We start from the raw sequence: 72,089 nt of genomic DNA on the forward strand, positions 1-72,089 counted from the left end.
GCAGTCAAAGCAGTGGCAGTGATGGCGAGCAAACATTCAGTGCTTGTTTTAATTGGGTGTTGCTAGCAATTTTGCTCCAGCAATATGGAACACGATGCAGGGTACCAACCTCAGTTCAGAAACAGAGTAGAGTAAGCTGTGCTGAGCTCCACATTGCCATGGCTGGACTGATAGTTCAAAAATAGCTCTTGTTTCCCTACACTATGAAGTTAGGTCTTCATAGTCATTCATGCAGATGCAAATCTTCAGCACAGCTGATCCTTGTTGATGTTGGAATCAGCACAAAGCCCATGGGAAAGAAACATTCTGTTTTGATAATGACAAAACTCAAGGATCTAAATTTTTAAAAAGAGTACTTCACATATGCAGGTGATCTTGGAGTCAAAGAAATATTTAATATCAGTTTTAAAGAAAAAAAAAATTGAAACAGTACATTTGAATCACGCTGCACAAGACAAAGCAATTGGTCTTTGCTTCAATTTATCTTTCCTCCATTTCACTATGATGAATCAGAATAAGCAGAGCTCGAGGAAGCCTCCAAAGATTAACTAGTCAATCTACCTGCTACAATATGACTGAGGCACCCTGAAGACCTTCCAGCCTACTGTTAATATTTTCTACAAGGCAGGTACTACTCCATCCTGGATTGAAGTCAGTATATTCCCTTGCAATATCTTGATTCCAACCAAATCACAATATCCGACAGAAAGCTTTTCCATTTCTGCTAAATGCCATAGCCTCCATCCCACATCTGAATTATTTACTCACATGGATTGTCCCCCTGAGGCCATTGGAACAACACGGTTTACTAAAGTTATACTCACGCACTAGTATTTGAGGAACCAGTGCTTCAAAGGAAGACTCTAAGCTAGCAGGAGAGGTTTGGAAATCAAAAAGAGTGAGTAAGGCAGAGAGTTAGCTTTTTTGAGGTGAGGCGTGGGAGGTGTTTTCGTTCTTTAGCTATTAAAAACTCCTTGCTTTGGCAAGAAAAAAAAAGAGGGAGGGAGAGAAAACTAGGAGAGGAAGGATTCATGAATAAAGAGGCAGCATGGCAAGAGGTACAGCAACCAGGGTGGCCAGAAGGCACAAGGGAGTTTCTCAGGCTGGCTTCCCTGATGGAGCAGAGATGGTAGCAAGCACAGGTCAGAGGAGCCAAGGTCTAATATGCTGCTCTAAAGGGAAAAATAAAACCAGCTTTCTTTACAGTGCTGAGCAGAGGGGTTACGTTACAGTGGGTGCTTTGAAAACAACGGTGCTAGATATTATAATTGCACCTTTTATCTCTCTGGATGTTCTGGTAATTATACAGGACTGAGGACATCTCCTTTTTTCCCAGATTTAATGAGAATTTCAGATCCCTTTCTGTTCCTTCATGGCATTTTGGAGCTGTGACCTCATGGATGGTCCTGCTGGCAAGTGCCATCCCCAGTGCTCATGCCTCCCATGCCCTTGTACACAGTGGGGCTGCCTGTGTACCAGGGAGGAGACAGGTCAGGACAAGGCAGTGGTGACACATGTTTGGGCCTGCGGCCCAGTGCCTTGGAGGCCCGGGGGGAGGAGCTGGTGCTGGGAGCGGGTGGTGTCACCGCCACGGGCACAGGGTGGATGCGGCACGTGTGTGCCATGGCAAGGCAGCTGCAGGACACCCAGGCTTCCCTACATGTCCTGGGGGAAGGGAGGGCCCCAGTCAGTGGAAACGGAAACAAGAAATATTTTGAAGACTGCCAGCAGAGAACTTGGGCGTCTCCCTCTTGTCTGCTGTTTTCTTTGTTGGGTTTTTGTTGTTGTTGTTGGGTTTTTTCTTTTTTCTCTCCTCCTCCTCTCTCTGTACTTCCCTGTTTCCTCGCAGCCAGGTTTCCGCTTGCCTGGGCAACCCTGGTCCCACACATGGAGCAGGGACCTCACTTCCCCAGGATAGCCCTGGCCACGGGCAGGAGGAGTCCAGGAGTGGTGACACCATCCTGGGCAAGGGGAGGCCAGAGCGAGGTGACCCTGCAGCCACAACCAGGACCCTTTGTGCAACTGCATTGTAACCCTGGCCTTAAATTTCCATCAGGCCTACAGTTAAAAAAAGTAGTAATAAACAGCTGTCCTTCCTGGCCTCCATTATTTTTTTTCTGAACAGCCTCAAGCTGCAATTACTCAAACACTTATTATTTAGCCAAATTCAAGGAGGATTTTGTCATAGATGGCAAAAGGTGTGTCCCTGACAGAAAAATTGTGATTTATTTTAAAGCAAGACACTGCTCAGAAGCTGTTTTCTTAAAAGTAAAAGTCATCAAGATTTTTTTTAAAATGTGGATAAAACAGAATATTCCCCTGCCAGCCTTGTTCTCAGAAACAGCTAAGTGGTTTTGACTGAAATTAAAAACAAAACCAAAAAGAACCCAATAAAACAGCTGAAGGAGACATGAGCTAGAAGATGTTGGCTCCGAGTCTGGCAAAGGCAAAAGCAACCGAAGCCAAACCTTGTGATGGGATGTGTCAAGTGACTATTATAATAAAGAGGCAACGCTACTAGCAATGTCTTCTATGTTCTGTACACCCATTAAAATGCTAATCTCAACATTAGTCTTATCCAGGTAGCCAAGGATTATAATTGCTGAGCTTTACAACTAAGTATTAACATTGTGGCTAAACTGCTTGACTGAACAAGACTTATTTGCCATCACCTGAATAGAATAAGCATGAAGGAAGGAGAACATTTGGCTAGCGTGTTACCATGGGCAGAGCTTAGAGAAATTAAGTCAGGCAGAATGGAAAGAAAACTTCAGAAACCTCTTCCAAGCAGTGAAAAGTAGTCGTCTGTGGAACAGTCTCACGGGAAGCAAAAGAGGCCCATTGCTTATATCATGCACAACCAGACTGGATAATGCACTGGAAAATGTGCTGTGGGCAAGAATCTTGCAGGAACTGGGCTGGGCTAGAATGTGAAAAGATGGACTGGATGAGCTAGCAAGATTTTCCCATCCCTAGTTTCTATGATTTTTTTTTAATATTGGCTGTACTTTGCATTGGTTGAAATCCGTTCACACGAGTTACAGAATTTCTGAGCAAGGCAGAAGATGGGGCTGGAGAGAAAGAGGTGGGTGTGTTTCCTGGATGACACAAAAAAAAAGAAGCCTGCAGCCTCACAGAGGCTGTGAAACTAGAAAGACTGGCTGGAGAGAACAGGAGGGAACACAGCTCGGAGGGGCTGCTCCCACCCAGCTGATGCATGTGCAGGTGAGCTACGCTGAGGACACCGTGGGTGAGGATTAGGGGTTAGGTCAATAGTATAGAGGTTGGTTTTGAGACAGCTGTGACCCTACTTAAGCATGCTGTGGTCACTTGTGGTCAGTTTTCAGCACTGGGCAAGAAGTAGGAACGCTCAGCTCTAGCTCTCTGCACGATTCTCACCTGCTAGCTTTTACCAAAGGTTTTTTGTGTTAGCAGAACATTTGATTAGGGGCTTCTTTCCCACCCTCCTTCCTTTTAAAGCAAGAGTTTTCTGTTTTTCTTTGGTTTGAAATCAGATTTTAGAGAGTTGGATTAAAACAAAGATTGCAGAGCTGGTCTTTCACTCCTTCATTAATCCAGTGCTGGACACAAAAGCATCTTTAATTACTCCCATCAGTCCTGAAGCCTCACACACTGCTTTACCAATGCACCACAATCCTGACTTTCAAAATCCCTAGCATTTCAGTTTATGACTGGATTCAGTCACAGGTCAGCCGCTCTCCTTTCATGAGACTCAAAGCAGGTCACGGGCCAGTGCTACAGCCCTTTACCACTCCTGGTAAGTCTGTCTGTGTTGCAATCCTAAGGATGACCAGGGCTCAGCTAATGGGTACCTGAAGTCCAACCTGTATTGAGCAATCCTCAGTTAGTCCTAGGAAAGTCCTTCCGTCCTACTGTACCACATTTTACTATTCCAGCCTTGGAACACCTGCTGGTTTGGGCTAACACAGCAGTTCAGGATAACACCTCCCTCTGCAATTGACATGATCTGGGTTTGGGACAACAATGATGTTTGAAGTGCAATATTGCTAAGATTCTCAATGAAACCATTCTGGAATTTACTGGTGTTTCTTCCCACCCACAGACTGTTACAGACCTTAAATGTGTTCTTCACAGCTTTGCTGAAGCAGATCTACTGTCCCCCTCTTCAGAAATTAAAATGCATTTAATAATCACTAAATGGAAATTAAACTCTGGAGTGATTGAATTTCCCCAGAATCCTTCACAGCCACTTTTAGAGCTGGCTTAACCTCTGCACTGAAGATCTGGAGACTGTTATTCTAAAAGTTCAAATGGGCTCCTCAAGAGGCTTTGAGATCCTCTAGGACAGAAAAGCTACTGAAGCCTTTTTGTTGCTGATAAAGAAAAAAGCTGTAGGTCATAGATCAAATCTGGTAAGGCACAAGGTGTCCCAGACAGCACCAATTGCTGTCTTGGGGATGTATCCTGGCAAGTGGAGGCAGGGATGTCAGAGGAGCCATACCTCCAGTCTGGCCTTCTTTACTGTATTTGCTTATGGGAAGATTCCTGTACTATTCCTTCTCCACCTCCTCATTCCCAGGCTTTCACTGGGGCCCTGACTCAGACACCTGGCTCACTAGCACATAACTAAAATGTACATCCAGGGAAAGTGACTTGATGCCTGCCGGATCTTGACCAGATTATTCCATCACTGCTTGGAGAACGGCCATGGCTTGGGATGCCAAGGTCCACCCCCGAAAAGCTGCTCTGTCTTTTTCTGAGCCCCCACAGATCCTCTCGGCTACTAGGTTATGTGTAGGCACTGAGACTTCCCACAGAAGAGAGCAGCAGGGAGTGCAGGGAGTGCCTCTTCCATCACTTACCCTGGAGGTGGAGAGATTTAATCAAGTGCTCTCCACAGAGCTTAGGGCTCCTAGCAGTGATGATGGAGAATAATGAGTTTCTTTTGGATCATTAGGCGGCTCTTACAGAGGCTTTCCCTGTAGTGATCACATCCTTCAGGGAAACAGGTGCATCTGCTGGACACTGCAGATACCTGCCCTGACCCTATGCACAGCATTCACCTTCAGGCTCTCTCCTGCCTACACTAAGGCCATGGTTTCTCTTACATCTCTTTTTAGAACGACATCCAGGCTGGACTGAAAGACTTCAAATGACAAGGAACTTACTGTCTCTAAACTGCCCCACTGGCTAACCAACCTCGCAGTTTGGAGTGCACACTTTATTTCTTGATGACCTTCAACTGTCGGCTACTAAGGTGACTTCTGTATTAGTAAGCTCAACAGCTCAGGCCATGCGCTCAAGCCCTGATATGCAATTTTCTGCATTGTTAAGCTGTTAGCATGCTTCTTGGCAAGTTGTGGCTTGTGGCTGGTACTCTTCTAACAGCAGCAGGGCTGAGTCTGACACCACAGGTCAAGGCATCATTCCCAACAAGTGATTTGGGCAAGGCTACCTTCTTTGGGGGAGAAGAAATTTTATTCAGAGGGATGCTGTGCCACTTGGTTCAGAGAACTGGCCCTGGATCACTTTATTTACTAGTGTAGGTGTAACATAGATTTCAACAAGACCTTTTCTGCCAGCATTGTTTACTCTTAGAAATCTCTCTCCCAAGTGAAGTATTTGTAGACTGTGATTAAGTCAATTCTTAACTTTCTCTTATATAAACTACAGTTTGAGTCCTTTCCAGTTTTCAGCATCCTTTGAGAAATACAAACAGGAAAACAGAAGGCATTACTCCAGTATGATCCCACCAGCCATGCCTGTACTCCAGGTCCTTCTCAGCTTCCCTTCACCTTATGAGCATTGCACAACTCCTCCTGTCCTTACTTGTGTACCACATTTCCAGGGTCAGGAATCCTACAGGTGTGGGCCAACTGGACAATACACTACTCTGGTCCCTGACACGAGCTCACAGGGGGCCAAGAGTTTAAAGGATGCCAAATTACACTTCTGCTGCTCAGCTTGGACACAGAGGTTAGCGGGACTGAAAAAATTAAAATATCCCGCTTGCTATTCCCCTTTTACATTTAGGAGTGATGTCTTTCCTAAACTGCTGGGGTTTTAGACAAAAGCCTATTTACCATGATGCCTTTATCCTCTATAGTGGCACTGTGTTCCAGGATACTGTCTCCAGTCTCCCTGGTGCATCTCACATACACACTTTGCTACAAGAAGGTAGTTGTGGCATTTCATTGTTGAAATGTACTCAAGTGATCCATCTCTTCCTGTGCAATCTGAGCTGACCTGCAGTTGTTGCCGTCCCCGCTATTATTTGTGTGGCATGCAAATATGACAGGAAATAAATTTTCCTGAGAAATAAGTTCAGTACCATCACGCTAAAACTTTACCTCTGTAGGAACCCCACTAGAAGCACTTGCTGATAACAGGATTGGGGGATCCCAGGGCTCTCCCTGGATGCTGGGGACAGGCGGGTACTTTCTGAAGTCTAACCTTTTATAAGCTTTCAAGCCACACAGTTGAGGCTGTGTTGATTACCTTTGCTTCTAACCCTGCCATCCACAAGAAGGTTTCGGTATCACAGCTCACAGACTCTTACATGCCATGGTCTTGATCATTACATCATAATGCAAAAATAACTACTACAAATGAAAAGATGTTTTTGTGTGTGAGGCATTGCTCTTGGACACAGTTCCAAGTTCAGCTGTACAGCTCTACAGAAATGCCATTCCACCACTCTACCTCTCATCTTTATGAGTACAGCAAGGCTCAGTCATTTCTGTTCACAGGGTTGTTGGCAGCACCAAACCAGGGAGACATTGCAGGTCACTTGGTGGTAGAAGTTAGGTGAGCACATAGACACCGTCACTATGTCACTGTGCTCCCACTCATGACTTGGGGATATACTGATGCAAGCACTGCACTGTTGCAAAACATATATTACCGAGTTTCAGCCTCCCCAGCCCTCTGGTGTGACACAGCTGTCACTGTGCCTCAGCACAATTGTCACCACTTTGCTAGGCAACCATCACAACGTGATAATGGCCTGTCAATATACGGCAGGAAGGTGACAAGGCCAAATCTTCAGCAGCAATCTCCAGGACTTCTTTTGTAGAGCCCCCTTTGACTGGGTAGCTGAGGAAACAGATTTTCTCCAGCAAGCAGTATTTGCATGGATAATTAAAAAAGAAAAAAAAGGGAAAATAAAAGCCTCTGCCTGCTTTTCAGGCACAAGTGCAGTTTGCAACTATGAAGTTAAATTTTCCAGCCATCAGAATGAGTTTTACCATGTATTTGCCCCTTTTCTCTCTCCCCCCCAGACAAATACTGTGTTCTCTGAGTCAAAGGCAAATTTTTAGGAGTTAAATGCAGCCCCCTTGGAAAATGCCGTATGAGCCACACTGGGAGTTTATTGTCAGCACAAAGACTTCCCCTTCGAAAATGACTGGTGACTTCTACTGGGGCACTGTTGCTTAAGGGGACAAGGTTTTGCCTTCAGCAGAGAGCTAGGAGGCATTAAGTGCTGAGCACTAGATAAAGCTAAGCAGGAGACTTACTGTGCTAATCCTTATCTCCAGAAACACCTTTGACATGCAGAATGTTTGTTCATTGTGATTACCTGGGTGGAGAGGTTATTGTTGCTTAAATTATTTACTTTTAAAACCACAGCTATTTGCCTCCACCCTTCTCATGTTGCCCTGTGTACCCCAGCACTAACACACCTTAGCATAACTGGGGAACACTGGGAAGGACTGTAAAGAGCGCTAGGAGGGTGGCTCCTTGGGGATACATCTGGCAAGAGACAGAGACTTCCACTGGGACCAGTCATTAGCATGAGAAAGCAAAAAAAGTCTCACCTGCCTCTGCTGTAAGGGCTGCTGGGCAAAGGAGTCCCAGGGGAGCAGAAGGCAAAAGTGAGGTAAGACCAAGCCTGATAGAAAGGCATCCATTCCTTCCCCTTTCCCTCCCAGATCAGAAGCTGGGGTGAGTTTCAGTTAATCAGATAAATACAGCACAGTGCACAGGGTGGATGTGCTCTTTCCCATCCCTGCTGGTGGGAAGTAGATCGGGCTCCCTCCTCCCAGTGCTCTGTGTATCTCAGAGATTCTTACACCATTCCTTACCAGCTGCCTGAAGGAAATAAGCAGCAGAAGCGAATGGAAAGGCATGGTTCTGGGTATCCTGGTGACTCTGCCACCACCATTGTACTGACAAGTAACACCTCTGAGTGTAGAACAGAGATGGAAAATCAGCGCTGGGTTACTGTTTAGAAGTAGCCCGTGTTCCCTGAGGTCACTGGCAACACTTGCATTGTTTTTTTTATGGTGCAGGGTTACACCCATAGCCTTCATCTCAGCCAAAGCAAGTCCATTTTCTGGCCTGCAGTGTGTTCTCCTGTGTCTAGTCCAGTTTTGGAGACCAGAATTGGTAGGCTAGGCTTCCATTACTGGGTTTCCCTTGGGAAGCTATTCCACACACCAACAGTCAGTCAACTGAAAATTTCCTTTCACTCAAACTCTCCATTACTCCAGATGTCTTCTTTTGGATCTTCACCCTCAAGCAGTGTATTCCACTTGCCTCCTTCCTTCCAAGACAAAGTTTCATCACTGTGTGTGCAAGTCCAGCCTTTCAGAAGAACTGCCTATCCCAGCCCGGCCCTGCCCTGGTTCCCCACACTGTCAAAAGGAAGCACACTACTTGCAATGCTGGGAGCAAGAGCCAGATTTTCAGAAGTGATAAGAAACCACAATACCAGAGCAGTCAGTGCGAGCACCAGCTGTGGCCGTCTCCAGCTGCCCACAGCAGGTAAAGAGCCTACAATCCCTGATTTACAGGGCTGGTTGCTTCCAGAGGCAGGTCTCACTGCTCCTGATGACATCCATGTGGTTACCAGCAACAGAATAACTGAGGTGGGAAGGTCAGCATTACATGTCTAGAAATATTCACCAAAGTAATCAAATCGAACAGCACAATAAAAGAAAATGGCTTCCTTCCGGAGCAACCCTTGCACTCTGAAACAGGGACCCAAATCTCTGTAATGGCCACACTAGTGATCACTATTGCATTTCAGCATCGCATTTACCTCTAAGGACAGTGGTGGCTCATTATATTTCTGACCAGCACCTAGCATGTTGGGGCCCTAGATTCTCAGCATTAGAGCAGATAACAGTAGTAATAATTAGTGATAATATGGTTTGGTTTGTTTTCTCAAACTGTTAGAATAAGGTGTCAGTAAGAGTATTGAACTTTGTGCTTGTCTTTCAGATCAGTGCAAATTTAATCCCAGTGCTATGAAGGTTTTCCTTTGGGTATAGGAAGCCTTAGGGACAGTTTAGCTCTAGGCACAAGCAGCCATATTCCCCAAAATACATGTCTATTCCAGATGTTCTGGTGATTATATCACACAGAGAACAAGTCTAGCTCAATAAAAGAAAAAACAAGTCACTTATTCCCCAGAGCTATTAACCTCTTGTTCCCTCAGCAGTCTTCTCAGGAAAATAGTCACTACATGAAGTTGTCCTATTCAGGGACAGGAGTTGGACTCAGTGATCCTTGTGGGTCCCTTCCAACTCAGGACACTCTATGTGAGTCAAACTGAGGTAGCATGTAGGCTGAAGATGGCCCAGATACATGCAGATCATTATATTACATTACATTATATGGGGCAGCATAGAAAGCTAAATTGCGTCAGACAAGTCCCTATAAAATGTGTCATGGTTTAAGTCACTCATGTTCAGCAGTTTATTACTATCATCTCAGCTAAGACACATGAGCTGAACGGTGCCTGTAGTAGTATGAAGTGAAAATGGACAGCATAAATCATATTCTGCAATAGTTAACTTTTAAAAAGGTGAATGAATGCCTTTGATCTCTCAGGGTAAGAACTAGAAAATTGATACTGCTGTTTTATAATATATTCCTCCATCTCTTGAGGGTGGTATGTGAGTACACACACATACAACTATTCTTCTCAGTATAAGGCTCACTTACTTTAAAAGTTCAACAACCAACCATGAACAGTTGCCAAATTGTACTAATGTAAAAGAATATAGCCCCTCTAGTCTGCTCAGATTTGCAATGTAAGAAGGAACATTTAGGTGGATGTTTTCAGGCAAGCAGGCATGCAATATCAGTGACCAGTACCCTTGCGTGACACCAGAAATGAAGGTAGCTGGTCCCAGAGACCCAATCCAGTGTGAAACACATGAGGCTATTGCACAGCCAGCACAGTAAGCTCCCCGGGGAAAGGGATGTGTTATGGTGCTCAGGGAGCTACTGGACACTATCACAACATAAAAGTAGACATAATCCCATTGGGAAACAAACAGGACACCCCTGCTCACTTTTTTTTTTTTTTTTTCCAGGGGTGGGAAAAGACACACCTGCTTCCTCTGTGCCAGGCCTTAAATACCAGACCAGCAGCTCAATGATCTTTGTCCTATTAATCATGACAGGGGCATTTATGACAATGATGAGCATGGTTGCTAGCATTGTAAAGCACTTAGTAATGCAGCCACAGATGAAAGCATATAAAAGCTAAACAAATGCAGAGATAACAAGTAAGTCTCTGTTCCAAGGTATTTAAAATGGAATTACAAATTAGCCACCTTCATGGCAAGCAGGGGTCAGATTACAGCAATTTACTCTAAGTGGATGGGGAGGATGCAGGAGACCTAACGTTTCATTCTTCAGTGGTAGAAAGGTCACTAGGAGCCCGGGTGAATTGCTCTACTAACAAAATGCAGCCCACAGGCCACCAGCTGGACTGTTTGGACAAAATCAGTTGTGGAACCTACATGGTGCTTTAGACAGCCTCACCTAACAGTTTCTATGTATGTTTAACACCGCACAATAAAGTTCCCTTTTTGAATTGCTTTCAAAGTGGCTATTTGGAGACCTCAAAACTAGGAAGTCCTAAACCCAAATGACAATTGCTTGCGGGGAAGAAAGTCCGTAATCCTGAAGCCTGGCACTTGCAAAAGGATGTAGGGGCCACTGGCTTCTTCACAGACTCCCCTCACAAGTCCCTTTCTGCCATGCCTGCACAGAGTATTTAGACAGAAGGTTACATGGGTTGGATTTCAAAGCAAGGAATGCCAGAAAAGATCTTCCAGCTGTGAATGGCCTTCAGATGTGGGCTTTTCTTCTCCAGGCCTGGGGGAGGGGATGAGAATGCCTTACGTTTGTCTCATAAAATTAAGTGGAAAAACATTGTCTGCTGAGAAGGGTGGGCAGGCAAAGAAGGTGGAGTCAGAAACTGGGCTGAACAGAACAGGGAAAAAAAGCAGAACACCAGCTGAAATGGTTCAGGATTCGTATCATCTTAAAAGCTGTAGATTCTGAGTAGAATTTGGTCATTAAGACATGGCAGATATGAGCAATCAAGGCATTTTAATTGGAAAGGGGCAAATAAACAAAAAGGCAATTTTGTTTGCAGAAAGTATATTCTCCCCCTCCCAGAGCTGTGACAGGATCTTACATTGTGAAACACCTCTGGAGAGGCTATGGTCTGAGCAGCTTGCTGGTTGAAACTGTGCAAAGCCACAACCAGCATGTTTCTGTTGCCAGCACCCCACAGTCCTGGACTTGTAGCTAGTTACCTTTTCCTCTGCAAAGATTGTCTGTGGACAGTTTAGACCCCCTTCCAGCTTATTCATGCAAAATTATTCTCCTCAATTGAAATTCAGCCCCAAGCAATGAATCTGTGCAAGCTGGAAAGACCAGCATCCCTGGGGACAAATTTTACTCTCATTTCTACAAATGTTCTACTCACAGTTGCAAATATGCAGAATCCAAATTTCATTGCTGATCTAGAACTTGGCATTTCCTGCTTGGACAGGTGTAACTGTTTGGATCAGACAGCCAGAGCATATTTACTGGTTGTCCAGCAAGGGAAGACTATATCCCTTTTCTATCTCCTAAATATCTAAGGGCATCTACTGCCCTGGCAAAGCTAATAGGGAAAACAATGCTTTTCTCATTTTAAAAACATCACCACAATCTTTGCTTACTTTCACTCATAAGTCCCTATTTCTTGTTTATGATGTGGCCTAGCACAGAACATTAGGAATGTCCATAAGAGATGTCAGCTCTGCATCTGGAAGTTTGCTGTCTTCTCCAGCTCATTGCTTCACTTTCTACTTCTGCAATATCTCACCAAACGTCAGATAATAATTTGGAAAATGACCGTAGAAAAAAAAATACAGTTTTACTAAAAATGGAAGATGACCTGTACTAGCTGAGACTGAAGAACCAGAACTCTTCTCTAGCAGTCACCAGGTATTAAGGAAAGAAGCATAAGAAACACAGGAAGCTAAACTACATCCCATCACCTTCCACCAGCCTGCCATTTAGGACACTTCTAATGCAAAGGTAGCATCTGTGCTGCTGCATTCAACAGTCACCAGAGGAAATGCGCTGCATAGATGTGCCCAACCCCATTCATGCATCGTCTTCATAATAGTGTGTGGCAAGGAGTTCCATTATTCCTTGATGCCTACGTGGAAAAGTCCATAGCTTGTTTGTTTTAAACTTCTTGCCTAATCTTTTTAACAGATGCCATTAGTTTTTGTGATATGGGGCTGCATGAATGTTAGTTCTCTGTTTGACATTCTCTGTTCCATTTGTGATTCCCTTTCAGGTGTATCTGTTCCAAGATTAGCGATCTATGCTTGCCCAGAAACTATCTCCTACTTCTGATCACTGTTGATGTCCTCTCTATTCTTACTAGTGTTTTTCTATGCTCTTCAAAGGAGTAACCAGAAGCACTTACAACTTTCAAACTTTCAGCAGATCAAGTACACAAAGGCATAATCATGTTCTTTGTTTCTTCTGTACTCATTCCTAACATTTCTGTTTGGCTTTTTGACCTCTACAGAGCCTTGAGAGAGTGTTTTCATCAGACTGCAGTGAATCCAAGATCTCTTTCTCTGCTGGCAGCAGCTGACTTAGACCCATTCAGTGTATCTGTTACAGCCAGGCTGTTTTCTTCCTTGTGGAATTCCCCTGCATTTGCTGCCACTGAATTTCATCTGCCTGGGAGTGCCCAGCTACTCAGCACCAGGAGATTTTTCTGCAACCTTTTGCAGTCAGCTTTAGATTGCCTTTCTGGAATAACTGTGGGCCACAAGTAAACTGTTAACTTGCTGTTGGCTTTCCTCTCCAGATCATGACAAGTGTGTTGAATAGCACTAGTGTTAGCACAGAGCCCTGTGAGGTCCTTCTGATGAGCTCTTTGTCGAGACTGGCCATTTGAAGTGCTCAGGCTGATGCTTGCTTTCTTACTTGTGATCCCATTTGGCAGAGCTCTGCACAGCCGGGGCTCACCTTTGAGAGTGGTCCAGCACACAGGACTGCCTGGCACCAGCCTTTTACAGAGGCAGTGTGCTCTGACAGCAGGTATGTAAGGACACTCTCTGTGATAACTAGACCTAATTGCTTTAATGGGCCAGACCTTAAATGTAGCAAATACAGGGATGGAACATACTGGATGCAGATGCTTGTCGGTTTCTGTGTTGCTGAGTTCCAGGCAATGTGAAGGCTGCATAGGAAAAACAGAGTTCCTGCATGGAAAAGGTGGGGCTCTTCACATCGGTGGAGGATGCACCATCCCCCCTTACAACTCCTGCCCTCCCTTGACTTAGATCATTCCTGGTGTGTCCCTTCTCTTTCACTACAGCTGATGAAGGCAAGCAGGGATACCTTGGGCGTTCCACCAGCTGTGAACAAGCCTGCACACGGAAGGATCCTCCCTGAGCCATCCATCAAAAGCGGGATGGATCATAAAACATATCAGTGAGCCAAGCATGGGCACAGCACACCCTCCACTCTCCTCTGCCAAACCACAGGCTCTCTGAGCCAGGATCACTTAGAGTTTTGTGACCCTGATATCCTCTTCTAAAACACCCCAGCTCCTCCACATCCATCCCTCAGACTCCCCCAGCTGGGATTCTGACTTGCAAAATGTATCATCTGCTCCTGACTTTGCAGGTGTAAATAACCTCATGGTCATGTACCGCATGGTTTCAGGTGCCACACTGTCTCCACGGTGAGAGGGGCCACCTTGGGGGAAAGCAAATATGAAAGTATCCCAGGCATGAAAATGCTTCTGTGGTTCTTGAGACAGGAATTTCTTGCACACCCATCCCCTCCTCTCTATCCCTCCCCACTGCTCAGTGCAGCTGAAATCCAGCAGCAGCAACAGCAGGCAGGTTTAGTCACTCCACCACCTGGGTATCGACTACACCTGCAGGAGGAAACCAAGCAATCAAAACCAAGATGTCAGTTTTGCCAGAGGATTCTCCCTGACTCCCAGTTTGGGGCCGGTGCCAGTCCTCACCCTGTTGCATTTCAGCATCCCAACTATTCCCATGACAGTCTGGCAGGTGTTTATTCAGACAGAAGCATTTGACTTCACATGTCTTCAGCCTTCATGGAAGGCAGAGACATTCCAGAGCTGCTTTCTTGAGCAGTGTTGAGCAACCCAACACCACTGACAGCCCGGACAGGCAGAAAAGAACAGCTTCTTTGTGTCTGGGTCAAACCCTCCCTTTACTTGCTTCTGCGTGCTGACATTTCCCTAGATGGCAAAAGGATTTTTAAATTACAGTTACAAGCTGGCCTTTCTTGTATTAAGAACTCAGCTTTACAAATAGCACACGGTACCCAGCAAGGCACCGTCTGAGCGGCAGCCTGACTTCAGAGACTGCTCTCCTGGGAGAAGCAGCCCCCACAGTTGTCCTGTGACTCAGTGTCTCTCAGGACAGTGACTCTCTCCAGGCATTTTGGGAGGGACACAGTGCACACTCAGTGACCTGCGCCGGTGAGCAGCATCAGCTGCTGCTGGGACCAACCCAGCTGCCATCCGGCATGGGGAGTGGGACAACCAGCAGCTGCCACTTGTGTGAGTATTGGGTGGGATCAGTTTCCAGCAAAGAGAAAGGCTGGGAATTCATGTCTGCAATGTGCCCACGTATCCTGCTCCCCCATAAGACAACAGCAGAGACAGCAGTAAAAGCCTTCTCAGAGATGGAGATGCATGTCAGCTACCAAAGGCTTTGCAGCTTCCTTTTTCATTTCTGTTTCCATCCTGCTTTCACTCTGCAATCACTTATTTTGGTAGTTGTGACATGCAGAGGTCTGTGTTAACTTTCAGAGCTCTATCATGCCCACTCTTTGGCCCATGACATGGATATCACCTCTACATTGAGCCATGAAGGTGACAGCACCAGACTGGAACAAGCGGATGGGAGGCAGCACAAGGAACCTCCATAAGCAGCAGTGCAGACTGCAAGCATTCACTGCCTCATCAGAGCTGGTCTGCCTGGCTGTACCACTGCTTCTGAGTCACACGGAGCCTGTCCTTGCCATGAAACTTAGAGGTCGACCAAAGGAGATCAGTACCTCCCTTCCCCTCCACCTCGACCACTTTTCTTACAGAGAAAAGGACTCTGCAGCCAGCCAGTTGAAGCTGCTTGTGATGCCTGCTGGGAATATTTGCTCTGCAAGTGATCTGTGAGGCAGAATGGCCTCCTTCCCCATCATCACTTTAAGGAGCATAACCAGGTATAAGGTACTTGAGATATAACTCAAGTACACATGGGTGTTCGTAACACATGGCTCACTGCCTCTTTAGCCACAATAATAGAAATGGGGTGTCCAAGTGGTCTATCACCCTGCCTGCACATTGCTCGCCCTGACACACACACAGCAGCACTGCGAAGAGGATCAGACCCTGCACTTAGAAAGCTTTTGCCCTGTTCTTCTGGAAGTGATGAGGATGATAGTGCCCCTCACTCCTCTGTGTTTCACCCTGATCCAGTATACTCATCATTCATACTAAACCTGGCCACTGATAAGCTATTGTTGCAGGTTATTCAGCCTGTGCCTTGTTTTGCTCAGTTTCATCCTCTAGTTCACTTTTGGCCAGTATTATAGTGTAGGCCCATGCTCTTGCATATCACAGAAGATGTTACGTTTGTTCTCAGCAAGGTAGTACCTACAGCTTTGGGGTTACCCTTAAGCTTCTGTCCAAAGTTTAAAAATCCCCTCAAATAACCACATCCTCCTCAGCATTTCTTCAGTCCACCTCCAAAAGTCCTTTTTCTTCACTTGGGACCACTCTTTACCAGTCTGCCATGTCCTTTGTTTCGATTCATTATTTCTCAATTTTTTATCCAGTTGATCATGTATCTCACAGGGATGGCGGTGCCCAGACATACCTATCAAATTCAAGCAATCATTTTAAGCCATTGAGAGGTTTTTCTGATTTTCATTACACACCCACAAAGCATCACCCTTCGTAAGCACACTTGAAGTCAAAAAGCCCAGGCTTTCACTTCTCTGTGCTATCTAATTACCCTCAGAGCCAGGCAGTGTGGTGAATGCCCACATTCCCAGCATGGAGCTGCACAGGGACATGGTGCCTCTGACTTTGACTAGTATGAAGGTACCACAGACCAGCCAGGCAATTCCCCAATCCCACAGCACTGCTGGGACTATACTAGAGCTATCCCCTGCCATAGGATTTGAAGCAAATCCTCTCAGCAATGAGAACCTTCAGCTTTTGCTGTCATTACCACTGATAGGGGCTCTGAAATTTGTGGATGCAAGAGGGACATCAGCATCTGAAGAGCTGTAAATGACATTGGCTGCATTCTTCCCCCGCTATGTGCTATATCACATTGCAAGCTCTTCTCCAGCTCTGTCCGCTGCCCCCGTTAAGTTGCTTCCAGCTTTATTTCTCTTGCAAGTTCCACAGGCTCCCGCCCTCTGAATAGCTAACATTGAGTTTATTTTCCCCCAGATAATAGGTTTGCATTTTTCCAGTTTGAATCTTGTGTTATTATTTCCTGCCCATTTCCTGCCTCAAACACAAGGGAACCATGAAAGTGGTGACTGTACATTACAAAAGGAGAAGGAATGGAGTCATGAAAATTTTTGTGTTTGTGAATGCATAAGGCACAGAAAGGGAGCATGTGTGTATGAGGGGAAGCAAAGCATAATTTATGTTCCCTCTCAAAAGATCAATGGACATCTGGGAAGAAGCAGGAGAGCAGGTAGCAAGGAAGGAGAGTTTAGTTCAATGCTCAGTCTCTGTGCTGAGGTTAGAGGTTTCCCCTCTCACAAATTCTTTCTTTACCGCCAGTTCCTTGCCATGGTGGCACTGCTTCAATCCCTGATTCAAAATCAGAAAGACTGCCATGAAGTTGATGCAAATTGTTCCAGTTCTGCACTGCTGCAAATAAACTCAGAAGCTGGCCCATAGCATGACATGTGTAGATGTTTCCTCTTTCAGAAGGGAACCATGCCTCTGCAGTCACAGGAATTGTTTCCCTCTTTGTCAGAAATGAAAAAGCAAACATAGAGATCCTCCCCTCCCTTCTGCCATGCAACAGCAACAGGAGGGAGAGGACTTCCCAGCCTCCTGCCAGCCCTCTGCACTTTGCTCAGGGACTTGGAACTGGCAGGCAGTTTCTTTATTGGCTGCATCACCCATGGCATTCAGCCCTCTCTGCCCTGCCCTGACCCTGTCAATGCCCAGCCTGTCTTTCCATCTCAGCTATGCTTCCCTGTTTTCCTTCTCCTCCCTCCTCACCATGCACTGAGCTTGGTGCTTTTCCCCTCCCACCAACCCTTCCCCTCACTGGGAGCAGAGTACAGGTACCACTGCCCGCCCTAGCAAGCCTTCCCTGGGCTTTTCTGTCAGTTGAGTTGACCAAGTGAAGTGCCTGCTTGGTTTGTTCATATGCTAGATCCCTTGCAGTCTCTCCCATTTATCTTTATAGGTGTCGTGGTTCAGCCCCAGTCAGCAACTAAGCCCCACACAGCCGCTCGCTCACTCCCCCCCTCGGTGGGACGGGGGAGAGAATTGGAAAAGTAAGAGTGAGAAAACTCCTGGGTTGAGATAAAGACAGTTTAATGATTAATTTAATTTCATAATTAAAGCTGTGTACACACAAGCAAAGCAAAACAATGAATTCATTCACGCCTTCCGATCAGCAGGCAGGTATTCAGCCATCTCCAGGAAAGCAGGGCTCTATCAAGCATAATGGTTACTTGGAAAGACAAACTCCATCTCTCCAAACATCCCCCTCTTCCTTCTTCTTCCCCCAGATTTATATATTGAGCACGACCTCATATGGTATGGAATATCTTTTGGTCAGTTGGTGTCAGCTGTCCCAGCTGTGCCTGGTAGGGCATGGGAAGCTGAAAAAGTTCTTGACTAGTGTAGGTACTACTTAGCAACAACTAAAACATCTCTCCATTATCAATACTGTTTTCAGCATAGATCCAAAACACAGCCCCATACTAGCTACTATGAAGAAAATTAACTCTATCCCAGACAAAACCAGGACACTAGGCTGGCACTGTCCCTTCCATCATACATATAGAGCCTATGACACTGCAATGTTACTTAAATAAATGTACCCAAGATTAAAAAAAGCAAGATATTGTGGAGTGAGAGGCATGTACAGTTAGCTTTCATGCACCCTGAAAGACCTTATCTCTGGCTGCAGAGGGAGATCCTATAACTTTCTCAGGATACCAACATCAGCTCTAAGAAGAAAGTCCAGCAAACCTTGAGTAGAGATAACACCTGCAAACAGCTCATGAGGGCAGCAGGTAAATAGAAAGGCACTTGCCCTTGCCTTGGCCTCTTAGCCAAGGTCCGTTTCTACAGCCAGTGACACAGTTGCAGTCCAGGACGGTCATGCAGGTAATCCCCTTTGTCAGCACTGTCAACTCATGCCATTTTTTTTTCTCCACTAACACGGTAAAACCTGTCAGTGAAGTAATCAGTAGCACATACTGTGCAATACAGCAGCCACAGAAGGCAGCAGTAGAAATGAACCAGGAGAAGAAAAAAGCAATAAAAACAAGCAAACAAACAAACAAAAAACCAAAAACTCCTTGGCTGCCAGAATGGATGAGAGAGACCTTCATGTGCAGGTGGAAAATACCACCAGCCACTACCTCTTTGATGTGGAATGGGAGAGGTTCAAGTGACAGCTCAGATGGGTCTGCCAGGGCAGAGGTACCATTTGCATATTCCAAGCCAAATCCCTTCAGCTGGGCTGTTTCCAATAGAAAAAAGGAAGAGATTGAGGTAGAGGTTAAAGCAGGGGAAAATGAGACAGGGAGTGCAGTTCCCCCAGTCTCATAAAAGCAGGAGGAGACCTCCTCACTTCAGATGGCTCTCATCTCACCACGCCTTCTTTTGCTCCAGATCATGGAAGAAATTATATTTTCCCAGGTTCAGGTCTCTATTTCCAGCACCAGCAGCTCATGCTGCCTCTTCCAGGTGTTCAGAACCTCAGCCTGAGGATCTGATTCAGCCCACCCAAGAGCACCTAGGATGGCAAGGCACTCTGGGCTAACTGACACCCTGAGAACTAGTCCAAACCCCTCAGCCAGTTACAAATGGATTGCCATTTACGCAGTTTGGCAGGTTCTCCAGCTCTCCTGCAGAGACCACAATGTGAATGTCAGTACTCTAAGTGTGAGGTGCCAGTTCACACACTGCACAGAGGAATCATAATCCATCCTCATCTCCCTTTCCAACATAAGAATGAAGAGTATGGTCCTTTAACATGGTAGGACAAAACTAAATTCTAATCTCTATGCAAATTATGGTAGGAGTGGTCTCCTTATCTCATGCCCATATTCATTTTTTATTCTTGTTAAGAAACAAGGAAAGATTTGGGGCTTCCCAGATGTGGTAGATGCGATGCAGGGAATGCATTCTGGCATAGATCCCACTCATAATGCTGAAGTCCTACAGGGAACTATTGCAATTCTTGCCTGTTAAAGCCTTGTTTCACACCATTCCTACACAAATACTATAAACCCAGGGCATTTTCAACTCTGTACCTATCACCAACTTTCAAAAGGTCAGTCAGTCTGGCAGGCCTAAGTGATTTTGGAAAAATCAGATGTAGATATTTCTGTAGGTTTTATTCTTCATACAGTTTACCAAAGTACTTGGGCCACAGATTACCCCTGCCACCAAAAAAAGAAACACCAACCAAAAAAAACTCCAACAAAAAAAACCCAGACTGTGCACTTTGTAGAGGAAGAGTTACATCTGTTCACTGCAATCCACTCCTTTATTGTACCGCTGAGCTTGTAAAGTCATCTTCTCTAAGTACTGGAAGTCTAGCGGTCCTTGCGGGGAGAGGAACACGACAACGCACATTAGAGAAATGACCAAAACCATAAAGGTGTAACTTCCAACATCTGCTTCCTCAGAATTGAGTGAAGCTGTAAATAAAGGAACCATCACCCCCTCCTCTCCAGTGAATGAATGCTCCTATGTGAAGCTCTGCAGGGTCATGTGTGACAAATGCAGTTTACAATATGGCTCTGAGATGTATCATATGTCTCTGCAAATTACTGTGTCACATGGATAACCCCAGGATACACACACAAACACATCAGTTACACCACTACAGAGCAGTATGAAACTTGTTGGTTTCTATTTTTTTAAACCCACACATTAGCTCAGGCTCAACCCCGCCTCCTCCATGTCATGACAAGAGGCAAAGTAGCAAACAGCATGGAGCATATAACTTCCACTTGTCCTGCAACCAGCCAGCAGGCCGTTACACAGAGTTAATAGCACATACAAGAGAGAGGAAAGGGTTTAAGTATCGTTAGGTGGAAAGACATGCGGTTTAGACTTGGGGGGGGGGTGTGTGTGGTGGCGCTTAATATGCAATATGTTTTTGCAGATAGTTATCCAGAAAAGCATGTCTAAATAGCATATGTTAAAGTCATGTTGAATTTGTCCTTGAAAGCATCCCAGAGAACATGGGAACTCAGCTACAGACCTCTCCCAGGCATAGATTCTGGCATCTGAAGAAAGTGTAGGGAGACCACGGCCTATTTCCCCTGGAACCCCCATCCCTAGTAACAATCTGTTCTGGATGCATTCAGCTGAAACTGACCATGCCTACCTCACCCCTGACTCTACACTTCATCTCCCACTCCTCATCATCCACTCCTCCTTTGATCTGAGCTTGCGAAAGCTTAATGTTTGTCTTATCTAATATCACTGTGGATGCTCATCTTGTTACATCAAGGACTACTGTTCATACACAGCAGTGATATCCACAAACGTATGGGGCATGGCAAAACAAGCAGACATACAGCAGCTGCAAGCTGCTTGTTTGGGAAGAGCTTCAGCAAAGGCATTGTACTCATGGGAAAGCTTTCCCCTCTCATTGCCTGTGGAAATGCCACTCTGGATTCCCACAGCTTAAAGTCTCACAGCTTTGACCTGACCACCTCCTCTTAGTTGGCTGTAGACATCCAGAAAAATCTGTGAAATGAGTGGTGCTTAGGTCAAGGGACTCCATGGATTATGGTGTGGGGATCTTAGGCAATTCAACCTTAGTGTGTCAAACTGGCAGCATGCTTTAGATTTTTGATCCCATGATTAGACTTTTCACGTCATGGGTCTTCTATTGCAACCTGCTCTGTGAAAACCACACACCCTAGAGGGAGAAGTTACCAGAGGCACACAAAGACCAGCCTCTTCTCTAGATGGGTGGATAGGGCTGGTTCTCTGTCACGCACACATAAAGGCTTATTGAGCTGACACTTCACCCACAGACAAACAGATCCACAGAAAACGCAACAAATATTACCAACTTGAAATATTCCCCTACCTTTATCTTTTGGTAGGAAGTTCTCTCACTTCTACTCCACCTCCCTGTTCAGATGCAAGGTGCAAATATCCCAAAGAGCTGCCAATCTGCTCAATGGAAGCAGAGCTGTCCCCTGACCTTATCAAATTGTGACATTAGGGGGGAACCCTCACTTGCTTATACCTTCATCTTGCCCACATGCAGCATTGCTCCCAAACAGGAGCAGCAATCCGCACCTTTGTTCACTTGACACTCGCTGTTACCCTGTCTCACACCTGGCTTGACAAGTATAGCAACAGAGATGAAGCCAATTTCTGGCAGGGTATGAGTGCTCCTCCAGGGCCTCAGTCACAGCCTATGTGGCCTGTCTGGTTACTTACTCTGCCGGTTGGGCAGCAACATTTCCAGATGGAGAGCTAGGAAGCAACGCTCTTGTGGGCAAGCTGCCGCTGATGCTGCAGAACCCAGCTGCCTCCCTGCAAAGCATCTGACGTTAGCCATTGCTTGACACAGCCTACCAGGCTAGAGAGCAATTTGTTCAAAATGAGTTCTCTCTCGGGACAAGTAATGCTTTGCCAGTCATGGGTCACTTCATACCCTAATTCTTAGGGGCTCCACTGCTGTTGCCCCATGTGAGTGTGTTTTAGATGCAGGTGTTTTGGCTGCTATGTCTCAGATAAGCAATTCTGCAAGTATGCAGGCAGCTGCCCTGTGGCAGGTGAGCGGTCACATGTGAAGAGGTCTGGGGCAGAGGATGCTCGCCACAGCTGGACTCAGTCCACAGAGTCTGCTTTGGGACCGTGCACTCCGGTATTTTGTGTGGAGCTGAGCATCCCTCACTCCAATAAACTCTGCTGGGGGAACAGGGAAGGGCAAATGGACAGTGCAGCTCAATGCAAATGCCAGCTGCTTCTGCAGGGTAAGCAAATATATCCTCCTTTCCCTGGATATCGTATTCATGTGTATCACCAAGAAGCATGTTCTAACCTAAAGGTATTAAACACAGTTAGGCCTATTCCCATGGAATTGTCTGGGCAAGAAGTCTTTGCCCACCATATGTGTCATCTTTGCTACTCTCTTATCCATAGCTCTGTTTTCAAGCAGGTTGCTATAGTCTAAAATTAGACTAGACACATATCAATAACACCTGAGAGAAGGAATAATCTGAAAAATAGCAAGGTCTTTTAATCTGTATAACCTTCAAAGACCATTAGCTTTGTATTTCAAATAAAGGCAACCCAGTGTCCTGCTCATTGAAATGGGAAAGGCTTTTGCCAGGTATTTTATCAGCATCTATCTCTTTCTGGGCCTCTGAAAAGGCAGGCTCGATTCCTTGCAGTAGCAGATCACCAACTCTATGACAGTATGGATCACATTTTAACCCAGGTGCTTTCTGACATATTTCTCTCCTTCACCCACACCTCAAGAACATCCCCACTCAATCTTGCCTGTAGCATCCATGAGACAACTACACCAGTCAGTTCTCTGCAATGTAAAGGATCTATTTTTAGAGGGCTTTAAGATGACAAGAAATGCTGACCTCAGAAAACTGTGAATCACAAACTCCTTATTTCATCTTCCTTGCCTGCTGTCTCTTGTGGAAGCAAACCACCACCATCTGGCCAACTTGCTCCAAAGTCACTACCAGGCCAGAGCTGCATTTTGAGCATCATTGCTCCTTGTTACATTCCCAAAAGTCTTGTCCATGCCAACCCCACAGGTCCTATTTGCATTCTCCCGTGCCATCAACTTCAGCAACTTCTCTCTGTGCAGCACGGGGAGGGGATGTGGTGACTCATCAGCCTCATGGTGCCCCTTGCCAACCGGCTGTTTGTTTGAGTGATTGTATTGTTGAAGTCCTGTTGCCACATTTGTAACTATACATTTTTTTTATGACAACCAGAAGTTCAGTTTTATAAACAGATGCTGTTGTGGGCCTCTGTTACTCAGCTGGATCAGCGTCAGTCGTTTTTCCAGGCTGCGGTCTCTGTACTGCACACTGAGTCAGACACAGCCCTGCAGATTTCTTTGAATCGCTGGTTTCCTCCCAGCGACTCTTGACCCCCTGCCAACAAAGCAGGGCGTAGCTCATTAATTTTTTTTCCCCCGTTCTCCCTCTCTTTAAAGGCAGACTGATTCATAGGAACTCCTTTAAAACAGAGTGGAAAGACACCACCCTCCTGCACCACCGGAGAAAACTTAAACCACCACCAGGTCACTCCCCTTCACTACAGCTCTGCACTCCAGAACATCAGCACTGCAGCCCAGCACGCTCCTGCTCCCACAGGTGCCAGGACCGGCTCCAGCTCACACGGTAAGAGCTGCTCTCAAAAATCCTCAGCAACTTTTCTCCCTCACTGGCGCTGCTCCCCTCACCCAGCAGCTCCAGCCTTCTTTTCTCCTCTGCTCCGCCACTTCTCTTCAACTTGACACACAAGCTGGCTACGGGACGCACCTTAATCTTTCAGCTTTTGCTTCGAAACCCAGCTGCATTACGGGGCAAAGCAACACTGCAAGGCACCCCACTTGCACCCGTAGAGCGCTGGCAGCAGCAATGTTGTTATTGCCTCCAGGGCATGTGCAGCCAGGGCGCAGGCACGGGGTGCCCAAGCTGGGCCAGCCCCGGCATTTTGGAGCATCATTGTTCACAAACATGGGAAAATGCCTGCTTGAAATTAGGGCTGCTGGTTCAGTGTTTCTGGCTCTTGCATGCATTTTTCTGTGTGTCTCTCTCCCTTCCATCAGTCATTTGCCAAGCTTTAATTTAAAACAACAATGATCATTCCAAGTGAAGCCTGAGAGGCCCCAAAGGTGCAGGCTTTGGGGTACAACTGGGAGGACCTCTCTTTTTCTGTTGGGGTCCCAGTTTCTGAGGCTGAAGCCAAGCCCAGTTCTTAAGCAAAGCCACGCAATAGGTAGAAATGCATGCTATGCCTTCCTTAGCAGCACAGATCATGGAGTAGGGAGCACTGAGAGGCAAAGTGAGGGAGCGGTGGAATTGCTAAGAGCACCATGGGCTGCATGGTGGGGTGGGGTGGGAGGGAGGCTCTGATGGGAAGTGTAGGATTGCAGAGACTGGCACTTTTCCCTGTTCACCTGCCTTTTTCCATGCAACCTCCCCCTCCCTCCCCTTCTTCACCAGTTCTTTCACTTCATCTGTCTGCTATGGCTTGTATCCTGCGGTCAAATCCCTGAACTATTTTTGAGGTCTGAGAAAGGGAGTGCAGCAAAGACAGTTTGTTGGCGCTAGACTTTGGTTCCTGTTGCAGGAACCCAGCACGCCCCTGCACAGTTTCATGGGTCTGAAAGAGACTGAAACAGTATTCAGCCTAGTCCTGTCAGGAATGGCTGGGGCTCAGGGTGGTGCTGTGGACAGTTACTATACAAGTGGCCAAGACGCTAAGCTGACCTTAACCTTGTGGCAGAAGGATAGATTTTGTGAATTTTGAGGTCCCTTCTGGCCTTACTGCTTGTGGCTCCATCATACAGGGGTGCCTCCGGCTTGAGAAATAGATGTGTTTGAGTGGTAGGGAAGCTGACTGAGGCAGTGAATGTTTCCAGGGCAGTCAGCAATCAGTCTGGGCAGAAAGCGTTTTTGGAAGTTGTCATTTATCATGATTAACAACGCAATCAGTTTGAAAAAAAAACAAACCCCAAGCTGTGGCCACAGAGCAGCTTTCACTCAAAAGCTTTGAATTCCTCAAGGCACCTCTGAGAGCACCTTTGCCCAGGAACTGCCCACTTGACACTTCTGGATGGAGTGGGATTCTTTTCTGAGCAAACACACAAGAGAGAGCTGGGCATGAAAAATGTGAAAACTTGGAGCCCGTTAGCTATGTTCCTATGATAACAGGGGTTTAAGTCAGCTGAATGCCTCCACCCAGCCCACCTCACACGGCTGCCAAACCTGGGGACTGTGTGCACTGAGACGGTGTGGCCTTAAAGGCAGCTTACTTCTGTTTACTCCCCTGAGGATCAGCATAGGAAAAGGATCAAAACAGGTATCTTACCATCATTAACACTGCAGTGCCTGGAAGCACACCCTGAAATGCAGCTCCACCATGCAAAGCACTGCACACCCACCTAAGGAGTTGGTCCCAGAAGGCTCCTGTGGAAGTCCCCCACCCCCAGCCCCAGCTACGACTAACCATTCAAACATGTAGCACACAGTCGGAGCCATTCATCCAGGCTGCTCTCGTGTAAAAGCTGGGCATCTCCACTGGGCACTGTGGAGTTAGATATCTGAGAGAGATGGAGTCGAGCCACACCCAAGGACACATTAATGGAGGAGGGACTTGGGATCTTGAGAAGAAACACCCGATTTTAGAGTAGGTGCCTCAGAGCTGCAGGGTTGCTAGTGCTCCCCAGTACGCTGCTGAGGACAGAGAGCCCTGGGCTTGGAAAACCAGCCCTGCTGGCCTAGCTGGTGGTCTTTGAATTTTGCAGCATGCAAGCAATGCAAGTGCATACAGGAATTACTGTTTGGTGGCCTGGGGTGAGGAGAGATTGTATTTTGAAACAGTTCTGGGAGATCTGCTGATAATAGCTGGTGGGTTTTTTTTTTGTAAAAGACCCACCTCGGGGCCTTGTTTATAATGAAATGGGGGAGATTTGCTGCGAGCACAAAGCTTTCTCTCTATTCATCACCCTCCCAGCTGCAAGGCTGGCACATGGCACTCAGCCTGCGCCTGCTTGAATCTCCTCAGAGCAAAAGTGGGAGGGGTGATGGGGTACAGCCTGCTTCCTTAGCCCTGCCCACTGCCACAGGGCTTCACAGGCCCCATCAACACCACATGGCAGCTCCTACACCCCTTCCACAGCACGTTTCCACTTGCTTACCCCCAAAGTTCTCTTTGGCTGCTGGATGGATGCTCTCCACTGAGTGCTACACCCGGTGGCAAAGGGGTGGTACCTGATGCCAGGATGAGATTTGCTCTCGTATACTCAAGTGCCCCACAAAGCAAGAAATAGCACTACTAGGCCACTTTGATCTCCTGTGCCTGTACCCTTCAATAGGGAGGTGACAGCACTGTCATCCAGCACAGCACAGGGCAAGCTGTAGGGTGTGGCACTCCTAAATTTCTCCCTTCCTCCTGTTCTCCTGCAAAACAAGTAATGAAAAAGGACTAAAAGATGAGATTTCTTTACCCTTCCTTCATGGTAGGAAGAAGTAAGCTCTTTTACACCTCCAAAAGGGAGGGCAAGGAAGGGGGTTTCCTATCTCCCCATCTGAAGATGGATGCTTAATAATTCATGGGTCTTTTCTGCTGAGGCAAAACAGCCTGCACAGAAAAGGAGGCTCTTCTCCATGGCCCTTTTCTTTTGACAGCCCCTGCCAGGGCTGATAACTAACTGGTAGCCACAGTGCTATAATACTGTCCCTGAATAAATATGCCGAAGCATGAGCTCAAATGTGATTATACAGATCCTCTGTCAGAGCCAGTCCACAGTACGACATAGGGTCCAGCAGCATTTCCCCATATCAACTGCCCAGTGAGAAATTTAGAGTGCTTCCTTTCTTAAACTGCTTTCTGCTGTTACACTGCAGGAAGGGCAGCAAAGCAGCACATCTGGGGGCTGCAGTCTGGAACATGATTTCTTCAAGCCCTGCTGGGAGAGCTTTGGAAAGTACCTCCTGAGTTAGAACAGCTGGACAATGAACAGAGGAAACCCTGGCCAAATTTGCAGCTCCACACACGCTCCTCCTCCTCCTGAACTGTTTGCAGCAAGACAGAGGGTACATGGAAGCTGCTCTCTGAGTGAGACCAAATGTAGCCCATGCCTTGTCATCATAGGGAGGAATGGGTTAGGACAACTCAGCTCCAGACCCATGTTCCCCAAAAGAGGGACTGGTTCACCAAGCTCACAATTAAGATCTACTCCCTTTCCCCTATGAAAACCAGTCTGTACTGCAGCCATGGGGAGACACCCATGAAGAGACCCCAAGGACAGGTCCTGGGCTAGGTCATCCCCAGCCATGCAGAGAAATGCAATAAACTATGAGCACTGCAGTGGCTGACAGCAGGTGAGCAGTGACTCATGCCAAAGGCTTAGTTCTTGCAATGTGGGGCCACCTAGCAGTATGTTTGGATTAGAGGAAATCTGGGGCAAGGGCCTTTGCTATCCTTTTGCCCTCACAGGGCAGAGTCTACTCAAGGAGGGGCGTTGTAAAAGCAGCTGCCATGACTGGGTCCAGCATCCACATTCTCATTCCTGAGAGGCATCTCCCCTGCGGGCCCCAGCAAACCTCTGGAAAGGACAGTGAGAGCCATGGGAGCAAGAGGGGAGAGCTGCAAAATGCTCAGAGCTGGCAGCAGGCTGGTCAGGGGGTTGCTAAAGACCAGCTCCAGGAATGCTGAAGGAAAGCTGGACTCTGAGACTGGCACAGCTGAGCCAACTGCCTGCTAGCTGGCCTCCAGAGGCTGCAGCCAGGCAAGCATGGTGTTCCCCAGCAAGGGGAGTTCCTGACGCCTCATGGAAAGCCATTTCCACATGTAACATGAGCTAGAATGACTCTTATACTGTAAGCCCATACTAATCACAGGTGTGAGAAACCCTCATGAAGCCAGATGAGGCATTTCACCTCATGACCACCTCTACCCTACCCTGCACAGAGCGCTGACCAACTCCAGCCTGCACAGCATCCTCTTGCTTCTGCTTTATACCCACACTCCTGCTTTCCCCAGCCCATCAGCTGTGCACTGTGGTTTGAAAGAAATAGCTATCACACAATTTTGCAATTTAATCCCGCACAGTCTTTTCCAAGCTGGCTTGCAGGAACAAGGACACCCTGGAGGCAGACTGACCCAAAAGCTCAGAGTCTTCAGATGCCTAAGTCACATTGACCTCAGTGTCTCATAGGCTGTACTGGCATGTTTAGAGGTTTTGCAGTCTTGAGAGAGAGGGATGGTATCTGATAAGGAGCCACTTCTTTTTCAGAGTTACCCTCCCTTGAAAAAAAAAGGGAAGATCTTTATGAAACTGTCAATGTAAATCAGAGAATTGCAGTTTTAATTTAAAAATGCAGCCAAAAGCACAGCTGATGTGGGCTCCACAGACCTTCCACCTCTACCTAAAGGCTGTTGCAAGGAGAAAAAAAGCAGGAAGTCCCACCAGGAATGATCTGTGCACTTTTGCTTACACCACACTGTAACCTCCTGTCAGAGCTGTCAGATGGTTTCTCCCACGTAGGCACCGTCAGTGTCAAAGTTGCACAAATAGATATGCGCACCCATAGGAAGTCATGTATGAGCACGCACGCAGACAGACGCACTCACACACATGGTTCAGCTCTGCTCACAGGGAAACCACAGATGCACGCTCCCATTCATAGAGGGAGACACGCAGAGCTGCAGATGCACACCTCTACACACACCATGTCATCACCCAGACTGTCAGTCCTCCCACAAATGCTTCTGGGATATCTCGGCATCTTGTCTGAACCCCTGCAAGTCCCAGCAACTCCCATGTCTAATTAACCCACCCAGGGACCATCCACCATGCTAGGGGGTAAGGGTCCTCCCCATTACACCTCCAAAGGTGCAGAGGAACACTTCTGTGCTTCCATTAGCTCTGAGGTCCCCTTCCCTACCCCTCCCTCTTACTCACTGCCCATCAGTCCCAGCCCTTCCTTGGCATGTCTAGTGTGAGGAGTGATAGTGTTTTCCTCCAGCAGCAGCTGCTGGCTGCCTGCCAGGCCCCAGGCAGCTGTCTCTTCCCCTTCCTACTACCAAGTGAGCTTTGGAGTTTATGTTGATGTTGAGCACTCACATGGCTGAGTGCTCGAGGGTAGTTTCTTCTGGAGAAAATGCCAGTTTCGCACTGTCTGCTCTAGGAGCTCTGATATTTCCCCACTCTCATATGAATCACAAGCATGCGAGCTGGAAAACCCTTGTGTGTCATCTTTTGTGACTCCCCCTTGCCTGTCCCAGTGAGTGGAGGTTCGTTACCAAGGGTGGATTCTTGAGGATTTTGTTGGTCCCACAAGAAATGACTCACATGCCAGGGCTTTACCACTCCCCTGGGAAGGCAATTGTCCCTGATCCCTTGGAGACTATAGCACCAGGAAACATATCCCAAGAACCAGACAAAATCTTTCATTTACTTAAGCTTACTTAGAGTTGTAGCCCCTCAGGCTGCTCTACACTTTCCTTTTGGTTGGCATTCATATGCTACTTTTACAGCCTCCCTGTGCCCCATGTAGTCACCACAGATGCCACCCATGCATGCACAAAATCTGCTCACTGCCATAAACCAGAGGTTCCAAAGTTCTCCATGTGCACCTCCCGCCTAACCCTTTTCCCACACATGTGAAATCTCTTTCCAGAGGCACCAGCCTACTCATTCACATGTCTATAAAAAGTGCCTGACTTGTAAATTGAGTCAGGCTGGTCTGTCTAAACCAGGTTGTCAACAGCAGTACTGACATACAGTGGTTTATAAAAGCCCGGAGTCAGCAAGGACTCTGGATTCAGCTGCATCTGAAGCAAGAAACAGAGCAAAGGGTGAGAGCAAAACGATCCTTCCTATGGTTGTTTAAAGTTGCCATGAGCTTTCTAGTAACAATGTGATGGGTCCAAAGTTACTATGCCACCAGAATGTGAGAGAGTTCTTCACATGTTTGCATTCTGCCAAATGACCCTGGGCACAATGAGGACTCATGCTTATATCACACACAATGACAAGGTGTGCAGTTGTAGCAGAGCTAAGATGAAGTCAGGGCCTCGGCTCAGTCAAAAGGCAGAACTACAAATTCCGCAGGTGGTTTATCCCATCCTGAGGTTTCCCTTACTGGTAGCACCATGGCAGCATTGCTATCTGTAGGTTGGCTTTGCACCAGTGACAGAGGTGGCAACTTGTGGCTGTCTCAAACAATATCAAATAGTTTTTATTTTCTGTCCCATCCTCTCCAATTTTCCCCTTCATTTAAAAGTGGCCTTGGCCCTGATTCGAACCACCAGTATTCCTGGTGTGACTCTGTGCCACCTCATATAGTGGCCAGGTTCACATGCTTTCTCTAATTATTGGATCTCCTACTGCCACCGTCAGAGAGAGCATACTGGGTGAGACAGACTGCTGATTCCTTATATTCTGTGGTGGCAGGTGGGGAAGACAGAATTTCTTTCATTTCAGTTGCTTTCAATCTATGGAGACTTTTGTTGACATTCTGGCCAAAAGCATTTGCTTCTTCCCTAAAATGCCACATTTCCCTGTTGAGAAACTGAATGTATCAAACCCAAGGGACTTCAGCTGAAACCCTAAGTTTTAGAGGAGTCAGAGGTCATCACGGTGCTCACAGGCAGTGTGACTTACATGTCCTCTGCTCCCCAGACACTATAGGCAGCTATAGGCTGTTGGCAGAGTTCTCTCAGCCAGCATCTCTCACAGTATGCCTCACCCACTCACCCTGGGAGAGGCAGTCCCAAGCAGGAACCTCAGTTCAGAGAGGAGAATGGGAATGGAAGTCAAATGAGCTACATCTCTTAGGAACACTCCAGATCTGAAATATTTTAGTTGAGAGTGCTCAGATTTTTCACTCCAAACAACCTGATCATTCCTGCAGAAACATCCTGTACATTCCCCTCTACTCCTTTCACTGCAGTGCACTTTCTGCCAGAAGCAAAGGACCACTACCTAATCTGGCTTATCCCCTTGAGCAACCCACTCCCTATATTTGAGGAACTATACTGTTGGCCTTTGTCATATCTCCAAGTGGCACTTTGCATTCCATCCTGACGCTTTGCTAAGCAGCAAAACAAGGGCAAGGACTCACTTCTCCGGATTGCCCTCTAGATAGAAGGATCCAAGTAGACATTGGGGAGATATGGGTGGCTACGCTTTGCCTGCACGTGAAGACTTTGTCTTCGTTTCTAATGGATAGTGCTTGCCTACTTGTACTTGAACTAGGGTGCAGCAGAGCTATGTGTTGTTCCCCAGTATGTGTACTCCTGCATGGTCAGAGAAATAGTCTCTACACAGATAAGAGTCTGTCATGCCTATCTGTAAGCTGTTTTGTGCTGGAGGCTTCTATGGTGATATTATTCATGGTTACTGTTGGTGTGGTTTGTTACTTCTCCTCATCCATCATCCCAGGAAAAGGAAACTGAGTCCACTGTCATCAGTGCAAAATCTTCTCTTCCCTCACACAGACTGTTCAGCAAGTGCATGACCTTCACTCCTTCCCCAGCAGCCTGTCCTACCTCAGAATTTGTTCTACTTTCATGTCTCAGCTCTGTTTTTCTTGGCTTAGCTGGGGTCTCTCCCCTGGAAGACATGCCAGGAGGCTCAGTGCAGGACTCACAACCTGGTTGCTTGACTGGTTCTTTGAGAAGCAGCCCTAAAACTGACAGTGTGTCCTGAACACTTGCAGAATTAAATAGTTGTGGTTTTGAGAGCTTTGGGGTGAGTCAGTGGAAAAAACTGGCAGATCTAGGAAGGCTAAGACTGACTCATAGCCCAAGTAGAGCCTAAGGAGCTCCAAATCCAGCTGCAGTTTAGGTAGGGGAATGGAAGAAAAGGCATTTGCATGCAACTGTGTCCTATTGCTCCAGCAATGTGACCCCACCCTGTAGCGGAGAAAGATGTCTCACACTTAACAAATGGAAAGAGTATCCTGTCAGTCACCAATACTCTGCCAGCTTCTCTAATGGGAGGAAAACTCCATGCTGTACTGTCAGAGACAGAGATGACTGTTTCAATGCCGTTCGTTCACCCACTGCTCCTTTGGAATTGTTCTCCAGTGTTTTATTTAAAAGGCAGGCAGAGATGAAGGAAGGGGAAAGTGAATGAATAGAGAGGGAGGCTTGCGCTTTAACTCAAAAAGAATCAAAACCAAGCTATGAGCACATATCCCTGGGGGAGTTTGCATTTGATAGCATGTGTATTCAGGGAGAGGTGCTGACGTCCTCGGGAAGTAAATGCACTGAAAGGACCAGAGCTAACAGTGCTATCAAGCAGTGGGAGAACAGGGCAGAAAAAGCAAAAGGAATAAAGGATTTGGTTTTTTCCTTAACGTATTGGTCAAAGTTCTGGATGTGGGATATTTTTTTACATTGAAAAGTAACATTTGTCTCTCATTTTAATTTCTGAACGCAAACAGAAGATGCATTTAAAAGGACTGTTCTAGTCCTTTAGGGTGCAGGTTTTTAGTAGGTTTTTAGTCTTTCAAGTACAGAGCTTTTTTGAAAGTCCTCAAAATAACCAGTGAAAAACCTGCTGAATTAATTTTGAAAAAGGCCGTGGAAAAATAGGTCCATCTAAGAAAGAAGAAAGTTTAGGCACTGTTCAGTAACAGCAAATTTCAGAGCAGGCAAATTTGCCACAGTTTGGTGTATGCATACTAATACAATATGCTGGCAAAAGCGCTTGTTACAGTTTATGTAAGAACCAAGGTAATCCGAAAAAAGGATGACAAATAGTCAAAGGGATGAGAAGATTTGACTCAGAAGCTCTATTCAAGGCACCTGCTGCAGATATATAACCTAGTCATAGCAACAGCAATAGTTTCTCAGCTCAAGGTACAGTGGTGATATCCATATCAGTTGCCATCCAGAATCTTGAAACCCTTGTTCCTTTTGCAGTCAATGGAAAGAAAGGGTTTAACACTCAGGTCAGGTGGGTTCACGTGGTAGCCTGCATATAGTATGTAGAACTTGGGTTTTAGCAACACTGAACTCATAAATGACTGTCACTGGAGCCAGAGAGGAACGCCTAAAAAGACTGTACTTTCTCCAAGACCACCACTAAGGGAGATACTGTAACAAGGGAGGGCACAGTGACCAGTCCATGCAGGCAAATCGAGCCCTAGAGCATGAGGAGTTTGCTAGGAGCAGACAAGCAAGACAAAGCAGACAACCAAGCCTGGCCCATGTTCAGCAAGCCAAGGCTAAACAACTCCAGAGAGTTCTCCCAGGCGAAGGAAACCTCACAGCGGGCAAGTTCTTGCTGAGGAGATAGGACCAGTCACCAAACCTAATCTGTCCTTCTAAGGAGTGGCCTCATTTGGGTGGGAGGGGTGACTTAACAGAGCTGTTTCCTTGAGATTCTGGACTCAAGGAATTTCTCCTGGTCATCAACTAATGCTGAACTGGACAAAGAGCCACTGATGGAGAAGACTGCCAGCCCGCTGTGGTTCGGGAAACTGTATCCAAAGCAGTGCAAGGAATAGCTGCAGCACTTTACAGGAATACACTCCCACACATGGCCACAATGACAGGAAAGACAGGAGTGGAGAGGATGGAGTCATTGAGTAAAAAAAAAAACAAACCCAAAACACATTTATGGGACTTTACAAAGCCTTTTGTTACAATTTGTGTGAAAGACATCATAAAGTATAATTGTGTTGTTCCATGACAATGTTACCACACCCTGTACAAATGGTGACAGCATCAAGCTTTACCTGAGTCACTTGGACCAAAATAACTTGACAGCCAACATTAATCACATACTTGATACTGCTCTTCAGTACCACTTCAGTACCAGCACTATCAAGATGAAGAGCAACACTGCCCTGTGAAACTTTCTAGGAAGCAGTCCTTCACTGGCCACAGTGGACCCAGTAAACTCTTCTGCCTGATTTCTGTGGCTATACTGTATGATTACTAATAAATGCCTAGAGGAGGGAAAATATGCTTACTCACTTTATGTGAATTGTCTGCACTCACTCTCACAGATTAGGTTTGTTCCTTGTATTTCGCATTTTCAGAGAAGTCAGCAGCCTTAATGAACAGTGTCTTGAGAGCTATCTAAAGCACATTGCTCTCCCTTTCCAATCACACGTTCATCAATGACAGGGAATGTTACAAAAAGTGAAAGCTTACAAGGTACAGAGGCAAAAACCCCCAAAAGAATCCAAAGAGGAATTTGCGTTACAAGAGATTCTTATTCCAGTAACAGTGATCTGCATGCCTCAGGTTTTAAAAGGGAAACAGGCAGTTTTCATTGCAAACCTAAGCATCTTCCTCTGCCCCAGAACACCTCAGTAGCATTTCTGTTCTGATTATTCTCTTCTTCACGCAATGGAGTGGGCACTGAGTAGGGGTAGACCCCCAGTCTGCTCTTCATCGCTGCTCAACACCTGATGCACCCAGGAACACACAGTCCTCCACTTCACACTACCTTTCCATGTCCCAGACCAGCTGGACAAGGCTGTGCTACAAGAGGGAAAGGGAGAACAGGAGGAGAAAATCTTTCCTGACCTCTGTGAATCCTGTGGGCAAAAAGCTGTCTTCCTGGAGTATAGGCCTGCAGTATGTAATTTGTACTTTACATAACCACACACCGATTTAAGCAACCTGTGAATATACTCAGGCTATTTTTAAAATGCCCCCAAGCTAGCTACCCCTGCTCTACATCTCCTCCCAAACTGGTTCCTTTAACTCCAGTCTTTTTTTAAGGTCTTGAGCAACTGACTCCATTGCAGATTTTGACAAAGATTTTAGTGATGGTTTTTTGTGACTATATAATTCCAGAATGGTTTTGATATCAACTTGTTTTCTCACATGTAAATAAAGGTTATAGTAATGCTATTCTTTGATTCAGCCGTTCTCTTTACCTCCTCCCTCTTTCATGTTCTTCTCCAGAGCTCTTTGTATTGGTGACACCACCTAGAAGGGACGCAAGATGTTGGTGCTACTGGCTGGTATCTTTGTGGTTCACATTGCCACTGTCATCATGCTCTTTGTCTCCACCATTGCCAACGTAAGTAGAGACCACCCTGGATGAGACAAGGCTGACTGCTTCCGCAGCAGTACGTCTGGCAGGGGGACGGGTGGGTGGGCGCTCAGGTCTATAGGTGAGGGACACCCGCTCATGGTCATGAGTAAATATAAAGCAGTGGTGGGTGCTCAGGGAGCAGAAAGGCAGCCAGGATGGTACAGGAGGTAGCTTTGCCTGCCTCCCGCCGCTCCCAAATCTCAGAGCCAGCAGCACCTCAACACTCTTCATCGAAAAGCGTGCAATGAGGAGCAGGGGAGATCAGCAGATGACAGCTCTGAAGGGGTATTTATCATCCCATCTGGCGGCCAGGCTGTTGCACAACTGGGAGCTCCCCCGTGCCGGTCTGTTCCGACGGCAGCACTCCGGTGCCGGGGGCTGGGGGGGCCGCCACGAGCCCAGCTCCCGCCGCCGCTCCCGATGCAAAGCCCAAGCAAGGGGGGGGGGGGGGCTGCCCCCCACCCCCCGGCCACCCGGGAAACCCGGGGCGAGGGTGACCCCTGGCGGCTTGGCGGGGGCGGCGCGGCTGGGGTCTCCCCGCGGCCCCCCGCACCCCGCTGGGGAGGATTTCGGGGGCCCCTCGCCCCCGCCTCGGCGGCTTGCTCCCGGCACCGTGCCCTCCTGCCGCCTCGCACGGCGGGAGAGAGGGACGGGGTGATCGCAGCGATTTCCCCCCGACCATGGGAGCAGACTTCCCCGGTGTTTTCCCTGGGCCAAACGCCTCCCGGCTTTGGAAGCCTGCGTTGCCTCCCACCCCCTTCGGCTGCTGATCTGCTGCCGACGCATGCTGACTTTTTCAGCTCTCTGTCTCATGGCACTTGTAGCCCAAGAGCCCTGCTCTTGCTCTCCTTATGGTGTAGTCTGACAACTGGCCAGAAGAGCAAGGACGCCCCCCTCCCCCTTGACGCAACTTGTTTCATCCTGTTTCAGGTTTGGATGGTGGGTTCTACCAGCTTCGGAAGGGCCTCATCGGGACTCTGGCTACTGTGCAACAACACCTGCGAACAGCTGGTAGTCAGCAGTCGTGATGAGGGTAAGTTACATCTGCATTTTCACTCTGGTGATGAACTGCATGGCCTTGGTGCACAATACCAGGCTGAGCCCTGACCTTCTCAAACCTATTCCCTGTGTGTTCACAGCTTCCCTCAAAGCCGTGCAAGCTTTTATGGTCCTCTCGATCATTTTCTCTGTCATCGCACTTGTCATGTTCATTGTCCAGCTGTTCACTCTGGAGAAAGGCAAACGTTTCTACATCACTGGAGCCATCATGCTGGTTTGCTGTAAGTATACATGCCTTGCGATGGCTCTGCCTGTGTCCCACTGCCTCTGCAAGCACAAGTAGCCACATGTGTCTGCCACACATGGCCATCAGGGGAGGTTGTCAGCCAGCTAAATGTTTCCATTTTTTTTTGATAAAACAAAGCACTGAGGAATTGGAAAGTGTTGCAGGATTTTTTATTGTATATAATGAAAATAATTCCAGATTTTCATTAGAAAAGCCCAGTGGGTTTTGCAAAATAGCTTTGAAAGACAACAAAAAGAATTCAAGTATTTTGGGGGACAGGGTAATAAACAGACAGCTGCTGTTCATGGGATTCAACAGGTAGCACCAAACTGTCTGCAGATCTTATAACTGATTTCCTCCTAGCAAAGGTTTATTCCCCATGGCACCCACTAAACAAGCCCTGAGTGTCTTATGTCATCATATCTGCAAGAGAAATCCTCCATAAATAAGGCTGATGGGCAGCAGCCCCTCTCTCATATGGCACAACACATGCATTACAACCTCAGGGGACAAGAGTACTTTGGATGTCCTGCAGCAGTGCTGGTTTCTGTGCATTTTCCAACTGTCTTTCTTTTCCCCCTTCTTTCCCACAGGGATGTGCATTCTGATTGGAGTCTCCATTTACACAGCTCGGTTCACAGGCAAGGTGTTCGGGTCCACAAGTTCTCACCATGGCTACTGCTTCATATTGGCCTGGATCTGCTTTTGCTTCAGTTTCATCATCGGCATCCTCTACCTTGTTCTTAGGAAAAAATAAGGCTGATGGGAGTCCAGGGGAGAGGGTTGGCTGATGGGAACGGGGAAGAATTGCTCTGGTGACAGAACTGTTGGGCCAATAGACAGAAACAGCCACCATTATCACCACTGCCACCACCACAGAAAAATCACTAACAAAGCTAGAATCCTCAGAAACTCCTTCACCAAAGAGAGGGAGAAACAGCTCCAACTGATCTAGCACTCCTGGGGTTGTTGCACCAGAAAATCTGCAAGTGACCCAGACAGCTCTTCTCCTTTTCTGCAAAGCCATGTCATACCTTCACAAAGCTTCAAGCTCAGCAGTGATGATTGAAGGGCATCACAAAAACAAGGGCTACATCTTTTTCCCTTCCTAGAGCCCTTCTCACTTACCTTTTGGTGTGCCTTGTGGGATGGGCAGTGAGGCTTATGACCCCTTTTTTTGTCCATTGAAACAAATGTGACGGACATTTTGTTACATTTTTATACATATATATATATATATGCACATACGTGGAAGTTAAAGACATTAAATTGAGAAGCAACCCAATAGAAATCAGATTAAATTCGTATTAAAATACCTGTAGAAATAAGGCAAAAATTTTTTCTGTTCAGTTCACTATTTTACATTCCCATGGTTGAGTCAGATAAAGGTAGGAAGGGCAAATATACAGGTGTGGATGATGAGAGGTGGGGGGCTAGGGGAGAGAGAGAGAAAGTGTGGGGGTGAAGATACACAGGGGTTCCTAATTACAGAGGATGTCATTGCTCAATGATGCACATGCAGGGAGGGAATCACCTGGTGGTGTGTCTACACTAAAATCTTCTGTTCAGCTCCAGAACATGGTAACAGCACTGCAACATTGCAGATCTTTACTGCGACAAGTCCTTATCTGTAGGTAGGGTTTTTTTCCCATGTCATCACCCAGTACATGGTATTAATTGAGAGCCCCACCTTGTAACACAGCTCATCTCAAAGGCAGATTATGCTGGTTAGCAGAGGAAATATATTCCCTAATGAGACTTTAGGAGAGATGAGGCAGGGCTTGTGAGGTCTGCTCCTGCTGCACAACCTTAGGCCAGTCACTTAACCTGGTGCTTTTCCATCTGCCAAATTCTTCCATGAAATTGTACCTACCTCCCAGGGTTGCTGAGAGATTTTGAGTCTACTCTGTAATAAAAGGTCCCCAAGGGAAAGGCAGGCATAGGTACTGCTGCAACCCACAAATTTCTGTCAGTTCAAAGAATCTCAGTCACAAGTGTCATTTGTAAGGGACAAGAGGTCAAAACTTCCTGTGACTTCATCCGCAACTGAAAGGCAGAGGGTATAAAAAAACATGCAGGTGCAGATTGTGCATGGATGCTATTTTCCTCTCTCTCTCTCCCCCCCTCTTTTTCTCTCTGTTACATTCTCTTCTTATGTAGACTTTATCAATTTGGTGGATATATTCTAGTACTGTATGTTGCTGTTTCATTAACAAAGTTTATTTCATATATAGTCATTGTAAATATTTTGAAATGCATATTTTTAACTTTGAGGGTATAAAAATAAAATCCGATTCCCTTTATTATAAAGAGTTTTGCTCTGGGTTTTTTTTTTCCATTAATGTTTCAGATATTTGTTAACAGAAGCATTTGCTGTTCTCACTGAATTAAAGCTCACCCCTTTAACACGACACAGAACTATCATGTTCTCTTGCTTGTCCGTATATGAGATTTCCTGTTCTGGAGGGGAGGAGGAAGCAGAACAACTCTCAGAGCTCCTGTTTCAGGCTCTCTGCAAGCTCAAGTAGATAATGTGAGCAATAGTAACACCCAGTCCCAGAGCCAGGCTTTGCTGGAAATGGACTTTCTCACTCTGGCAGAATCTCATCTCTGTGGAAGCTAGTGTCTAAGATGCTGCAGAATTTATTATGCCTTAGACCAACCCCCAGCACAGGTGAGTCCCAAAGCAAAATCACCGAGGCGGTTGCCTGAGCCATGTGAATTGGTACAGCTGTTGCCTTCTTCAAGTTGTCTGGCCAAACGCCTCAGCAGCTCTAGAACTTGAGCAAAGAGTCCAAACCCCAGGACACAGTCAGATCTCAGCAAACTTGGGGCACAATCCTGTGAGCTGTGAGGTGAGGTAAGGTCTAGCCGGAATCAGCTGAGTAGGAAATTTTTCTTTATCAATTAATCCACCTTAGGGAGAGCTAAGACACATGCTAATTGTGGGAAGAACAGTGACATGAATCTTTAGAATCTGAAGTTTCACCAGAGAAGGACCTCATACACAGCACGGTGCGGGAAGGCTCACAGTGTGCAATGGGTGGGCACTTGTCTTGGTCTCAGGAGGTTCCAGGAGTCCTGCTCATCCTCCTTGCGCTCCTATAAGTCAAGGGTAACCAAAGACCAGTCAGGCACTGGGGACAAGGCTCCTCTGACTACATGCTAACATGGGCAGGTAAGACATGAGCCAGTGGCTGAGGTGGGAATAGACAGGGATGCTAGACAGAGATGCTAGCCACGAGCATGCCCACGGCTGGGCTGGCATCTGTGCTATTTCTAGCATGGCACATATCACATGTGACAATATGGTACCTTATAGGATGACAAAGCAATCTCAACTTTGTTGGGATGTCCAGGACAGGTCACAGGCAATGATCTCAGTTTTTGAACAATGGTCTCCAACAACCTTTGCCTCGCCATAAACTGTTGTCATTGACAGCTCAGCAAGGATTGGAAGGCTACTGGACACTCTGGGCAACTTAGTTTGCCTGAAAAAAATACTCGGGCTTTTAAAGGATCAGTGCTGTAATCTACACTTGGAAAAAATCACTGGGTCCTCTGGCATCTGGCAAACCTAGTCAATCTAGTCCCTCATTCCAAATGAGACATACTGCGCACCACACTTGGTAGCTCCCACCACCACCTTCTGAGTCCTGTTACATTAGGTGCTGGCAGGCGGGGAATCACACTGGGCACCGGCAAGACAGAACACACCGAACAGAAAAGCAGATGCCAACAAAGATGAATCAATTACAAAACAGAAGGATGCAGAAAAGGGTAGGAGCAAATGGCACTATTGGTTGTATCATATGATGGGTGTTCGCTCAAAAATCATCTTCAACACAGCCTGAAGCAACGCTGACCTAGTGCCACACAGAATGCGAGACACAAAGTCATGGTGCTCCTGCAAGAACCATTACAGGGATTTCAGGGACCAAGCCTCGCAAGGAGCAGGACCAAAATTGACTCAGTTACTTCACAGCAGAATCCTTGCAATAGGAAGAGAGGCTTTTGGAAGAGGAGAAGCAGAAAACCAAAATTATTCCCATGCCTGAGACTCCATTGCAGAGCAAAGGAAGGATTGCCCCTCCCTGGTCCTTTTCTGCAGGTCACAGTGCAAGGAGGAAGGCATTTTCCACAGACAAACAACTAATTCAGGGAATTTGACTATGGTAAATCAGCTACAGGAAGCGCTAAAAATGAGGGACAGCCAAGGGGGCAAGAGCAAGAGATACTCTTGCTCTGACCAGAGAGTCAAGCTATGCAGGCTGAGAAGAAGCAGTCCAATAACTGCTCACATTAATGGGTTTGAAATTATCTGTACATGCCCATGGGAGTGTTGCAAAAGTGGCTGCAGACAGCTCAGGGGAGAGCTCTGAATGGCAGAAGTCAAAACCAGCCAAGCAAAGTAACTGACTCCTGGGCTGATCAAGGGGTGATGACAGCACTGCAAACATAAAGGCAGCAGCACCATTACAGAATGCAGCTGCCTGCCAGCACACCCAGAGTGGGAGAACAGCTTGATTCCCTTGCAGCAAAGACGTCAGAGAAAAAACAAACCACTACCAACACCAACAAAAAACCCCAAGCGTGCAAGGAATGGGGAGAACATGGGGGGCATACAATATGATGCTAGGAGTGGTGTAAAAGATTATGGATCACTTCCAGCACTGGAGTAACTCTACACTGCTGTCATCCAGGGTGCAGTTAGCCCAAAAATCATTTAATAGAGGAAAGTAAGGCAAAATCAGCATGAAATATTATCCCACTCAAAACATATCCAGCCCAGGGGGCAGCCCAGAAATGCATGCTGCAGTTGTACTAGTTGTCTTTAGAAGGCTGTCTAATCTTGTGATTATTTACATTTGCAGCTCTGCCTGCTCAGATAATAAGAGCAGTCAGGGTACCAGTTGATTGCTGGAGGAACTGGGGAGGAATTTTAATCCCAGACCCTCTGTTCCTGCATTGCATAGTTAGCGAGGTGCATCACTGCAGACAGCTCAGCTCGCCTAACATTGTCAGAGCCATGGTATTGGATTAGATACACAGTGATCTGATGCATGATGACAAATCTCATGTTGCACAATTCACCCAAAGTATGTGGGTATCTGGTATAAATATACACCTTGTCATCTGTTACAGTGCTTAGGAAACTCGACTGCCTTTCTGCTCAACCTAGCATGGAAGGCTGTAGCTGGCAGCCTTCCTCTTTCCCACCCCCTCTTAGGCTTCTCATGTGGACCAGACTAGCCAGGGACCAGAGGGGTCAATCCACAGGGTGAGGGGCCTCCAGCCAGCATATGCCTAGAGGCAAGTACAGGAGGCATGCTCCTCAACAGAGATTTATGAGAAGTCAAGCTGCTTCATCTGATCTCTTAGGCTAGTCCCAGTGTCAGGATTTGGGCAGCAGAGCCGGATCTATCTTCAGTGAGGCAGTGCTGTGAAGCTCTGCCCTGTGAGTATGGCTACTCCCATACAGATGACCTGGAGAGCACAACACAGTCAAGAGGTGCTAAAGGAAGGGGTGTTGGGGGTGCTCCTGCCTTTCTTCTCCACCTTCCAGATAAATCTGCAGGTGGACAGAAGCCTGTTTTTTGGTGTACACAGATGGATGTGACTTTTTCCTGAGTTTTGTGGGGCATTGTAGATTTTTTTTTTTGCAGCTCCCAGAATAAAAAATTCATTTCATTGACATGCTCACTGTAGGGCTTTTTGGGCCTTGCTCTGATGATAACATGGAGCTGAGGGGGCTGAGCTGTAATTCAGTGAGCAAAAGCACTTCCTAGGTCTTTGGGAGGGTAGAGCAATATGTGGCTCTGAGAGACAGTGAAATATCAACTGAATGAAGTGCTATCTTGTTATCAGAGCCCAGAAACCATACATGCACACATTAGGGCAGCCTAGCCAAGGAAGGAAAAGGTGGTGCTGTAGGCATGGCCTGTAAGAGGGGGGGTCAGCATGCAGGGGGAAGTCAGGGGGGAAGAGGCTTCCATGTGCTCCTCACGCTGCGGCCATGGAAGGTCTCCCCCACACTGCTGGGCAATGCAGGGCTCCCTGGGAGCTGCTGACAGCCTGTGAGTCCTACTGATGTCCCTAGAAGCTGAGGCTGCTTAGCATTTTTGGGGCATGTTTAGCAGCTCCTCGGATTGCATCCAAAGCTCTCACCATTTTTGTTTATAGACTCAGGGAAGTAAAAGATAGCCTCAGCCCAGCTTGAATGCATTTTTTTAGGGGGTTCTGTTTCTAAATGGCATTCTGAAGCAGGAGATACTTCATGTGCATCACAGAGGATGATCAACCATGCAACACAGCAAGCAACTTTGTGGCAAAGGAACCAGAACCCTTGCACTATGCATCACAGCTCTAGAAAGGGTTTTCAGGCTCTGCAAGAGAGCCAGGGTGTGAGGAGGGGGAGGCAGAGGTGAAAGACAGGAGTGAAGTACTCAGGACCATCCCAGAAGCAGGGAGCATGAGCACTACTTAGGCAGGAGGATGGACTGGCAGTGATCAGATGCCATGCAAGCATGGGGCATCAGAAAGAAATGGGGGATCAGATCTATGGATGGGAGGGAGAATGAGATGGGCAGGAAGAACAAACTCTGCAGAAGACCTGAAGACCATCACAGCACTGGTGGGTTGGGGGAGGACAAGCAGTTTAGTGGGGAGGCGTATGGAGTTTGGGACACCTGAGACCCACTGCAGTCATCTACCAAAAAGCAGACCCTGATCAGGCAGTAGGCTTGCTTCCCCAGGGCAGTACCAGAGGCTCATGTACACAATCCTGCTAAAAAATGGGGCAAACCATTACAAACAATCCAGCACCGAGGACCCATGTGTGTCCTCTCAGCCCCTTGATGGCTGAAGACCCCGGTCCCCTGCATTGTCACTAGAGGTCAGTGCAAGCCCAGCAAATTCCTCTGCTGAGTATATCTTACGATCCATGGGCATCACCAGCCAGGGACAGTGCTGTTTTATAACTCCGAAATTGTAGCGTGCCCCAGCCTCACTCATCAGCCCTCAGATGAGCTCCCCACTGGCTTGTGGCATGTCATGTAGAAGAAGAAAGAGCCATGTCAGGAGCATCTTGTCCCACATAAGAGGTAACATTGTGGGAGCGTTTATCACCAATGAGAAACCTACAGGGCAAATGGAAATGGAAGAAGAAACTCTACAGGGGAATGAACAAAAGCTTTCTAACCATCAAGCCTGAACAGATGACAGCGGCTCCATTTCCTTCAGCCACTGAGAGCTGTTCTGGGCTCAAGCAGATAAATGGGTTTTCCCCTCACTCCTGCATCCCATCCCTTCTGCTGTGTGCTGTCAGAGAAACTGAGGCAGAGAAATTGCATTGAGCTGGGGCAGGCAGGCTGGAAGCAGAGGACAGAGGACATGCTGGGGTGGCCTGAAGGTGGAAAGACTACAGTCCTTTAGGACCTCCACAGTTTCTATTTCAGGGGGGACCCTTTCTGACTAACTCCCCTTCACATCCAGTGGATCTTAACAAAACAGCGCCTTTCTCAGTTTCTGAAAGAACAAGCCCTAGTTTCCTAAACACTGATTGCAACAGGCTGTTAACTGAACCTGTATTCGGGTAACCAGCTTTCAGGGGTGTGGTTTTAATACTGATTAGTTGCCAGTGAAATCTGTGGAAGCTACAGAGGCTCACCAAGTTCCATCAATTTAAGTATCTCATTTCAAACACCCAAGCCAAGAAAACTGGACACAGACACCCAGCAGAGACTTTGAAACCCCACAGCAGGGAGACAAAGAGATCAGAGAAGTCATTGCTTTTTTTGCCATGTGCCTACCAGAATAATTGCAAAGACCTTGCTGCAACAAAGGCAAAGTTTGTATTTGCAGTGCAGTATATCTAGTAGTCCCTGCTGTATAATTGCATGCCCATAGAGAGGCATGACTGCTCTCTTGCTGGGGAAAAGGGAATCATGGGGTGGAAGTGTGGCAGAGCCAAAACAACAGGGGATAAATGAAGCTGAGCATAGAAGGTGAGTTTTCCCACTCAAATTCAGAGGATTCTGCAAATTATAAAACATTTGTTTCATCCAGTCATTAAAGCTCTGGCAGAGGTGAGGGAGGTCCAGAAAGAATCCATGGCTTTGGGGGGTTCTGGGAGTTTCTGTTGTGCTTTGGACAAATGCCTCCTTCTGCCCCCTTAGCCCAACCTCTCACGTGTTGGAGAGGAAGCCCCCCTTTCCCTCCAGCCATTTGCACCCCCAGCACACAGCTCCCTCAGCTGTTACCTCTCAGGCTGCCTCCATAGGAGTGGGAAATCAGAGGGGACCTGCCAGGCTCTTTCTCTGATGCACTGCGCTTGGGACGAGGGAAAGGGAAAGGCTGTGGACATAGCAGGCAGTTCAGTGGAGATCTGGGGGGTGGGATTGATCCAGCTACCCCATAGCCTCCATCTGTGCCACCCCCAGCAGCAGAGAGCTCACAGGGCAAGGAGGGAACATTCTGCCCCCCAGACAGGAGGGGGCAACAGCTGTTTTGGCCATACTTGCTGCGTTCCAGCACAGGTGAAACTGGCGATCAGCTCACCCCTCACCACCTCCCCAGTTGGTGTCCTGGGCAGCTGCTTGCTTCACCTGCACCTGTGGCTAACGGGCAGCAATGAGTGGTGGAAGGAGACAGACCTTTCCATATTACTTTCACAATGTGACTAGCAAACAAGGAGAGTCGGGTCAGAATTCACAAATGCTTGAGCAGATATCGGTCATGAAGAATCAAGCGCAGTCACACCCAGATCCAGCGTGCTTTGCAGTGGAACCAGTGCAGCAAAGGGAGTGAGACCGGGCTGACCCATAGTGCCAATGGAGCTGCTACTGAACACTGGCCATTACAAACATTCACATTCAGATGACTATGCCTTTGACATATACTAAGCACCTATGCTGAACTTCTCCCATGCTGGGTCTCTCTGTCCCATTTTATTTTTCTACTCACAGGGAAAAAACAGATTTTTGCACTATCTGCTTCTAAGGCAAAGCTTAATGAAAAGCAGATGCTTTCTACCATGACTGTTTCCTTTCATCCTTCCCTAGATGACTTCTACCCTCTCCCTACTGCAGAGATGGAAGCAAAATTTGGCCGAGCAGCAAGCTGGGAGTCATGCAGGAGCCCTTTATTGCCCAGGGGAAAATCAATGCCACTTAGGCCAACACATATGCTATAGATAAAAGCACTGCTTGCTTAGAGAAGCCACAATCAGGAAAGTTAGCCTGTTCCTAACTTTCTGGCCATTCTAGATGTGTTGCACATGTCTCCAAATATCAGTAAAGCTTTTCTGCCATAGAAGAGTCAGATCTAGATGCAATTCAGGTGGAAAATACTGCACAGCCACCCATGTGTCATGCCAGGTGGAGCTAAGAGAACAAATCCATGTCCCAACGTTGGAACCTTATGCTTTTCCCCAGAATCACTCATCTTAATGGGATCCAAGCAAAATGCAGCTCTTCTCTCATCAGAGTGCTCTTTCTATGAGAAGGTACAATGGATGGCAAGCCACAAACCCCAAGCTCTTGCTTCTCATCTCTTTCACTGTCTGGAATTGCTCTGTTTATAATGGCATCCTTCATGTGCATGGATTCATCTCAACTTTCCTAGTTTTGCATAACTTATTTTACAGAGGTTGAGAGCATGGCTACAAAGTCACCTCCAGCAGGTCTGGGAAGACAGGTTTCTAGTATGAGAGAAAGAAATTATACTGCCTCTGCCTCCTGGATCTACCAAAACCTTATGCCTGACTGTTCCCGATATGCAAAACAAGGCTACTATCTGCATTTTTACCTTCAAGACAGCCAGATTGACAGGCACACTGTAGGCACCGCTTGTCATTATTTAACCAAAAGCACCCTTCTCCCAGTCTGATCCCCAGCCCTTCCGGGGGTGGGCTGGTTGACACATGCTCTGTCACCCCCCACCATACTGCTTCCTTGGGGAATATCTTCCTCTTGCTTCCCAGTGCTACCACATTCCAGAGCTCCCACAGGTACTCAAAGGGCAAATGTCTCAGCTTGAATCCTCAAAGCCATCAGCAATTATTCTGCATCACGTTTGCCACTCTTCCTATCACATGTGCACTCTTAGTTCCCACCAGTTTTGAAAGCTTCCAACAGCCCTTGCCTTTTCAAAGGGCACTGCAGACAGCCATTTACACTTTAAATAGATATTAAAATGAAGCCACCTGCACGCCTTCCAGTTTCCCAACTGCAGAGCAGAGTGATGGATAATGGAAGTGTACCAACACATCAACAGTTTCCACTAGCAACTGCTGCAGAATAGCATGATACCAACTTCAAATATGGACAGGAAATGGCTTTTGATATCAAATGTAAGTTTCAACCCCACAAGAGTCTCTAAAAATAAGCATTTTGTTCCCACCAGCCCTTGATTAAATGCCCAATGGATTGTGGAGAAGGACCAAACTCTAGAAACAGGAATAAGAGGTGCAGTTTTAATTAACTGATCCTATATTCTTCCCCTTTCTACTGGACCTGCTGCCTCATTCAACATACTGAAGTGCTCCGCGGATGAGGCTATCTTCCTTATTCACTCCGTGGCCGTATTTATCTGCATGCCAGCAGTGCACCGCAGAGCATAGAGAACTCTGCTTCCCTCCTGGGCTTTTCTATTTGCCTCGTTATTATCACCGCTGAGCAGTTCCCAAACTCAAAAGGACTTTTGTCTTCCAGTCACCCCTTGAAAACCAAACCATTATCACAGGCATTTTAGAGACAGGGGAATTGATCTATAGGCAGATCACAGCTGAAAATCTGCAATGCTGACCCTTAATTTTGGCCACCGCCGTGGCTGGCTGCCTCTACATACAAAAGCAAACAGCTCATGGCCACTGCTGAAAAGTTGGGTGTATGTGATTTGCTCAGCATCACATTCAGAGTCAATGGTAAAGGCAGAGAGAGAAGAATAGGTTTTTACAACCCACTGTAATGTTCTCAACACAGCTAGCTGTATTCATCTTCTTGCCTGCACACAGAGGTAGAAGGAAGGTTTCAAGAATCTCCTTAAGCCACCAGTCACCTCAGGTCAGGATTCCTGATGTGGAAAACACCAGGAAACTTGCCACCAATGTGAACCCTCTGGACAGGAAACACAAGAACACAAAGATAAATGTCAATAGGATCAACTAATCTGTGGTGCCACTATCGAGACACCAATAACCCATGTATAGAAATCTCTATGCACTCGAAGCACAGCTCCCATGGGTTTCAGCTGTAGTGGTGATTTCTGCAAGGCAGACACCAAGGGCTCTCATCAGCCCCTTTCATCCCCTGCAATAAGTCATGTCTATGTAGATCTGCTTTTAAACAATTGAGCACAAGCTCTGTCTTGGCTGACAACCAAGTGCTGCACATTTGCATCCCAACTTTACGCCTTCTTGCGCATTGAGCCCATCCAGATGGCAGGCTGTATTCGAGGCTTAATGATCAGCTTCCCTTCCCCCCAGTATGGGCACAGTAAATCACTGGCAAACCTTCCCGATGGCCTTTTAGAGGGAAGACAGATCAAATACATATAGTGTGTTTTAAAACACGAAGTCCTCAGGAAAATTATGGTCTGCAACATTGGTGCAGAGAATATATTCAACTCAATGGCTTAAAATGCTTGCAAGTAAGCTTTCCCCACCAGCTCACCCTTCCCAAATACCCATGGCTATGTCTCTCTCCTTTGCAGGCATAGATTTTGCTAGACTTGGCTTTATCACTCCACTCTTGGTCACTGCAGTTCCTTGCCCCCTCCAAAGAAAGGCTCTTTTAGCAGAGACAGGCAGGCCAAAACTTTTGGAAAAATCTCAAGAAGAAAAGATAGAGTTTGGTCTGTTTGAAGGTTGGGTGCAGCTCACCACAGAGGCTGCTGGAGCCCTGGCTTACAGGGCAGAATTTTACACACCCAATTCATGACCAGGAGATGTACATGTTAATGACATGATACCTGGCTGCATCTTCTACCCACAGACCACTGCACAGCACACAGGGATCTGCTCACAGGACGAGACCTCAAACAGTGGAGAGACATCTGAAGATATCTTTATGCGCAGCCACATAAGATACTTTTCTCATTTGGCGAGGGGGTAAAGTGGCACACACAAACTTAGTCTCGGTAAATGGCCACAGCAATCTGACTGCCCCCACCACTATCACACAGAAAGCTTTGGCAGAGGCCGGCATTGCCTCTGAATTGTCCTGACAGCACTTACAGCACTTAACAGCCTTAATGTGAAAATACCTGTGTGTCCATCCTGGAGACCTCCATCTCATTCTCTTCAAACTTTCCAATATCTGTAGTGACTAAGGCAAAGGCGTCGCACTCAGCAGTCCTTATTGCTACCAAGCTCTGGCCTCTCCCAAAAGCTGCTCCCACTGCATCTGCTCAATGAGGCATGCATGGTCCTGCATTGAAACACCATGTGCTCTTGTATTTAAAGATCAGTGAATGGTTTGGGAAGCCAAAGCAATTAATTCAGGTTCCTACCAAACTTAATTGTGACACTCCCTGGGTACTCAATTTTGTTCCTCAAATTAAGTCTTTTTATCATCAAAAGACTGTTTCCAGTGTGTGCAGTATACTTACAAGAAATTCTCCTGTGTAGTTCACTATGTTTCTGTCCACTTAAGCTGGATCTGACAAGTTATTTGTATGCTTGACCTAACCATCTGCACAGGAATAAGCATCAGCTATAGCTTACATGTAATATACCGCACAATATATAAATATATCCACATGTGCATTCAAACAAGATGTCAATGCTATTTCGCAAAGAATATGGGAGCAAGGGCCATGGGCCAGCAAAATAATTTTCAGCTTTTAAGTGACAGACAATGGAAGTGATCCAGTCTTGCATCTCATAAGTACTGGCAGATTGGCCAGGATTTGGATGCTAACAAAGAGATTCAGTACATGGGCCTGGTTTCAATTAATGAGCATGTGTCCATATGGCTCTGTGTGTGTATGTGTTTATACTGAGTGTTCTTTCTTATTAATGGGTGTTGCATAAGTGCAAGTGTGCATGTGTGTGCCTGTGAAGACAGGTTCAGAGCTAGTTCGAAAATGCCCAGCAGCACAGGCAAAATTTAATGTTGACACCCAGAACAAAAGGTCTTGTATATTAGCTGTGACAAGACCCTAGAAATATTGTATTTTAAACAGAAAACCTCTCTTCCCTTGCAGGAAATCAGATCCATGCAACAGCAATGAAAGCACCAAACCTGAGCTGCTGGCCATGCGGGATCTTCCACTGTGTTGGGGTACAGTAGCAATAGTGGGTGCTGGGACAAGCCCCACCCAGGGAGACAGAAATACCAAATACCATCAAAGCTGCTCCTAGCAGACACACCAGCCATGCTGCCCCGCTCTGCCTGCAGGTGAGGAGGCAGAGATTGCCGGTGCTTACTGCTCAAGTGGCTGGTACCAGTCTCCTCTTCCAGTGGCAGAAACTGCCATTCTGCCACTCTGGGGATCCTGCCTCCCTAGGAAACAACCTGCTCTGCCCGTGCCTGCAGCCGGCCCACCTGTGTTCATGTCACACCACGCACCACGCAAACAACATGGCTGTGTGTCTTGTCCACAGCACTTGCTTCTCCTTTAGCTTTTTTTAAAAAACAACGTAGTTGTGAGCTCAGTAGTTGTCAGATGGGAAGAAGGAGGAATAGGCATATGAGATAAAATTTTGTACGTGATGGGAAATTCAGACCCAGCAATTTTTAAACAATTTGTGCATCCTTAAGCTTAATTCTTTTATCCCCCCACCTCAGTTTCTTAAGTTATAATTGGGTCTGCAAATGATAGGCTAATTCAAAATTAAAATGTACTAATGAGGTTGATGATGACCATACAGAACCACAGACTCTGATAAGGTGCTTACCTGCTATTTTAGGGTTATCTTGCCTTTCCAGCTTTACATTTCTTTCCCCCAAGATGCACTAACTTTGCATTGGTCTAACTAATGCCTAATTTAAGCTGGTGCACTTTTATCTCTGTTGATATCAGTACCTAAATGTTTGCTTTAACTACTCCTTCAAGGTCTTCTCTCATTTTATTCCCAACAGCCACATACAGGGCTCAGGACCTGACAGCCTTGGCACATCTGTGGATCCTAAAGAGCAAGATGGTGTCCTGATATCACCAGTCCAAGACTGAAAGCTATTTGGGAAGGAGGGGGTTAGGACAAGATATGCCACGGGATCAGGCTGAGTTCAGGGATAGCTTGGCTGCTTGGAAACAAGTCTGGGCCCAGGGATCCCAAGAGCTCTGGGACTATGTGTAAGATGTTCACCCTTGCCCTGCCAGACCCGTGGTAGCATTGCAGCCATTGCATAGCCCAGTTTTAATCCTAACTCTATCTGCAATAGAGTTAACCGGTTTCTGCATTAGCACTATGCATAAGCTGTTCACTCCTGCCAATGCCAGCCTTCCTCCATGCTGGGGAACATGCTGGATGCAACAGTATGAGCACTTCAGCATCTACTGCTCAAAACCATAGCCTTAACTGCCACTCATCGCTCACCCGCTGCACACTGAACCTTTGTGGACCTTTCACAAGTGGAAATGTTCTCCATCTTCCATACTGAACAGTAATTTTGGTGCCTTCTCCCAAGGCAGAGATAATCCCCCATGACAATTAGCAATCATAGCCACAAAGTAATCCACAACCAAATCATTACTGTGGAATTTATTTACAAAAGCAATTCCAGTATCTGAGCACCTCAGAAATAGTCTCTGCGCCTTGTGTTAATTTTCCTGCCCAACTCCATGCCCACTCCTATTCCCCACAGATCAAATATACCCTGAATTATTACTTTCCCCTCAAAATAATTCTATGAGGTAGGAAAGTCTAATTCGGAGTGCTCAAATGCATATTTAAGGGCTTTCATAAGTCACAGTCTAGGGTATCCTGCAGTGCAATGACAGAGCTAAGTACGACCACAAGCCCTTCAGGGAACCTGTACCTGAGAACTGGTCTACCCTGCCACAGCTCAACCTCCAGCAGCACTTCTGAAGCCAAACTCCAACACCACAAACCTTGGCTGGACTGCAGAGCCTGCTCTGAGGACTCCCAGCTGGAAGCATTGAGAAGTAAGGGATCTCAGGGGTGTCAGATCCTTCTAGGACCGCGAGGGCACATTTAGTTCAAATGACTTAAGCATCAGGGTACTGCCTGGAGCCTCTCAACCCACCAACAAGTCCTCCAGAGCCACCATCCCCATCCTCTCATGCCTCTGTGCAATACCTGAGAGCCTCTGTGCATAATATGACTTTTCAAGCCCCCACAATACAAGCAAGTCACCCAGTCCTCTCCTCTGCAAAAAGCACGGTGCCTTGAGGGAAAGCAGTCACTAAAGTCCTCATGACAGCTTGACGGAGGGGCAACTGGCCCGCTCCTCTCTGTGCACTCCTCTTCCTCAGCACTGTGAAAGCCAGATTGGAGAGTTGCATTGATGAGGAAGTCAATGACAGGAGAATTTTATTACTGTCTTTGTCCTCATCAGCATTTTTACTATTTGTTTACTCCAAAACAATTAGGGACCAAGTGTCTGAAGTCTCATAATGATGAAATTTCCAGCCAGGAAAGAGGCCTGAGGTTTTGTAGATGAACCAAGCGAGGGGGCAGAAAACTAGCTCAGAATTCATGAATGGCTGTGCCCCTATATCTACAGCAGCCCACACAAGGCATGACAGGCCTGTGGTCTGACCTGCAAGCAAGCAGGGAATCCACGTGGTATTTACATAACCAGAGCTAGTCTGAAGCTATAAATTTGCAGGTTCCAGCCTGACACCATGCTGGGTCTATCAAGGGGAAAAAAAACCAAGCAATTATTCCACCCTGGTGATTCATTCCTCCGTGTCTCAGGTATCACAGAGCTGAAGCCAGCTGTATCTTTTCAAGCATTTTCTCCTTCAATTAAATACAGATTTAGGTACCCTCAGCAAAGACTACTATCCTTTTAAGAAAAAGTTAACAACACTAAATACCAGTTTTCATCCTTGTAAAATCTCTGAGGCCAACATCAAGTGTGTGATGGATTTAACTCTTTGGAGAGCACAAAGGACTTCAGGGCTAAAACATAGAAATTGCTTAGCTGAGTTGAAATCATTGTCTTTATGGAAAGTAATGCAAGATGATAATTTTGATAAGGATGACAAATTCACTTCTTCCAACATAATTCATCCCAGAGAATCTGAGTGCACTTTCTGGGTGGCAAACAGAGCAACTATTAAATTTTTGCAAATGTCTTGACAAGCATTTAAACTTATCACAGCACTTAGGCATTTCTTCCTCTAAGAGTACGGAATAACCCTGGTAGCATCAGTAACTTGCAAAGGCAGGTGTACCAATTTTAAATGTACATAATAGGATAGAAAATATAAAAGACAAAACCATGATGCACCTTCACTTGAAAAAGCACTCTCCCTCTGAGCTTTTGAAGTGAAATCCAGGCTCTAACAAAGCCATCCACTCAGTTTGCCTCTAACTTCAGTGGGACCGGGATATCAAGAAAGACATCACAGAAACCAAACCAGAAACAGAGAGGCAAAAACCCAGAGGAGTAAAGAGACATAAAGAGAGATGAGAATGATTGGCTTTGCTTAGTTTCAAGAGGCAATAAATAAGTGAGGGCTGCAATAGATAAAAATATCAAAGGAGGGAGAAGGCAAAATTACCGCCTTGTGCAGGAAATGGAAGGGCATTCAATTACAACAGAGGCAGGTGCAGTGAAATGTTTTCCACATGGCATCTAAATAACTTGTGGAACTTACGGTTGACAGATGTCATTCAGGTTAAGAATTCAGCAAAATGTAGAGCAGGATTCATGCACCTTGCAGTGGATAGGAATTTTCAGGATCTTTGTGTTTATCACAGGACATAAAAAACAGCTTCCCTCTGGGAAGGTTATCCCTGAACAGTGTCCTGAGGGATTTTCCCCTTTCCTCTGAAGTGCTCAGACAAGCCAGAGGTAACCGACCTCATCCTGATCTCATCTAGAGGATAATTCCAGGTAGGTGTTTTCACAACTGAATGGAGGAATTGTATGCTATTTAATATGAGCCCATTGGAAATGCGTAGCAGCATCTCAGGCTACGCTGTCAGGAAATCAATTATCACATCAGTAAAAGAAATTAAGGGTTTTGTCAGAAAAACATTAGGAAGAAAAACACCCTAAAAGATACATAGACAAAATTCTCATGCTGTTGGTGCTGAGAGGGAAGAGAGCCCTCCCTCCTCTCCCTGCCCCAAATCCATGCCACAGGAGGAGGGAAGCAGATTATAAAGAGCAATTCCTTCCCGTCCCCCAGGTGAAAGTACCACTTTCCCCCAGTTTCCAATAATGTTAGTGGAAAAGTTCCTCCGGGGCTGATTTGCATTGACCTACAGAGCCACATATGTGAATACAGTAAGAGTTGACCTCAATGTCACAAAATAAGAGTAGCAGCCTCAGCGTAATGGCTTAAGGCTATTGCATGGTTTATTGAAAACAGAGAGGCTCTGCCTGCCTGCTGGGAGCTGGGCTGGCAGCATTACAGTCGTTCCAGCACGCCTCAGCCCCACAGCAGCTAGAAGAACAGAGCAGAGCTAAGGGGGACAGAGACCACTTTGGGGGTAGGTACCCAGCCCTTCTCAGCAGGTGTGTGAGAAAATGCAATTATGCCTGGCTACGGGGAAAAGAGAGAGGGAATGGAGCTTTTTTCTTGAGTTGGATCCTGAAGTTTTAGTTCATGGAAAAGGAACATAAATTCTGGGGATGAGGCTACAATCTCCAAATATAAGGCCATTTTTCTCTAGGATGTAAATCACAGTACTTCTGCAGACACTTAATGGACTTGGTGGCACACTAGCCCCTAATTCCAGACAACACAGGAACCCAAAATTGTTTTTATTTTAGAAGGAGTTCTGAATATTTTTTTTAACAATGTTCAAACGCAACAATACAATCCTTATTTCTTTGGAGCAAAATAACTTCTCTTTCCCTCTGTGTCCCTTACCACACTGAAATCTAAAAGATGACCAGGATGGGGAAGGAGAGCTAACTGCTGTCTCAGAGAATATAACAGAGAATGGACAGTCAGGTAAGCTAGTTACCTGCTAGAGGACTTGGACAAACCTCCTCTGCACCTCCTAAGCCAGCACAGACCATCTCAGCTACTGCAAATTGCTTAACCCAGTGCACTCTGCTCCTGATAGGAGTCTGCAGTGCTACACCAGCCTTCTTCCTCTCCCTCCTTGCCTGCCTCCCTCACACGTGCATGCATGCAGTCAGGAGGACAAGTTTCCGCCTCTGAGTGAAAGGTGACATGTCTTCAGGAGAGTCATTCAGCGAGTTGGAAATTTAATCCAGGCTTTCAAAACTCTCATGCTGTCCAATGGCTTGACTTGGCTTCCTACTGCTCTGTAGCCCTTCAAGGTTCTTTGTTCTGTAGGGATTTGATTTTTATTCTCTCTGATCGGAAAAGAAAGAATCTTTTTTTAGTGTGTATCAGGGGCTGGCTTAGAAGACTAAAGAAAGGCAAGGTCATCAGTTCAAACCAAGCCATATCATTGTGAAAATGCTAACAAGCGTGTGATAAGAAGGGAACTGAGACTCTCTTGCTCGATACAAATTATTGGACCACAGAAGGACCATCAAGTCTTTCACCTCTGCACCATGTCACACACAGCATCCTAGTGTCATCTACTGTATCACCCAGATCTCTCCACCAAAGGTAGATCAGGCCCAGATCTGCTTGCCTTGCAACATCATACCATCTTCAAATTGATTAACTATTCAATTTTCTCAGCAGCCTGGAAGGGCAGGTAACAGCTATTAGTGCTGTTCAATGCAAGAGAGAGCTGTGGCTGAGAGATTGCTTAGACTACAATCAGGACAGTGATCTGAGAAAAGCCTGACTCCCAGGCCTCCTCCTCCTGACTCCTATGGCTTCCACCCAGCTCAGCAACAAGATGAAGACTCATGAAGACCATGTCATGAGAAGATTTATACAAACTGTCTGCCCTTCCCACTGCTTCTTCGGACACCTAATGCTGCCAGAGCAGTATTTCATAAGTGACCACTATAATTCTTTTACCCACTTATGTGCAAATAGGCAGCCCTTTAATAATCAGATTGGGGTGGTGCCTACCCAGAAAGAAATCAATCCAAATCTGCTACAGTTCTTAGCATGATGGCAGGAGCAGCAGCACGAGGTTGGCCCCAGTTCTGCAGCAGGTCCCCCCTTCCAGCTGCTCCTTGGCTGGCCTTGGACACATCCCATCATTCATAATCCATCCTGCAACTGCTGAGCAATGAGCTCACTGCCAGCACCGCAAAGGGACTAACTTTCTGCCTTGCCCCCAAAGGTTAAAAGGCGTTGGTTTATCAGAACCAATATATTATTATGAGAAGGCTCATTCTGGCAATAGGTTTTTAAGTTGCCCTGGGTGTGCATGCACATAAATACACACACAAAGGATTACTGCATACTGAATACCAGATCACATGTGCCCTCTCAAGCAGTATTTACTCTTCCTGATATGTGTCAGTCTCTTTCCTCCCTTCCCAGCTGACCCTTGCCTCTTCCTCCCAAGGGGCAGCTGCCTCCTTCCTCAGCTGGCAAAAAGGAAATATCTTATTGTTCCCTGCTGGATTTCCACTGCTAGCAGCCTTTAACTGGCCAGCCCAGCACACAAATCACAGCCCCACTCATTCAGAAGGCAGCAGTTTCTTCCAGAGGTCCTTTATTGGTCTGTACTGGGGTGTCACAGGAACACTCAGATGAGGGACCCTACATGACAGACATCTTGAGGGGAGTGTTTACATCATAACAACGTGACAGTATCCTGTGATTTCTTAAAGGAGAGCTGCTCTTGTTCTGTAGCTACAGAGCAGCATCTACAGAGCAGCATCTACAGAGCAGATCCCCATCATGTCCTGTAGGCTGTGGGAGGATCAAACTCTGATAACAGCACAAAGAGGAATGTTTGGGTTTCAGATCCAGACAGAGACCTGCTGCATAGCTTGATATTACAGGGACTAGCACACCTGGAGGGCAAGATGTGAGTCTGACCTGGGAGAACTGCCTTCTGATCAAGATGTATCTTGGAGGCATGACACCAGAAAAGATGTCCCTCTGGTATAACCAAGCATGGCCAATCATATGTTTTTAAGAGTCTGGGGTAACCAGCCAGCCAGCGGTGCTGCTTCAGCTAAAGTGCTTAAGAAGAGAAGGCTGAAGGAAGGGTGACATCTAGAAAATGCAGCAGCACTCTGTGTTGACTCTTCATGTGTCCTTCCTCTCCCCTTCTTCTACCACTCTCCCTGTTCTCCTCCATAGAGTCAGCAACCCTTTGAGAGCAGTTAAAAATCTGCTGCTGAGCTGGAGGTTTAAAATAAAATGTTATGGCAAAGTCAAAGTTTCAGTACATACTAATTTGAAATTAATTCCAACTCCAAAACACTCCCTGAATTTTCTTTAACTGCGCAGTAACAGCTTCCATTGCCTGCAGAGTAAATATGGCACTTCTTAGGCCAAGCCAATTTTCCAAGTAAACATTACTGGGCAACACAACAATACCATTTTTAATAGACAGAACTGGTGAAAATGTGTGGGAAAATAATGAAAAAAAGGTCACATCAACATTTGCAAACTTCTGTCTTAAAAAACACACACACACAAAATAAGTCTTACAAATGGCCATATACATTTGGATAAAATGCAAAAAATGGAAATTTAAAATCTTCAGTGACCACCAGAGGGCTCTTGGGTATATGTGAGAAATGATCAGCTGAAGTAAACTCCTTAATTCATACAAAATGCCTATGTATGCTAAATGCCAGGCAAATCTCCCCATTCATTGCATTTCCTCCTATGCAATTAATAAACAAACAAACAAATAAATGAATGAATAAATAAATAAATAAATAGAACCAAGGGGAAAAAATTTTCTCAACAGTTTGTTTGGAGAAAATGCTCATGAACACTGTGCCAGTAATATGACTGCTGTCTCCATGCCTTCACATGCAGGGCAAGCCACCTTTCCTCTTCACAGACTGAATATCAGAAAACAACAGACACTTCAGAAAGCACGAAGAGAGGGAGGAAGCGGCGGGGGGGTGTGGGGGGATGGAGGGAAGCAAAGAAAGGGGAAAGGGAATGTTTCCTTGGAGAGCATCATTCATGCAATACGCAGGGCATCTGTCAAAAATTCTCAAGGGCATGGCATGTGATCGGCACACCGATTCACCAGCTGGCTAGGGGGAAAATGTGATCCTAGACCCTCTGAACCTAGATGAAGTTATTAAGAAAGATCTTTCTCCAGCACAGCAGCTTTTAGACCCCATGCTGCATGCCAGCAGCAATAACCAAGCTGCATAGCATGCACTGTTCTACTGGCGACAGTGGAATCAGGCTGGTTTCAGCAGGACCAACAGAAATAGCTTCTTTCCAGTCCCAGGAGACAACTGTACTTTACTGCAGCGGCTAATGCTGTTTGGTATGGTTCGGAATAGCTTTTATTTGACTTTTGCTTCTTTCCAAGGATACAAATTTCCCCCTGACAAGCCCAAGGGATGTGTAACTAAATCAACTAATCTGGAGAAATGGACAGTCATGTGTTCAGGACTACATGCTGCTTGGGAACCATGAGAGGATCAATGAGATGCTCCTAAGGGATTATGTCTCTTACCTCTCAGTGATTTTTTTGGTGATTCTGACACTCACTTAAAGAGGTGGCATTTAATCTTTAAACTGCTGACAGAACTGAGGTCTCAAGGTGAAACTCAGCCATATGCTGAGCAGCAGATATCCTTCCTGGTGCACATCCTACTAGCTACTATGACTGAGGATGATGAAGACAGAAGAAAACCATTGTGGGAATGGTCAGTAACCAGGAGTGTCTATAATATCTGACTAGTGAATGGTTAATGCTGTGCTTCCTCCCAACTTTTCCAGGCAGAGCCATGTCCCTGTATCATCTGGTAAGTGCAAAAATGTGGAGAAGACACAGAGAAAGGGATGGTAGTTTGCATTATCTATTGTTCATCGGGGTCACCCTGCAGTGCATAAACTGAGAAAACAGCAAAAGCAATAATTGCTATCATCTGGACTGAGCTGCCCCATCACCTCCCCATGTTAGAAGCAACCCACTGCCGGAACCAAGAGGAACTAGAATAGATGCTTGCTTATGCTGTGTTGGGTTTTTCAAACTGGCAGGAATGACAGAGATGAGAGTAGATCATATCTACAAAAATATCCAGAAACCTAAAACATCTCATCAGCCTTCTTTAACTAACTTACCTGGGGGCATCTATAGATCACATGAGAAGCCAAACTGAGGCACACATATCTTTTCTAAATCTGATTTGGTATCTAAATTAAAGATGCTGACCTTTAGGTGTCCAGCAGTCCAGGGAAGATGAGATTATTTCCATTCCATAATCACCATTCATGTGGATTGTCTCCACCCTGTCTCAGTTACTACGAACTGTAGTAAACTCAGCTGGAAAGCTTGCCAGAACCCAGTACTGGGCAAGTTCAAAGTACATGTACTGGCACAAGTCTATAACCTGTGGGGCTACATGAAAGAGCAGCCACAGAGGAGTCTTTCAGTTTGACCTGCTTCAAAGAGAGTGTCTACCTACACTTCCAAGAAAGGATCCAAGAGCCCACAAGGCAATAAACCCAGGAGGCATCTTGCACAGATACCCAGCAGACTTCTATTCTTAGAATGATTCCAGCATAAAACGTTCCCCAGTTTGTGTTGCTGATGAAGACAGCTCTTAAAACTGGACATGATGAAAGAAGCCATCACAGAAAAAGTGCTATCTAGGATGCCCAAGGGGGGGCACAATCGGTGTGTGTGAACACAGTATGTGTCACAGTGTAAAAGCAAACAGCAGCATTATGCTCCTGAGCAATATCTCTCCAAGAAGCCAAGCAATATCTCCTGAAGTTGCCAAGCTTCAGTTATGCATACTCAAGGGGTATGGAGGGTACTGATGATTGCGTTTACCAGTGAGGACATTTTTGAAAATGTCCAAATGACATAAATATCTAATTCCCATTTTAAAATTTGAACTAGACCTGTGGCATGACATTCATTATACTAATTTTAGCTATCTAACAATCAGGCATCTGGGCAAAACTAATCACTTGGGTCCCCTCTATAGCCAAAGGGGAGAAACAGAAACATCAGAGGGTGATTCAGTGGGCCTGATCACAAAACAAACAAGAAGCGGGCAGTACTACTCACTCAGTGCTCTGTGAGATGGAGGTGTAATTCTTCTTGCTCAAGTTACAGCATGACCTCACAGGAGCATGCTGTTGATTCACATTTCTCTCCCTGACTGTGAGAGGACCCCAAACAACAAGGTGTGCTTAAACACTTAACTTTTCTATAAGTAAAGTTGAACAAGATGAACATGCCCTCCCTTTCTACCAGTGTGATAAAATATTTCACTATAAAAGAAACAGAAGCAGCTATTCTAGAAAAGGGGCTTCAGGACATACTAAGAAAAATCCTCCCTTTAGTGGTTTTGAAAATGAAATAAGAATAAAAGATATTTCAACTGTTCTGGCATGAAAAGATGTTAACAGCATGGCAATTTTAAAGAACTCTGAGATGACAAGACTGATTTTTCAGAAGCGATTCTTCAGTTTCATTTTGAAAATTCCCTTTAGAGGAAAAATCAGAAATACTGCTTTTCATTCCTACTCACCAGGAAAAATGTAAAGAAGCCATCCACTTTGGCAAAGCCAGAGCTTCCAAGCCACAGGAAACTAAAAAACCTACAGCCAGCACTATCATGGCACAGAGGCAGCTCCTTAGGAGGAATTATTCTGCAAGTCCACTAAGCAAGAAGACCTGATGTTAGCTAATCTACCCCAAGATGGTGAGAGTAGCAGTCAGCAGGCTGAATTCAACCATGTAGAATACTGGAGATGTCACAAGCAACATCAGCTGAACAGAAACAGACATGGGATGACCATATGTCCAAGCAGAACTAGCCTGCAGTTCCTGAGCACTCCTGGGTGCACTCATCCATCTCCCATAACATTCTTAAGGAAAATCTTGCTTTGACTTCATTTTGGAGAAAAAAGGCTTTTTGCTGGGACAGCAAATCTATAATTTGGGTAACTAGAGGCAGAGGAAGCTTAAAGAATGGCTGCTTGAAAAACTGAGTGCAAAATGCCTCTCAGCAACAAGTAAGATTTATCTCAGAGGAAAGGAAAACAACTGCTCCCTCTGGATGCTCTTCCTGCAGCCAAGGTTGTATAGCAAGGGCTGAAAGAAAACCAGTTGTTCTGCATGTCAGGTATTGCCTTGGGCGCACAACTGGGGAGTCTGAGGGCAGGCAGGTGAAGGTGAGAGCAGCACAATGCTCCTGTATTGCCACCCATTCTGACTCCCAACAACCTGATCTGAGACCTGGGCTAGTCTGGCCTCTTGTCTCCTCTCTGTCCCTCCAGGCAGCAAGGTAGCTAAGGAGGCACATAAATGCAGTGCTTTCATTGGCATTGAAGTCTACCCCATGCTATCACCACCTCCTGTGCGGTAAGGTTTGGCTGTCCCCAGAGCAATGTACCCAGATACGCAAGAGTGACAAAAAGCCAGCAATAAAGCCTTCCAACATCTCACATTATTGTAATGGGGAAAGAGAGTGGTTATAGGTTCCCTTAGTCCTGGATTTTCTTGTGGATGACATCAGTTTAATGAGAAATGCATACTCACATGACAACCTTCCAGAACACAGCTACACGGATCCACTGTGCCACACATCTCCAGCCAAAACCCACGTTCCTTCCTGTCCCTGTACAGACACCAAGGCAAATAAATGTGCCAGAAACATCACAGCAAGGGCCTGTCCCTTAACCCCTTTCCAAGGAGCATCTTCCCAGAAGAGCCAAAGGCTGAGGTTTCCCTTAAATATCCCTCTTCCTAGAGGTGTCCAGCACCTCTCCAGCATCGCTGCCCACGCACAGCCCACCATACAACACGGAGCAGCTGAGTGTCCTTCAGAAGGGCACTGAAGGGCTTCAGAAGGACACAAAGGATGGGTGAAAACACCTTTCTGCCCTCTGCAGTTCAGCACCAGAGCCTTCTGCCTGTACCAAAGAGCCAACACTTCTCACTTCGCCCTCTTCCACCTCCTTCCTAGAGAAAAACTCCATACATTACTGTAAGAACAGGACTAATGTTCCACAGAAGAGTCAGAGGGGTAGCACACACGGCCAAACACAAGTACTGCTACGCTCTTCTAACACCGAATGAGTGACTTGTAAAGCCACTACAGAGTGGCCACGGTGACCAAGAGAGGTGTGTCGCAGCACAGACCTCATACGCCGGGCTCACTGCAGTGTGTTGCTGGCCAAGATGTGGTCTCCAGCCCCTGCCAGCGAAGGCGACGAAAGGTAGGAAACCATGAAAGACTGCCATGTCTCCGCTCTGGCCCCGTCCCCTCCTCCCAAAAATCCAACCTGGAGCACCCTGGGGGACGCCCCATCTGTTTCTCATTCCAGACCTTGTCATGTCATAATTATTCCTAATTATGCCTCATTTAGCTTGATATCTACCAGATTGGGAAAGATGCCCTAGTGAGAGCGAGCGTCTTGGACGGCAGGAGCGCCGAGGCGAGAGGAAGTGTGAAGCAGAATAATAAAGGGAGAGGAGCTGTGCCGCCGGGCAAGGGCGGGCGGCGAGGGGCCGGGCGGGTGCGGCGCCCCGCAGACGCAGCCCCGAAGGGGAGGTGCAGCGGGGGGGCGCCGGCAGCGCGCGGGGGGGGCGGCGGCGCCCCGCAACAGAGGCCCGGCCCCGCAACGCAGGCCCGGGCGGGCCGGCACGCGCCGCCCCCGGCGCCGCCGCGAGATGGCGCCCGCCGCCCCCCGCTGGCGGCGCGGCCCGGCCGCTCCCCCCCCCCCCCCGCTGCGGCCGCTCCGTCCGGCCCCGCTCCAGCCCCGGGGCGGCGGCGAGGGCGGCCCGCACCTCGCACAGCGCTCGTCCCGGCGTGAGGCGCCTCGGGGGAGCCTGCGTGCGCTCGCCCCCGCTCCTCGCTACCCCGCCTGTCGTCTGGCTGACCCGTGGGCAGAGAGGCTGCTGGTGGGTCCTGCTGGAAGGGTGGGCTGCCCCTGCCCCTCGTCCCCTTGCTGTCCGGCTGCTCAACCGGACGAGAGGCCTTGGGAGCGTCCTTCCCCTCTGCGCCCACCCCAGGGTCCTGCCGAGTCCTGAGGAGCCAGTGGGTCCGATGGCACAGGTTCATCTTGGTCCAGCGTGGGACACCACTCCTGCCCCACAGGGGACACCTACAGCAGGTCACTACAAAATTAACACTGTAAAAATAACATTACCCAGACACTGGTTAGGGGCACAACACGCTCCTCCTTCCTGACTGAAGGTCTACGTAAGTGTTTTTAACGGGTGTGCTTGTCATACTGCAGGAAAGCTCCGCTCCCTATTTTTCTACACAGCAACATTTGCCTGCAGATACCCAGACACGCGCAGCACCCTCAGCTGATGCACCAGAAGACACACTGAGTCCAAGGCAGCTGATCCTCCAGGATGGGTGCTGGGAACTGCGCAGCTCCACCATGGACCCTGGCCGCTGCTTCTCCTCCTCCTTACGCATCAGCCAAAAGTCAAGGCTGAAATGCCGCCTGCTAACGTGCAGGGACCGGCAACAAGTAAACTGCAGGAAGCTGCAAAAACATGAGGGATGTTGATCAATAGATGTTGGTTTGAAAGGGGCACTTGCTGCTCTGTACCTCTCCAGGGCCTGCACCGCAGAAGATGGTGAGGAATCCTGCTTCAGCGTGAGTCAAAGGCAACTGTGTAACAGCAGCATCACTGTGACCAAGGCAAAAAGACATTTTCACAAAACATTTTGGGGCAGGGGGAAATGAGCCAACACTGGGACAAAACACGGCGAAGTGGTGTATTCACATGCACTGCTCACTTTCTTTTTGAAAAAAAACCCCACACAATTTTTTCGTTTGGGTCTGAGCTTCTGCTACTAAAATGGCTGTTGGGAGAGCCAGCGCTCCACCGTAGTCGGCTGCAAGCTGCATCTCTGAGGTGATGCAGGCACTGCATCTGCAAAGCTGCTAGCCCTCCTCTCTGCCTCTTTTTCTTCCTTTGGATCCACCTTCCAAAAATCCCAACAGGGAGACAGGCCTGCATCAACCTGTCCTTCCCCCAGCTCACCGCTTTTTTGCTGCAGGGGGCTGGGGTCAAATTCCAGAGGGAGAGGGAGAGGCAAAGCCACCTGCAGTGCAATCAAACGGCTGCTGTGGGAAGAAGCCAGGCAGCGAAGGAAGGATGATTTACTGACACAAGCTAAGCCAATATAAACACTTATGATACAGGTGTCTGTGCTCTAAGAGATTGCCTGACTTAATTCAATTGTTTTGTAAACCGATTTAGTTAAATCTGTGTAAAACCAGTGTTTAAACAAGCCCAAACAGTGTTTAAAAAGTCATTAATAAAACATATTACCATAAAACAAATACATATTACCAAGGCTTCCTTTTTGCTGACAGGATATATCCTTTCCCCCATATTTCTTCTTCCCTCTGTTCTTTTCTTTAGAGGTTGTACATTGTTCCGTGCTGTGACTTTCTTCCTGTACTGTACAAAAATAGGGTTGTCTCCATTCAAAAGTGTGCAAGTCCACCTCTAGCATTTCTCACTGTTGTGTAAAGTAGAGCTAGTGAGACACTTATTCATTTTTATATAGCCTCCAATAAGATTCAATCTGAAACTATTTTTAAGCAGATTTTAAGCAAAGTAGTTTATACAGGATCCAGCCTGACCCCTTTCATTCTTTCCAAACCGACCTCTCTTACAGTTGGGAGTTATTTAATCACTCTGAAAAGATGTTCCTATTTTTCTTGTTTTCAGCAAGGTACTTTTTAAAAAACAAGATTTGTATTTTTCGGTATTTGTAAGCCCTATTCCAAAATTAACCAAATATCGTCTTTAGCTGTGTCTAAAATTAAGCGTTTCAAAATTCCAGGATCTTTTCACGAACTTGGCCCAAATGCCCGGTTAGTTTGGCCTCCACCCAAACACCTTCATTTTTTAAACAAATGCATGATAGAGTTAAGAAAAATAAGAAGTTACTGTACGCCTAGCAGAAGTCAACATCAATAGGACTAGCATAGGTCAAGTCTTCCCTAGACGTGCCTTTTTTCATCCAGAGGAGTAATTATGGCAAGTGCTTCCTGCATCCAGCTGTTTGCACATCTGCAGGATGCACTGGAGCTATCATTCCCTTGGAGAGGCAGGTGAGGGGTGGCTGGAGCAGCCACACTAACCAGCGGAAATTGTTCCCAACAAGAATGAAGAAAAGAGAAGCACATTCAAAAAAAAAAAAAAAAAAAAAAAAAGGCATTGAGGGAGTTGTGGCGGACTTCACAGGTTGGGTGGGCAGCTCTGAAGGAGTTAGGAGGAGCCTGGGAGGGTCATACAGAAGCATGTGGGCTGGGGCTTGTCCGTGGAGGGGATAGGAAGCAGCCTGTGGACAGGGAGGGAAGCAGGAAGCATTTAATCTCTGAGGCAGTAGTGTGACTGCTACAGGCTCTGGGATGAAAGGGGCCAGCAGTGCTGAGCTGGGGTGGGGGTGGCTGGAGGATGCACCTCTAACTGGGACTCTGGTTTGGTGGGCAGAGGCACGTCCACCATCTGCTCCTACCACAATCAAACTGCACTCACAGGCAGCCTCCCTCTTGCCCAGGAAGCAGACTGGCCTCCTACCCCATGCCACACAGCTCTGCTGATTTACACTCTTGAAGCCCCGCAGCCCCAGAGCACAGCCTCACAGCGTGTCAGTCCAGCAGAGGCCACGGGGAGACCAGCCAAGCCCCTGCAGCCTTACATTGCTGCATCTGAAGAGCACAGACCCTTGTCTGGGGAAAACAGTGTGCACACAAAATCTTCTGGGAGAGTTTGTCACCCATGTGCTCCCAGCTGTCCCAAATTCCTGCATCTTACCAGTCTCAGGGACCCTTTCCACTGCAAGATGAGGCTCCAGACTGTCTTGGGTGCCAGCACAGGACTTGGCTTCTAAAACCATGATGGGAAGGCTGCTCTGCTCCAAAGGACGCATTCAAAGTAAGCCTTGTGTACATCTGGCAGGGACCATAGTCAACAACCACCCAGCCTGGTGATATTGCTAGAGGCCTCAAGGGTAGACAGTCCAAGCCAGGATTTGTGATTGTTTACCTTGACATCCATTTGGATACACTCCAAGTGTAGACAAGGGATTTAGATGTCCAGATTATTTGCCCTCATGGCACCAACGCACAAACACAACTACTAGGAAGATTAGAGATATCCCATCTGCTTAAACTGCTCCCCTTTTCCTGCCAGCACTGATCACTCTCTGATAACACTGATGATGGGGATTTAAGCCCCAGTGACTGGCACCAGCATGGTGATTACATTTCCCATGGGACCACCCTCCCAGCTCTGTGCAGTCCATCTCTGCTTGTTGCATCACAGCAGTAGTCTCATCTCTGCTGGTGTGGCCCCACAACTCAGCCCCCAGCAGCGATCCCCAACAGCTCTTGTGCAAAGCACTAGACAAAACTGTACCAGAAAGATGGCTCTTGCCTTTTTATTTGACTGTTTAACCAAACTGAGATAGTCCAGATCATGAGAAAAAGCAGCAGACAACAGAAGGAATTACAGGAAATGTAGATCTTAGTTGTTCTCGCACGATTGCAAGTTGTTATGCTAGTTTTATTCATACTTCGAAATGTCACCTCTTTGGGCTGTGGCCAAAAATATTAAGTTCTAGTCCATGCTGGAAAAATAGAGGCTTTGACCGAAAGTATCTTTACTAAGCTTTAACTAAACGATTTGTTATCAGTAATTGCTACAAAATAAGAGACACTCTGTTCAGCCCTACATCTTTGGAAGGAAACACAATAAGTAATTATGAGTTTACAGTGCAATTATATAATGGTTTAGTCTCAAGCACTTTCCTTGGTGGTAGATAATTCTGTTGTTGGGCTGTGAACTCAGAGTGTGGTTTAGCAGTTTTGCCTCCCTCTGTCATTTGGACCTGGGGAGCAAAACCTTCCATGACTTCAAGTGCTCAGTGTTGTCCTTCTGCTCCCCAGAAAGAGGACACCTCCCACAGCCAAATGCACACCTTTGACTTGCAAACGTTTTCCATGGACTCTGTGGGAATTTCGCCAATGCTGAATCCATCAAAACCTTTTTCTTGCCCAAGTTACAGGTCTCCTAACCAAATAATGACTTAGCTCAGCCTGACTACGTTTGAGAGCACAGATAAGAACACAGCAGACACTAATCTCCCTGGGAGGCAGCCACAAGTGTATGCTGTGCTACTGCAGTCTTAAGCTTTCCAGCAGTGCACATATCAGGCTCTGGTAATGTACCCCTCTGACCCTTCTCCTGGAGTAGGCCAATTGTGGATGATGGGGAGCTGGTGTTTGTGGTTGATGACTGGTTTAGGGCATGTGTTCCCGTACTACCAAAAAGGAGCAATTTGAATCACAGGAAACCCCTCCTTTTATTTTTCTGTCTTTCTGCAGTGGGTCCAACACCCATTAAGACTAATCGTTGTTTATCTGCTCTCTTGTCATCCCATCTTAGTATCTCAGCTATGAGATCCTGCTGCTGTTCTTATTCTTGGCAGGTAAACACAGTAACCCGGTGCATTCTCTAGTGCTTTTTGATGTCCTAGCTTATTCTTTCGATGGGTCAGAGGATGCCTTCAGTGCTTCCAAACCCCTGCTGTATTCAAATAAATTGCCTTTTTCTTTTTTTAATCTTCTAGAAAACACTGTTTGCCCTCTAGGGCTGATAGTTATTCCCACACACTCAGAAGCAACAAAACCCAAACAGCTTAGTCAGCGTAGCAGGTAAGAGCAAAGGTACGCAAAGCTGTGCTTGTGGAGGGGCCCATAAAGAGTCAAGGGAATCAGTGACTAGGGGATGTGCTCATGATAAAATTTATCTGCTGTGGGGCACGTGAATGCTGAGGGGATGCACCATGATGACCACCAACATAAGACCTTTCTCTAGGCTTTTCACAAAGGTTTTTGCAAGCTGGGAGTCACCTGTAGACTGTGAGGGAGGAGCTGCAGTGGGACATGCATCATTTAGGGACTTCAGGGCTTGACAGAGGAATGGACTATGCGAGGAAACAGGCAGCTGCACAGCATAGTAAGGACCATCTCTACAGCTAAGTGCTTAACTGGCTCCTAGATCTCTTTCATCTGTTGTGCTATTCAACAACTGAGGCTCTGATAAGCAGGTGCACCCAGCTCCATGCAATGAAGCAAGGAGGCTGGGGTTGTAGATTTCACAGCAGAGGCTGTAAGGCATTTGAAACTGCAGAGATAGGAATCATTGCTGTGAAAGCACATTTCATCACTTTTTTACCATGAGTGGAAATCCTTGCACTCCTGCATCCTCACCCCCAGTACCCCAAAAGACATTCAGCTGCATTGTGTAACAGGGAAAAAGTCCATCTGCATGACAGGTCCATGGCAGTGGGGCTTCTCCCTCACCCTTGGGGAGAGATTTTGGGCACAGGCAAAGGAACTTTGTATCACACAAAGCAAATTACTGTTTCTAAGTCAGATTGCCATAGAGAGCCTAAGCCATCAAATGACAGAGACAAGGAGTAAGAGGGAAGGGTGGCAGAAGGAGAATCAGTTGAGATGGAAGAACAATTTTGCAGGTTGTTTTTTGTTTGGGTTTTGAAGAATAACAGCATTGCACTTCCAGCATATGATGCACAGTAAATGCTGAAAGGCCAAGCAGAGGAAAAAGGGGAGAAAGGCCCTGAAAACCTTCAATACATTATTGAAATATGAGAAGGAAAAGGTTTTGTTTCCATGGCAACGGGTCCTATGGTGCTCCTGATGGAGCAATCTACCAGAGAAAGAGGACTTTCCCTGTTAGGGAAGCCAGTGAAATTAATGATAATTACAGAGACCCCTTCCCTCAACTGGATGCCTTTTTAAATATTCTACTTAATGTATGTAAGTGCTCAGATGTTACATAGCCCCTGGAAATGGGTGTTTCCATAGATGCCAGAGACTGAGCTCCTGGGCACGTGTCGGTGACTGTCCCAGGCCAAATGTCTGTGAATGTTTGGTCGCACTGTGGTTTTTTGTGCTTCCACCATGCTTCTTTGGTGTATGAATATAGCTTGGGGTGTCAACAGAAACTTAGGAGTTAAAATCCTTCTTGACTGCAGATTTTGGATTATGAAGTTGCAGTTCTCTTCCAAGATAAGAGGACTTCGTTCCCATCATCACCTCCCATTGCCCACATACGTATACATCAAGGCTGAGGTGCTCCATGGAAGCTGTTTTGCCACAGCAGCACAGCATGAAAGAATTCAAGAGAAAAAGGGAATGTGAAACAGGAGAGGGACCTTAAGAGATATAGAATATACTGAAGAACTGGAACAGGACTCCAAGCATAGCTTTCATCCTTTTGCAAAGAGCATCATTAGATCATCACTTTCTAAAAATGATCAGCTTTAATACTAACTAAAAGTATCTGTCTATGGTATGGTGATGCGCAGAAGCCCAAAGAGAGACTGTTAAGTGTGTTGTCAAAAAAAACCCCTTTGCTCCAAAGAACTTAAAATCCAAGTGGGTAAGAGAAAGATTTAGATATCTGCATTTTGCAGATGGGAGGCAGGAATGAGGTGTAAGACGTTAAAACACCTTGTCTAAAGTTGCACTGGAACTTTGTGATAGAAGTGGTTGAACTTACACCTCCTGATGTCCATCCAAATGCCTAATGACACAAATATCTCCAGAGTAGTATCTCCAGGTGTTCAGCTGAAAAATTCAGCTGCTGAGACCCAGCGTAACCATACAGGTGGAATAAATACAGGCAGGACAACAGCTCCATGGCCATGGGAATGTGACAGACACCCTTCTACCCACCATAGTTTCAGCAAGGACATTTTCTGCCCAAACTACAAACAGCATCAACTAAACAGAAAAAAAACCACAGCACCCTTCAGCCATAATAGCATATTACATAGAGGAAGCAGAAACGCATTTACAAGCTGGAAGGAAGATATCTCTGCAATGATCAGCTGCAGTATAGTCACTTAAGGCAACAAGAACCACCCTCCCCTATATTTTAAGGTCCAGGCCCTGAAAGGCCATGCTGGGAAAAATTTCTATTGGGCAGGCCTATCTGGTGTCCCTCCCTCTCTTTTTGCCTCTGCCTGATTAACTTTTGGGAAAGAAAACAAGGGGAGGAGGCAAGTGGAGACTGAAGTGTGCCAATAGCTAGAGAAAACAAGAACATGTGCTCTCAGGTACTAGTGCCAGGATCAGCAGCAGGCAAATGGGTTACAAAACTGCTCCAAATGAGCAATCTTAGCACCTCTGGATCCTGAAGGGAAAATGTACATACACGTTAGGTCCCGCACAGCAGTACTCTTTCCTTTCTCTGGGGAAGGAGCTGGCAGTAAATGCTAGTCACAGCCTGAAGATGGCAAAGCAGTTACAGAAGGCAGGCAGGGTAGAGACCGATGGCCATATATAACATTCTCCCATCACTCTTGCAGTATTACATTGCAAGGCTTTCCCTCCTTAGTGCTACAGGCTGGCCTCCAGACCTTCTTTCATCCCACCTAGTCAAGTGCCACTCACTCACCCCTGCCGCCACCTCCAGTATGGCAGCGACAAACCATAACAGCAAAACTCATGTGGCTTCTTGTCTGTCCTGCTTTCATGTTCTGCCCCAGTTGCCTATCATGGATTTCTTTTGTAAACTCTCAGAACACACAAAACGTACACATCTACATCTGCTTGTGGTCAAGGCTCTGGCCTCCATTAGCATTCTTTCACTACAGTCATTAAGGATAACATCACATTACCCATCACATTACCGAAGAGGGAGATTTCTTTGATCAGACATCTCAGCAGCACAGTGGCAATTTAAAAAGATGGGTTGCAGATTTTGAGCCAACCATGTCTTTTTTATTCCTTTTCCTTGCAATATTCTCCATGCAGAGTCAGGGAAAACCTGGAGGGGTTTTCACAAGGCTCCTATGTAACTATGCAAAACTCCCAGAAGGTGATCCTGGAGAAGCATTTTCAGTAGCCCTTGGAGGCAGGGCAGTGACACAGAGTCACTCACAGCAAGAAACAGAGTGGAGGACTCAAGGCATGCAGACTTAACAAATGCAACAGGACTGAATATCCCACAAGCAACACAAAGATCCTGTAAATGATCTGCCTTACAGCTCACCTCAGATTTCCACGTTTGGGTATAGGTGTCTGGTCTTCCTGGGCCAAACTCAGGGAGTTAGCATGTTGGAGTTCAACATGCAGTACTCTGGAGGGGGAGAAGCAGCATCTGGAAAAGGCCTGAGGAGAGTGGGTGCGTGGCTTCCCTGTGTACATGCCCAGGGCACGGCATCTCTCCTGGCCCAACAATGAGGGAATCCCAAGTGGCTGGCTTCAAGTCAACATAGCACTGTAGTTCTCATCTGCCCAGTACTAAATTACCCCTTCCCATTACCCCCTTTCCCTGCAAAAGTTAGAGAAGCATAGGGGCCACCTGAATATTTGGTGGCTTTAAGTAGCCCACAAACTGCTCTGAATACAGAACTGGTTCTCTAGGTCCATCTCATGCTAGAGATGCCCCCTACATGGGAGACCATATCAGAAGTGGGAGTCAGCGTACAGCCTTGCACACAGCCTGCCCTAGAGGAAAAAGGTTTCATCAGCTCTTCTCTGCTAAAGGAGCTGCACCCAGCCCATCCATAATCATCTCTCCCAGTACAAGCTAAAAAGTGGGCAGAAAGCTCAGTGTCTTCTCCCTCCTCTGAGGACACCCCACCTGCAGCTGTGCACCTAGATAAAGTGCCAACAAATTACGGAGGCGAGGCAGAAAATCATTCCTACAGCTCCATTTGCAAGATAATTTATAGCATCTGCTTCTGAATTCAAACGAGAGCAATGCTGCAGCCTTTCTAACCTGCTGCTCTTGCTGCACGGTCATCACCGTCTTCTGGCTGTTCGGGGAGCTTCTGTGAAAGGGAAGCACATTAATGGACCTTAGGCTGGCATTTAGCAGACACTTGTCTGGATTGCAATAGAGATCATTGCTTGTTTGGTTGCCCGCAGCTTCAGAAGAGGGGTCAAGGACTGAAACAGGGTCACAGAGATGGTATTCCTGCTTTCACCTAGCAGTGCTGGAAGGATCATCAGTCAGGTGTAAGAGGCAAAATAGGGCACCATAGTCTCTCTGGTCTCATATTAGCAATCATAGTAGAAGTGGTACTGATGTGCCAAGGAAGGGACCCAAATGCGGTTTTCCTGTGTCATATTCTCAAACTGGGAAATCCTCTTTGTGTACCTGCTGTGCATTGCCAGAGTGCACCAGACCACCCTGTTTTTTAAGTCACAAAATCTTTGTCAAACCTTAGTGGTGTGAGCTGGGGTTAGGCTCTCTCCTTGCCTATACCTGGTTGACTGAG

General features: G+C 46.7%; 1 protein-coding gene across 1 annotated transcript; it reads left to right on the plus strand.

The window, feature by feature from the left end:
* Positions 1-23,735: 23,735 nt before the first annotated feature.
* EMP1 (epithelial membrane protein 1) lies at positions 23,736-38,923 on the plus strand. The gene is made up of 5 exons (XM_064452846.1): positions 23,736-23,907; positions 35,174-35,291; positions 36,237-36,339; positions 36,446-36,586; positions 37,185-38,923. Exons 2-5 carry the CDS (start codon positions 35,214-35,216, stop codon positions 37,346-37,348), a joined length of 486 nt encoding a protein of 161 aa, XP_064308916.1. The 5' UTR covers positions 23,736-23,907; positions 35,174-35,213; the 3' UTR covers positions 37,349-38,923.
* Positions 38,924-72,089: the final 33,166 nt, after the last annotated feature.

Source organism: Phalacrocorax carbo, chromosome 1, assembly GCF_963921805.1.
Source record: "Phalacrocorax carbo chromosome 1, bPhaCar2.1, whole genome shotgun sequence".
NCBI lineage: Eukaryota > Metazoa > Chordata > Aves > Suliformes > Phalacrocoracidae > Phalacrocorax > Phalacrocorax carbo.

Coding starts and splice junctions, on each gene's coding strand:
- EMP1 (XM_064452846.1), top strand. CDS start 35,214: ATGTTGGTGCTACTGGCTGGTATCTTTGTGGTTCACATTGCCACTGTC. Junction 36,340..36,445: donor AGTCAGCAGTCGTGATGAGG/GTAAGTTACATC, acceptor GTGTGTTCACAG/CTTCCCTCAAAGCCGTGCAA. Junction 36,587..37,184: donor AGCCATCATGCTGGTTTGCT/GTAAGTATACAT, acceptor TCTTTCCCACAG/GGATGTGCATTCTGATTGGA.